Source organism: Platalea leucorodia, assembly GCF_965183815.1.
Source record: "Platalea leucorodia genome assembly, chromosome: 3".
NCBI lineage: Eukaryota > Metazoa > Chordata > Aves > Pelecaniformes > Threskiornithidae > Platalea > Platalea leucorodia.
Window position 1 is genome coordinate 57,065,571 of NC_138825.1, and position 68,442 is coordinate 57,134,012.

Sequence of the window (68,442 nt, forward strand, 5' to 3'; positions counted from 1 at the left end):
TGGACATTCGCACCTTTCATACGCATAAATGTGAACGGGAAACGGCCATCTTACTCAAACCAATGACATATGATAGCACAGATCACCTGCAAAATAACGTTAAGTAAAATTTGTATCCCTCCATGGCCCTTTGCATACATTTGCATATATTAAATTATTCTAAGGCTTACTAAGTAGTAAAGGGAAGGGAGCTCATTAACTTTATTTTTGTTCTTTCTCAAGAAAATTGATTTAATGTGACCATGATATTTTTGTGTGTTTGTCAGTCCCCTAATATTGAACCTGTCCCTAAACAGTTATTCAGTAAATTGACAGACAAGCAAATCACGGTAGATTTCATGGAAGCAGGGAGCCAGTGGGAGAAGAGGGAATGAAATGGAGACCGAGGAGAGAGACAAGAACCTTTCCATGGAGAGACAGACATTTATAAGGAACAAGCCCTTCCCAATTCCACTTCTCACCTGGCTACACTTTCATTACATGGAATATTTTAATTATCACATATTTCTGCTTGTAATTCAGTTGTTATATTTTAGAACCAGGAATCCTACTGACTTAAGTTTGTAAATCCATTAGGAGACAAGACAATGTTCATAAAATCCTAAATTTCTACAATCTCACTTGTAAGGGCTTTTACTCAGCCCTGAAAATGGGTCACAACCAATCAACAGGAGATAATCCATCTGGCCCTTATTCTATCTCACCGATAGAAAATGCTCAAAACAGGGCAAACTGACTTCACTGATCATTTTTCAACCCGTAAAGACTGAGAGACTGCAAAAATTTCGTTCAGAGGAGAGACTTAAGCTCAGGACCTCAGTGCTGCTCTGATACTTAAATCCCATCAACTTTATTTTTGAGAAAGTGGGTGCAATAACAAGTAAAGTTCTCCATCAAAGTTTAAACAATATACATAGAAAAAGTGTCCATTTCCAGTCATTCATTGCCCATACTGGCAGGAGAAATTAAGTTCTATCGCAAGACCTTGGAGAGACACTAAGACACTACAGTTTCATGGACCAATAAGAAAAATGAGTCTTGGCATCATTTTTCAAGTGACTAGATTTCCCCCACACCCAGCAGGAGCCTGCCGAAGCCCAGCCGCAGAGATACGACCCCCTCACCTTCCCAGACCCACAGCCCCCCTGTGCTTTCTCCTGGGGCTCATTGCTCCCACGTGCCCCGCGAGGGGACCTCCCCATGCCCCTGCGGCTTCTTCCCCGGCCTCGGGAGCACACGGCCGCTGGGACGTGCTTTACTTGTGGGAGCTGATCGGCAGGCCCAGCCTCTCACTCCCGGTCGCTCACTTCTGCTTCATGGCCAGGAAGAGACGTTTGCAGCATTTCAGTGGTGCAACGCAGCTACAGCGGGGAAGGAGTGAAATCAAAGGGGCAACTCGCACACTGAATGCATTATAGGAATAAAGTACCAAATAAATCACCCCTTGTCCTCTCCGAGGAAACAAGATTAATAATTACATTACTTCTCTTTGCACGTGGGAGAGGATCTATCCACGTTTATCCACTCTGTGGTATCTGGGAAAGCAACGCTGGTGGTTTGGCTTGCTGGTCTCCGCTGCCTCGCGACGCCCCAGCCATGCCCTGCGCATTCCCTGCACGCCTGAGGCAATCGGGCGGCTCCGGGGATGCACCGCTGCGTCACCCACGGGGCCCTCTTTCTGGGGAGGGAGCTCCTCGGCCAGGCGCGACAGGAAAGTGCTTCTGATGTATCAGGGAATAACTTAGAAACAACACTTCAGTCTGAACGTTTTGATCGTGGAAATGCGCGTAATTAGAAATCTTCTGCCCATGATCAATATATTGCTACTATTAGGGGAAAATGCGATAGCTTCTTAGTGCTCTGGGTAAATACTGCCCGGCATTTCCAGAGCTGAAGTGGAGAGAAACGGCTTGGCTGCCTCTGGTAAAAGGCTCAGAAGTTGTTTTTTTAAAGAGAGACCAGATTGCCTCTGCACCCGTGTGTGTGCAAATATTTGTAGCTCTTAAGTGCATACTTGTGTCTTTCACTTAAACCATTCAAAATCTCTGTTACTGCTACTACTACAACAAAAAAAGTGCTGAGATATACAAACCGCACACAAAGCAGAGTAGGAAAAGGCAGATCCACCAGAGAAATTTAAGCTTGGAAAACAGCATTTGCGTTGTTGCTTCAGGTGTACTCTGTAGCTGTACATTGAGCTAAAGCATTGCCATTAGTTTACTAGCTGTTAAAATGAGGACACACGAGAGGGAAAATCTTTTCATCTTAATTATGATGCTGTTCTTTATTGCAGAACCATTTAGCAACTGTGAAAACCAGCTTGCCACACACTTACTGTTCACAGGCCTGAGGGACCGAGGAGACAGAAGAGCAAAGAATTAGGCCCAGGGAATTTGCTGAAGGAGGCAAAATGCATCTATTCTATGTGGTGAAAAGGCCCGATATTTTTCCTTAAATATTGGCTCACATGTTTTTTTCTTGGCCCTGAGAGCTGCTCCCTCACACTACCCAGGACCTTTGGTGCCACGTATGGATCAGTCTGGATGCTCACCCTTGGACTAGAAAGGTGATTAATGACGCCAAGGCTGGGGCTCGACAAACACCTCATTTGCCAGCGATGCCGCCTCCAGCGGGTCTTGCTGCTTGGCGCTTGGTCAACTTAACCCTTGCCTGCAGCAGAGCAGCAACGCCAGCAGGGCAGAGTTTCTTTTTCTTTAATTTAAATATAGTTACAATGGAGGCGGGTAGGGGGGCGTGGAGGGTGCCCGCACTGCCCTGAGCAGAGCTGCCCCTGCAGCCCGCCCTGGGGGACAGTAGGAGACTCTGTCTGTCCCTGGGGACCGCAGAGCCATGCGGGAGGAGCTGGGGACGAGGCTGGAGCTTCATTTTTTGTCCTATCAGCATCAAGAGGTGCAGCGCAGGTAGTTTGGTGTCCCTGTGTACGAGTGTGTACAAAGCAATGCCAGGCGGAGATACGGCTTATTTAAGTTAGCTGTTTAAAGCGCTGGGAGTAAGAGAAAGTTGTAAATCACCTTCTTGAGGTTTGGTGTGTGTTTGTTGGACAACAGTTTAAGAGATCAAAGAAAAAATAAAATAATGACTCAAAATTTGCAGAAGTCTTCAGCAGAGGTGGTGGTTTTCTTTTGCACCCAATACTGTGCAGCTAGAGGACAGCGGGAAAGAGCTAACGTGTACATGTTCGGTGTGATGTGCGCTGTCGTGAGTGGAAGTAGAGGCATTCAGCATTACAGAATTTTCCACATCTGATTTTTCAGTGCAGAAAAATAATCAATTAAACAGTACTTCTGGTTGGTTCAAAACTCTTTAAAATATTTTAAATGATTTAAAATATTCCAGCAAATTAAAAAATACGTGTGTAAATCTTGAAAATTTGAAATGAAGCATTTGTTTTTAAACATTTTAAATAAAAAAAATTACATTTCAAAACTGTACTCTCTCAGATAAAAACACAGTTATATTTCAACATTGAAAAATACTGAAAGGTGAAGGTAAATTTGAGCTTTGCTGACATTTTTCAGAGCAAAATAAAAATATGAAAGAGTGCATTCCATGGCTCTTCCCTATTTGCCTAGTCCCTGTAAGAAAAGCTGACTTGAATACACCCTAGATTTTATCTAAAATCTTTTACTACTGCCTCCGAATCACTGATAGCCTGGTTCAAAGTCTATTGATCAGTTATTAGCCCTTCCCCTGACACCCACCCAGCCCTACTGGGACCAGAGGAAGAAAGGAAGGTGGGACTACAGAGAAGGTGCTTAAAGATAAAATCAAAGGCAAGGTTACCAGGAACGAGGTCTGTTGTTTGAAGGTAGAGACTGTTTGCAGGGATCAACATAGCGACAACTCATTGTCTTTCATCCCTCTGCTTAGATTTTGACCCAAACTCCTTTTGAGTTCTTGATCACCACTTTGATAAAATGTATAGACTTGATAAAAGACTTATGTCGATTTTATCCTATTGAACCAATGCTCTAGGATAAGATAAAAAGATATTGTTGCTGAAAGATGGGAATGATTCATTCCCAACAGATACATCATTCACTGCTGGTAGGTACAAGGTCTTCATTATCAGAGGCACATAAGAAACATTCGTGCTTACGCAGGCAATATCGAACGTTTGAAGAGTTTTGATTTAGAGAAAATGTGTGACTCAAGCAAAAGCATGTGGCAGAGAAGACAAAACCTTTCAGAAATTTGTTTTTCAAGATGAAAAATGGAAATAAATAGATCTTCAACTGTTCATTTCAGAACAGGGGGACGATTTATTTTCTCAGCTTTTTATGATTTCCACAGGAAAATGATAGGAAATGTTTGGATTTCTATCATTTTTTTAATACTTTAAAAAACATTTTACTGCCTGACATTAATGGACAAATAATTGAACGAGACAGAGAAGAAACTAAAATTCACAATGAAGCCAAGTTTTCTGTTGGGGCTCAAGCACTTTGATTTTAATTTTCCATCAAAATCAGGGAGGACTAAAAACACTAGGGCATAGCAAACCCCAAGCCTTTTCCTCAAAAAGGGCAAGACCAGGGTTTCCATTGGTGGCTGTGGGCAGCACGGCATGGGACGAGGGTGGCTCTTCGGAGAGACACAGCTTGGGACAGTGCTGGTGATCTGGCACCTTTTTTTCCAGGTGACTCTAAATTCTGCTGCATTGCCACCTCCAGACACCCGCTGAGCCCTCGACGTAGGCAATGCAAATAAAGGCAAAGCATTTTTCACTGAACTTCGTGCGCTGGGGAAGGGTCCTGGTGCAGACCTGTTCTGCCTTCGGTACATGCTCAAATTGTATAAAAAGGAAAATCAAGCAGATCCTCCCTCCCCCTGCCATGCTTGGTGAGATCTTACCCCCAGCCAAATCAATAGTGAAACTCCTGCTGCTCTCAGGGGAGGCAGGATTTCACGCAGAAACGTTATCTGGACTTTAACTCAAGAGCATATCCCAGTGACCCCTGAAGCATTGCAGTTCACTCATCAGACGTACAGAAAATTTTGAAAAAAGCCCATCTCTTGGGATGTCTAGCGAACGCAATCCACCTATTGCAGTCTTCAGCTCTGAAGGCCACAGAAGGGTTTTTTCCTTGTTGTGCCAATAGCTGCTAGGTGCAATGCTTCTGCTCTCCATCAGTAAAAAATCCACTCTTTGAATCTACCAAGTTTCCGCTATTTATAGTCCCTAAAAATCCTTTACCAACTGTACATTTCATAAGTAATGCCATCATATGAAGCCTAATTTGCTGAGTATGATGTTTCCTTTCCTTTGTCATATTGAATTACAAGCAATTATGGCTTTAGTCTAACGTAATATGAAACGATGGTCACATAATTATTTACCCAATGAGCTGCACTAACACTGTATGAGCTGTATCTGCAGTATGAAAGCCGAGGTTTAGATCAGACTGTGGCTTCCTAAAACACGAGTTAGATAAAGGTACTATAGTGTTACGAATAAGCAAATGTAAAGGTCACCATTTTAATGTGTAACTAAAAAAAAACCCTAATGGGAGTATGAAAAATGTAAGCCAATGGGAGTTTAAAACAAGTAAGGCAAACCTTCAGCTCATGTTGAGTGGTACCTCTTCATTCCTGTCTAATAATTAAAAAATATTTCCTTAAGAGGTTCCCAAAAATACTAAATAAAATCCTTGAAGTCTTTCTGAACAAGTGGCTCCAAAAATCTGGTAATACAACTGAAATACCACTTGGTTTTCCAATCGTTGAGTAGGAAAAAAAGATAATTGGATGAATATTCTTGCTCACAGTAAATATCCTAAGTGAACAGTCACCCAGCATTATTCTCTCTCTTCTTTGTTCCCCACCCATTTCTTTACTACCACTAAAAACTGTTCAGAACAACGTAAGGAAGGAGGCAGCTACACGGGGTCTGCGGCCACAGCATCCTTCAGAGCTGACCTAGGACCCGGGGTGGCACGTAGCCTCCACAAGACCCAGAGAGTTTGGCAGGCTGCCAGTGGAGCTGCTGCTTAAGTTGTTATATCCTGGGGGCGGGGGGGGTTATTATTTCTATTTTGAAAATAGCTTACATTTTAGCTTAATTTCCTCTGATGGAGTGATACCCCATATTCTAGTGCTGGCAAGCTTCTAAAGGCTTAGAAAGTTGGCTAAGTACATGAAATTTTAGATAACCATACAAACCTCTTCTGAAAGCAGAGGCCTCTAAGCACTTTCTAGTTTTTCTTTATGTCAAAAGTATCACATGAGCAACCTCTCACATGGTGTCCCCTTCAATCTGGGCCAAATTTCCGAAGTGCAAAGACTCACAAATAAACGAAGACAGTTAAATGCTAGTGTTTTGAGCCTTTTTGCAAGGCGTGGTAATGATTTAGGATTTCTTACCCATTCGTTCTGCCCTACTCAGGTAACAGAGAGGACATGGCTGCAGGGGAAGGAAAAAGGCAAATAAAAGGGAAGAGGTCTCAGCTGACTCTCTAGACAGAAGGGAATTAGTATCACAAATGCTTGTTCCCCTTTTGCACTGATACTAGTTTGATACTTGAGCGAACATTGCGGACTTGAGTTTTGCAGGGCTGAAATAACTCACTTCCTCGGCAAGGCGTGCCAAGCCGCCCAACTGCGAAAGGACAAACGAGTCGTTTCACGGGAGTTTTCATCATATTGCCACACTGCCTGACCTCCAAACGTGCCGAGATGCTACAGTATCATTTAAACTGCAAAAGAATGTCTCTGTGTTATCGTCCATGAGATTCACAAGGGTCCCATTATAGCTACACCGTGCGTGCGTAATGTTAAAAAACCCCAACAAATATATAAAATAACACAGTCTAACTTGAGGACCCATTATGGTCAATCAAATAAACCCAGCGTTTAAAGATAAAACAAAGTACACGTCCATATGAAAAATTATTACAGTCCATAAGGAACAATTCAGGTTAAAAAAATCAAATTGCTTAAGATTAAAACCTTACTGGTGCCAAGAGCTGTTTGCATGCAAGAGCAGTGGCATGCAGAAGAGAGGTGAGAGAGTTATCACCCATTCCTGCTCTACTTCCCCACAGCCCTCCAAACAGAAGCAATGTTTTTGCCATGTTATATTCAACCTAAATCATGTTGTCCCCCAGCCGCAGGAACACGGGTACCCACCCGGGACCGTGGGTGGAGGAAGGGGCAGAGCAGGCAGGGACCAGGCAGAGCTGCCGCCGCGCTGCCGGGGCTGCCCACTGCCTCCACATCTGGAAGCACAGCCCAACTTGTCCCTCCCGCACAAGCCAAATAAACGGGGCAGGGTAAGGGGTGAATAGACATGTTTTCAGGGGAGGCATTTTGTCACAGGGCGGTTCGGGGGCAGGGACGCTGAGCCGAGCCAACAGCTTGCTCCTGCTGGAAAGGGTGGTCCTGCCTCCTCCTTCTCCCTGCTTCTCATCACACAGCGTCTCCCCTTTTCTCTTGCTTCATTTCTTGCTGCAGTCTGGTGCACTTGTCTTCCATAAGACACTGCTACTTAGCCAGAAGAAAGAAAAAGTATTTATTTGGTTGTTTTTTTCCCCAGGGTTAGCTTTCTGTGGGACGGTGAGCTGAATGTGCTCACTGAGGCTCAGATGAATTCACCCCTGTGGTGAACTCCTGCCCTAAGAAGGTCTGGAATACATCCATTTTCATCCAGCGCCATCCTTTACCTTTTAACCGCTGCCGACTGGATGACCAGCTTCATTTTCACAGCTACTGTGGCAGACAGTGACGTTTGTGCACTAGAATCATTCTTTGTGGCCCTCCTTTTATTTCTCTTTCCATTTAAATTAAATACTGGTAACTAATCCTAGGGATGCTACCGGTTTTAAACACAAAGCCTAAAGACATAAGAAAAGCTAGGCTTGCAGGACAGGTGTCTTTTTATCCGATCAGCTCCAACATCTGGAAATAAACGGATTCTCAGCTCAGTAATTTGGCCTCTCCCTCAGCTATATCAGCTGGAGAAACCATCTTTGCTCCTGACTGAGGCACCTCAGCTATACACTGTCCAATGCAAAGGCTATCACTTGGCTTTCCAGGCTCCAAAGTATCTAACATTTCCCACAGGGTGGGCTGGCAGGATCGCTTCTTCTCTCGCAAAAACAAAGGAAGGAAGGACCTTTCTTCTGAAGAAAGTTAATCAGTATTGATTGCCGGGACTTTATGCAAAGATGCGTGGTCAGGGAAGGGGGAGAACAAAGTGTAGGGCAGCACTCTCACACCCTGCCTCAAAAGACAGAAACGGGTAGAGTTTCCATTCCGTTTCTTTCCAGGCCAACTTCTAAACCAAGCCACAGCAGTTTGCTATCAAGCTGAGTGTTTCTGTTTCACTTTGCCCCGACATCAGGAGGAATGGCAGGAAGGGATCTGTCAATAGGCAGCAGCTCCGTCTCCTGCTACCTTTGGGCTTTAGCTGCCAACCCCAGCATGCTTTAATGCTCTACGTGTCCGCAGGACCACACTCACCCTTCAAGCAGAGGGGGTGAACCCCAAATGCTGGGACAGCATTTAATTTCCACTGAAGCCTTCGCAATAAAGTTTTAAATCCCCCCAGCCGGGAGAACACTGACCTTAGGCAATCCTTTAACAACACTGGCATTTCTGAAGCAGTTTAAATCTTATCCTCTCAAAGCACCTTACAAACAGTGTTTTGCTTAACAATGCATCTAAGACCAAAACCCCCCATATTCCCTTTTTGCTGTGGCAGCAAGCAAGAACAAAAGGGTAAGTGCATTGCTTATGGCTGTACACCACGTCCATCACCAGCTGAGAATCAAACATGAGCTTTATAACTAAATCTCCTGCCTCGACACAGCAAAGACAGGTGACCATCTCACTCGCGTCAGTGAGAGCAAAGCTGCAACCATGTCAGCTCTTTTCTTCCTTTCCAAGCTAGCAGTGCTTGCTTGCTTGCTGGATCGTGTGAAGTGATGAGCCTGTTCTACATCATCTCAGGACATGAAAAAGATGGTTATGTTAGTGCTCTGTTACCTAAGGTAGCTATGCTGTCCATACAGATTGACAGCATCCCCATCTACTGCTGTTAGTGGTATAGATCTCTGCAACATAGCCTCTGTAAAATACACACAATAGCCTAATAAAACACAGGCATAGGTGTAAGTAGACACAAAGGACCCTATTTTCAAAATGCGGGAATCTTAATTTGTATCAATAAAAGCCACAGGACACTGCATTTACAGGAAACTGTACATGCATAATTCATACCAGTGAATGTAAATGGATGCTTGCCTATGTATATACCTGTTTGCATATGCCTTTACCAATACACTGGAGTAATCCCTTGTCCATATATGCACATGCATCTTCAGATATGAGATTAGAATGTGTCCCCTGGAGTCTCTACATATATTTCTGTTTCTTCTCCCTGCTCTCTTGATAAGGTCTTATAAGAAGTCCCCATAAATCTCCACCTTTCTGCTGCCTTCTTTCCTCCCACTGCTCTTTTTATAACCAGTCTCACAGATCTTTATTATTCTTTGTGGCATTTCTAATACCGTTTTCTGCAGAGTGACCTCAGACTTTGCTATTTTTAAATAAGTGTTGATGTGACTATCACTTAACCTGCTGGTCCTGAGCCATATTCTGACCACCTTGTGCTATTCCACCGGGACAAACCACCCCCACGCTTGGTGCCTACAGCTCCTAGAGAGCCTCCCTTGACTCAGACTCCTTGAGTTTGACCCCCTTATGTGGGTGAAGGGCTACAGCCAGAGGCATGAAGGTGAGCAGGGGCATTGTAGGTCTGTGCAGGTCACAGTAACAGTGGCCTTAGGACAGCAGGAGCGGTAAAGTCACTTTTGTGATGCCTTCCCTCCATTCATCTCTGGCCAGAGATACAGATATGGTCTTTCATATTCTTTTTGTATATCCTTTAACATTAATTTGTGCTTGCTTTCAAATGCAAAAAGTCAAAATAAACATGTTTTTTTATCTCATTATTGAAAAGGTTTTGGTTTGGTTAATGATCCATATTTCCACAGAAATGCAGCCAACTACAAGATAGGAATCTATTTAGTATTTTCTCAGCTTGGCTTTGTACTTCATTTAACAGGGTGATTTCAAACCTCAAATTGTAAACGACACAAGCCATGGATCTGGCTGACCTGAGTGCTGCAGACCCATAGTACCCCAGGCTGTAAGAGGGAGTGGGTATGTCAGTCACTGCTTCAGAGTATTCTCAAGGGGTGAAGGACTCAGTATAATGCTATCATCTCTTTAATACGCATATTGCAGATCCAGGGTAAATGTTGCCAGAGAGGCTGTGGATGCAATCCTCCTTTGCCAATAGTTGAGTGAAGGAAGAAATGACCGCCCCTCCCCTGTCCCAAGATTTTGATGTGGTCCCTCACCAGAGACATCCATGCCCTGTGTTCGTGAAGCCATTCAGTCATTACCTCCCTGCACCATCGGGTCACCTGGAACTGCAGACTTTATTCGGATCATATTTCTGTCACATTAGGCAGAGCAGACTGTGTTTATGCTGGATTTGGCTCTCCATCAGCTCCTAGAGGCGATGTGCCATCCGGCACAAAGCCTGCCCGCCGTCCCTTGGAGAAAGCTGAGCTGGCGGCACCGATGGGCACCGCTTCACTGCTCTGCACCATGAGACTGCCAGGTTTTTGGCCCAGCACCACGTGTCCTAAAACTAGATTAGCCATGGCATTAGGTCTCTGTTACCCTAGCGCAGTTTCACAGAAGCAGGCAGCGGGGTGCCCGGAGGCGGCAAGCCTTGGCAAACCTCCCAGCGCCTGGAGGGAGCCGGGGAGGACATGGGCTGCGTGATGCGTCTCCGCTATTTTAGCTTTTTATTCCTCCTATATGTGCATGTGTGTGCACGTGTGTGTGCATATGTGTGTGTGAATAAAGGCAGAAAGGGCTCTGTGGCAGCAGGGAGGAAGGCAGGATGATGTTCAGCCCTTAGGTGACTCCTCATCCACCAGCTTTTGGAAGTGGCTGAGTACTTGTAGCTCCTCTTGACACAGAGTTTAAAGAAAGTTTTTACACAACATGCTGCGTCCGCAGTGGTGGGTGGCTGTGATACAGGCTGAGGGAAAGAAAGCCGAGGAAAACAAGGAAATCCTCTGGTCTCCAGTACAGATGCTGAGGAATGTGTCCCATAAACCAAATCCAGATGGCCTGAATGATGAGCGAGGGCTATCTTTAACCTCTTATCTTTCCAGCTTTGTGTTTCACCATCACGCTAAGTGCCCCCTATCTTTGCAGCTAGTCTAATGATTACTTTCTCCAAAGGGTTTAGGTGTGATTCAGAAACATAAAGGTGACTCCTCACAGCAGATTGAGTTACCGGTCTGTGTCACACACACACACACACACACACACACACACACACACCCTTCCAAATGTGGCTGCCAGCATTGCTGGCACAGGCTGACCCCCGGATCTGCCATAGGGTGGGTGCACCCCAGAGCCACTGCAGCCACTGACATGCCACCAGCATGCAGCTGCCTGCCCACTGCCCCCGCGGATCAAAAACCGCCTCTGACAACAGCGATTATAGCTTCAACTTAAATTGTTTTCCTTCAGAACTATAGCTTTGTGGATTTTTTTTTGTATAAAAATATGTGACACTTTAAAAGCTATAAAAGTGTAATGCTTTCATGCAGAAATGTTAGACATCTTCACTACGTGCATTTAAAAGCAGTATTGTGTCAAAGCCGAGCAGGTTGTGCGGAGAACCGTTAAGTGCCACCATTTCGTGTACATGCGGACGGTTTAGTCAAGAGAGAGAAACTGGAAATGTCAGGAGGGATGAGTGATCCATGCTGCTGGCACCCAGCAGAGCCCCAGCCCCAGCCGCAGCATGGGAGGGGAGGGGTGGAGAGGAGTGTGTGCCACGGATTTATCTGTACTAATTTAGTCCCCGTGATGAATGTAAAATGAGAAAAAATAGAGATATTTGGATTAGGACATCACCTTGGTTCCCATAGCATAGGAGGTAGAAATGTTTCAGTGTAGCTAGTATTTGTGAAACCTTTCAAAGACATGAACAAGATGCTAAATAGTTTATTATTGCTCCCCCAGGATGCAATAACTTATCTGCTTACAGGTTTTGTCACTCACGCGTGGTACTGCTGAGCAGCTGATCCCTGCTGTGATAGCACCGCTGTCCTGCCAAGGGTCCTGATGTGCCCCCCCGAATAGGGAGATGCTCCCTCATGCTTACCTGGGTAGTATGGACACCCCCCCTGAGGACCCTGCGTCCACCCCGGCAAGCCCAGCCAGCCCCATAGGGTGCTCCCGCCTGTGGCTGGCTTCAGGGCTTCATCGCTAGAAGTCTCTGAAGGCCACAAGGCCCGTGGATGTGGCCTGCCTGTCCCATGAGTGGAGAAATCCGCCATCCTCCCATCCATCAGCAGCAGCTCCACAGCAGCTAGGGCATCCGTGGATGGACATCACGGAGCTGCCAGAAATTCATGCCTCAGTGGTATATGGGGATGGTCATGTAGCCATAACTCTGCTTGGGGATATTGCCGTCTACGGTGGCACTAGCAAAATACATATGGAATAAATCATGTTTTGGAGAATTATATTTTCCAGCTACTTCATTTGAAAAATGTAACTTATCTATATCCTCTCTCTCACAGACGCGCACACGTGTGTGTATACACTCACATGCACATACAAAGGCAGTCTTTCCAGAACAGGGGAGAAAATAGGCCAGGCTACATGAATAATGAAAATGATGGCATTCCCCAGGGCCAAATTCTTATACAGCTGTGATCATGGTAACTCCACTTATGAAAGTATCACCTTCTGAATTCAGAAATTTTGAAACTCTTTCTTTGTCATTGAACGCAGATTTATGTTTAAATCAAATGTTACTGCTATTTCAATTGTAAAAAAAGAGTTGTGTCATTAGGTTGGACTTTCATCCCTGAATCAGGGGGGATCCCCACATCCTCTGCTAGAAAGATCGCTGACTCCGCAGCACTCTCCTGTTACTGTCTCCTCTCGCTATCCTGTGATCCAGGAACCTGCTCTGCTGACAAGAAGAGACCAAAGAGGCCAAGAGGCAGACACGCCACATGGCCCCTTCTCCGGATGAACAAAAATTCAGCTGAAGAAATATTTTATAAAGCTTTGCCTTCTTTTTCTTATTTCCAGTGGGCAGTATTGGCTGGTGTGGTGGCAGGGATGCTCTGAGGTCAAGACGGAGAGATCAAAGGCAGATGCTCTGGGCTGCAGCACCCGGGTGTCATGTGGGTGTCTGGGATGCTGCCAAGAGGGGGGCAAGCCCCCGGGAAAGCTCCCGTGGGAGAAGACGAGTGTGCCTGCCTTCCCTCCTCCTCTCAGGCACTGTACCAAATGGACTGTCCTTTTCCATGACGTGGTTGCAGTGAGAAGGGAGGAGGGAAAGGGATGTCACACGGGAATTTCACGTTTTGCCTGTGGTAGAGAATTAACTTTGCCTATTTGCTCGATACACAGTGAGACTTCATTTCTTTAATGTAGTAGGCAGCTCCTAGGAAAGCAGTTGCCACTCCTGGGAGGGATTCTGCTCCTCTGAGCTTGGCCACCTTTTGTCCTGGGCATCACTGCGGGTAATACCCTGATGGTTTCAAAAGCAGCATGCAAATAACAGGAGTAGCAATGCATAATGGCGTAGGCTAACACATGTGAATATGTCTCACTTGGGAAATGAACTGCATCCAACCTTGAGAGATCAGACTCCTCCTTTCTAAGAGTGCACGCTGCCAATAATGCTCTTAAGAGGGGAGTGATTATGGGTCCTGTGTCTCAGCCATGACACAGCTATGAGTGAGCTAATATCATATGCGAAATCAATAGATCAATGCTAACTCGTGTGAGCACATGCATAGGACTTCTCTATATACTGACATGTTTCCAATAGGAGCACTTTGCCAGCACAGGAATATTTTAAATCCTTGGCAGCTTCACTACCAAAGCTGGTTTTGAATTTTTTAAAAATCATACAGTACATTGTGGGTAAATCAACCACCCCTTCCCCAAGATGAAGAACCTACCCCAGTAAATATGATGATCTGGCAGCATGGCTTGTCCATCTGAGCCGCTTCTGCTGACACAGAGACGCCGATGTGGGTTCACAGCTCCTCACATCCCTGGCTGCCACAGCCATCGCTCTCGAAGTCTGGAGGGCAGATGTAGCTTTTGCAGGGCCAGACACAGCTGAACATGAATGCTGGGGATGAGACTGCTCCTTTATCAAGTTTATAGGGACGCAACATGTGGTAAGAGGGCTGGGGGCAGCGGCAGGGCACTGCTCATCCCACACCTCCCTTAGCCTTCCCTTCTTGCTTCAGTAAATCCAGATCTGGCCACCGTACCGGCACTATCAGAGCCGGTCAATGCCTCTGCCAGGGACAGAGTTTGCAGATGTAGAGGGGTCTTTGATTAGTACAGCCACTAATTGTCTGCCTTGTCTGCAAGAAAGCTTGTATTAAACCCAGTATTTTAGCAAAAGTGAAATCAGACTCCAAGCCTAACTAACCAAAGCAGTTATATTGTTACAAAGGCCACATGAAATCAGATGAGAATGACTTATTTCAGTTCAGCTTAAACCAATACCTACCCGAGTGTGGTCAAATCAAATAAGTCTGGTTCAAAAGAGTGGTCACAACGATTTTGCAGTAGCTTAATTAAGTATCTTCAGGTCAAACTGACAGTTAAATCAGTGCAAGATGCCAGGTAGGCATGAGAATATTATAATCATATACATGTAAGAAACAGAAGTAAATATTTTAGCTAGTTAACATGGACCGTGTGATAGGCCATATTACAAAGTGTAACAATTATTAGAGCTGAACAGAAACATTTCATTGCAAATGGTATTTTAATTTAAAAAATCATGTTGCTCTGAAGAGGAGCTTGTATGATGAAAAACTTGCGTATTTTTTCTCCAGTAATATTTGTTAGTCTAATGAAAATGTATTTTCTCCCTGCAACCCACAGTTTGCTTAAATTCTTAAGACTACCATGGTTATAACATAACAACTACTACACAGCACACAAGAGTATAACAATGCATGGGGAGTAATAGTATAAGAGTTAATAGTTATCTGGACAAGCTAATAAAATTAAACTGACCCATAGACAGATATTTATGATCTGGAAAGACAGGGCTGAAAGATATCTACAAAAACATATGATAATTCTCATACATCTCAATGTGTTGCTTGAAACTAGCTATAGAAAGGCTCATGTCCTCTTCTCCCCCTGTAGTTGCCTCTCCATGGGCTGTTTTCTCATCGGCTTTGCCATCTGATGGCCCCTTTTCCACCCTCCTCCAGAACCAGGCAAACTTTTCAAGAAGGTCCCAACATCCTGAAGAAGGTGGGAAGCCCATAGGATCTTCTCAAAGGAAAATGCTCTTCTAGCATTTAATTTTGAAAGGTCATCCTAAAACTTTTACTTTCAGAATGTATTTTAAAAGTGGTGAAATCCTGCTGTTGAAGCTGTCATTAAGTGCTGGTGATCTGAATTATACATACCCTATTACAGACACGACAATTTATCCTTCCTCTCAGTGTACCAGATTTCTATTCCCCTGCAAGATGCAGGCATTAAAAAAGAGTCCCTTTTTTTTTTTTTGTCTCCCAGGTCTCTAATACTGTTTCAGACAAACTCTGTTCATCTCTTCTGAAGACAATTAATTTTTTTTTTTTTTTAGCAAACTACAGGTGATTATATTGAAGTTTGTACAAAAGGTAACCAAGATGTAAAGCTTAACATTTGCAGCTTCGCAAGATGGTCACACTTTGCCTGGAATGCCAGATTTATCTCATGTAATTAATATTTCAGATATCTTCAAACATCTCCCCTGCTTTGGTTAAGCTATTGACACACGTAATGCTTTTCTGCTTTTCTGGATTGCAGCAGAACATTCCTGAGTAGAGAAGGTGCCAGATTAAAAAGTCCATTTTAAAAAACACTTTATATTATCAGACTATTAAAAGTGAATGAATCAGACAGTTTAATTGCTATTTCATAATACTCTGTGTTTACTTCTTGTATTTTGCCTAGATTATGTAAACAGACATCAGGTTAATTTTTATTTGTAGCTGAACTTTTTACAGTCACTGCCAATTCTGGCTCCCTTGCACCAACACAGTATCTCAGTGTGAGCATTTAGGAGCACAACAAAGTTTGTTAAAACCTAAACAAACAGAATTAAATAAAATTTTAAAAAAAGGAAAGAAATACATTTCCACATTTTTTTTCAAAAGCTCATATTGGTACTATATTTTATGTGGCGCTTCCTTACCATGTTTGATTACACAAGGCAGTAAGATTAGTAAGAAAGCCCCCCGAAACTAACAGTCATTCAAGAAAAATTATGCAGAGCAATATTTATTCTGTGCATTCAGAGTTTAATTTTTCACTTTGGCTTCTGTAACAATTGGATCAGATCTTATGAAGGTTTTTTTTTTTCTGAAAAATGGGTGGCATTATAAAATCAGAGCTCTTCCAGACACTAAACAAATCCTTGCATTGAAGACTAACTGCATCTGTAGTAACCCCACATTATCTCATGTCTCTACTGTCTCCAGAGATCTCATCCCACATCATTGGAAATACTTAAAAAAACCATTGATGATGTTTATAATGACCAGGGAGAACAAATATCAGAGCCCGACAATTTAAGAGGATCAAGATTGCTTTTGCAGAGACTCTACTGAACAATGCCTTTTACTCACATTACATATTTGTAGCAGAGCATTATCATTTGCTGGAATTCTTCTTGGCTGCATATTTTTATCTAATGGAATGCTCCAAAGTATTTCCTCCCTGGACAGATACCACGGGACGTTACACTGGGACATTACGCTGTCACTAAGGATGCCCCATGAAAAACAGGGTACTTTTAGCTGTGCAGTCTTTCTCCATTTTCCTTGCATCTTGCACCCTGTTTCAATAACCAATAACTAAATTATTCATCTGCTTCATGTGCTCAAGTGCAGAGTTGTGGATTCTCCTACTGGGTCTAGACATGCTGGAAAACTGGCACAAACTGAGTAAACACTTGCTGAATCCACCCTGCTTTCCATCTCGTATAACCCAGTGGCTGAAGAATGAAGGGATATAAAAATAAACATTTACATTAACCCATCCATTAGCTTCTCTCACCTGAGCAACTTCTCTAGCTATACCACAGTTGTTAGCCAGAAGAGCAGAAGAACCTAATTGTTAGGTTCTTGGACTATTTGCTTTCAAACAGAAAATTTTGTGGTATTAAAAAAAAAAAAAAAATCAAAGAAGCTTTATTCTTTCAAAAATCTCCTCCTAAACCCATTTGTTTCTGGCCAAGGATAGACAAATGTCTCCGATACAGGATACCTGGAAAACTGGCAAGGGAAACATTGTAGAACAATGTTTGGACCTGGAACATGATGACATTGAAAGTAAAACCAGCAAAGAGAAAATAATTTTTACTTCACAATTTGATGTGACCTTGTGTACCGTGTTAGCAACACGATGTTCCCTCAGTTTGGATAAGAAAATTGTGTGTGATTCACAAAGAAACATTTTGACCATAGCTGTGCTCATTAGTCTCCATATTTACGGACCTGTCAACTCTTCCACTGCAAACACCGATGCTGAGGATGAGATCTCTGCCGCGAAATGCCGCTGCAGAACAAAACACCACCAGGCAGGGCTTGAGAGCAGTACTCTTTCTCTCTTTCCCAAAACGAGTTAAGTTAGTTCAGCTTTTTTTAAGGTTATGTGAAGTTCAACAGAAAGGGAAAAAATAGCAAATTCAGGTACTCAAAAATATCTCAATGATTTTGAGTTGCTATGATTGAAGTTAATTTAAGGTATATTTAATAATGGGTTGCTTCATGACATGGATCAGCATCTTTTGTAAAAAGCATCTGAAATGGTTTTATTGAGGCTGAGGCTCAGACTGGTCTTCGTACACGTGCTTGAGAAGGAGTCGGTGAAGCGTTCAGTGTAGGGTGCTTTTTGGAAGACTGGGATTAAGTGTAACAATATCTCTGGAATAGCCCAATCAAGACTAGTTGCTGTTAGTTAACTGGTGAGAAATGTGAGTTAGAGTCCCCTTCCACAACCGTTTTCCCTGGCAGCAAACCCAGTGAAGCCTCTCTAACCTTCCCTGTCCTGGGCACCATTCCCCTCCCGTGCTCCAGTCCACCACCCCATCAGCACTATTTGCCACTGCCCAAGGGAACTGCGTGTTTTTTCCTAGTGCAGGCGGTCTCAGGCATCCACCTTGTGTCACAGCACCGCCAGCTGAGGGGGAGCAGCAAACCGTGATGTGGGGGGCAGGCAGAAGAGGTCAGGGAAGGGGGAGAGAGTGGATGTCGTGCACAAGAGTGGTGCTGCAAAGAAGCATGGCTTCAAAGCACAGCCTGACAGCGGCAAAGACCTTTCTTCTCCCTTTCTCTAAAGCTCTCTGCAGGCTCCAGGGCAGACACCTGGCCTCCCGCAGAAGCGGAGGGGGTGCTCTGCAGGCACTAGGCTCCACCGCGGGGCGGGAAGGGATTATTTTAGGAAGCTGAAATGTTTCCGCCACTGGAGGTCTTTGAGAACAGGATGGACGAGCAGCAGTCAAGAATAGCTCGGTTCCAGTTGATCCTCCCTTGGGCCAGAGAGGCAAAATTGATGATTTTATGTGATTTTTTTCCACTCCTATGATTCTGTGGTTAAGCAGGGCCATGGCTCAACTGGGGCTGTAGATCACATCCTCATTACCTTACACTGTACATATAGTTAACCATCATATGCATCTCTCAGTCAGTGGTTTGCATTTACTCTTTCATGAAGTGTTATCCTATATCTACAAAGTTATCAGCTAACTAAACTTCTCTTGTATCATAAAAATATCAGTTCTTGTAAAAGCTAGGGGCACTGCTTTCCCTCCTAAAAATTTCCCGAGCTAAAAACCAAACAAAAAGACATAGCTGAGTGCAATGCAGCAGGCAGATGCTCCCAAGCCTCACAAGGACAATGTAAAGTGCCACCGATGCTGTATTTAGTCCTGTGCTGGAGAACGGGAGCACACGAAAGGGGAATCCTTTCCTCAGCACCACCCCATTCACAGGGAATTTCTGCCCCTGCACCACCTTCCCCTCCTGGAAAAAATATCCTTAGGGCGGATGGATGGGAAGCCCACAGCAGCTATGTAAAGGCGATCAACTCCTGCAGCATTTCTGACCCTCAGAGGGGAAGAAATCTCCTGCCTGTGCCTTTAGGGAAACCTGCAGAAATATGGCTCTGGGCAGCACTTACACTGCCTTTTGGACTGATGCACACACACCATTTGTTTGAAAGGGATCAGATAATCACGTGATAAACCCCTTGGGACAGAGGAGCAACCTGACTGTCTGTTTGATACTGCAGTGTGGATGTCTAGACAGAAAATAATTACTAATCAGCTAGCTTACACCCCTGTCTCACTTTACTTTTCAGGTATGGCAGGTAGTCACATTATTACATGCTTTGGGGTAAATGGCCAATGGATTTGAAATTAAAGTAATGTGCAAACTACTTTAATCAGATTTAGTGCTCACTGAAATGGAGATTAAAATGACAAAATCATAACATTAGATGGAGGGTGGTTAAAACCCTGGAAGACATTATCACTTTTTCCATTGCCAGGTTTATTTCCTGACACCACAAAAACACAATCTGGGGTAGTTTCCAAATATATTTATTGTTTCTGGAAATCAGATTTAAAATATGCAGTAAGGGAGATAAAAAATAAGAGCAACACTTTATTCCTCAAGAAACCTGTCAGCCACTACATAACAGAGCTTAGCAAAAACATAACCTATGAAATAGAAAGCGATTTCATAATCATGCATCAAGAGATCTTTTCCCCTGTAATAATCTGGTATTTGAACAGTATTCAATGTCACACCACTGGGCTAAACAGACTTCAGTCTGATCCAGCAGGACAGTGCCTCTCCTCTCATCACTTCTGACCTCCGAGCCACAAGCTGACAGAGCGGTTGGCCTTAACCTATAATTTTCGTCACACTGGTTGAACCCTGTCTATGGCTCTATGGGCAGCACGCAGTTGCACAGAGGCTCACAGACATCATCAGCCCCTGCAGCCGGGTGCAGGGTCCCAGCTTGTCATTTGAAAGATGTACGAAAAGAAAAAACCCATGCAAAGCATAACTTATCATCTCCGACTTTCCGGTGTGCCTAGCACTTCAGATTGAAAAGAGTAGCATGCTCCTAAAAAGCAGCCCTTCTCAAACACTAAATAACTTATTTCAAAATAGGTTGGGTAAATTTAGCACTGAGAAGAGACCTAGCTAAAAGGACAACCCAGACCTGTGCCGGTGCTGGCAGAGGGGGGACCTTCCCGGGCCCCCGGCACGGCGAGTGCCTTGGCAGCCGGGCCGCACCGGCAGCTCTGCCCGCCCCGGGAACGGGCTCGGGGAGCCCCGCTGCCCCACCGGTGGGCTTGCACGCCGCATGTGCGCCTATTTGTGAAGAGCCGGTGCTGAGAAATGCCTGCCAGGCACAGACCACGTCTCTAACGTAAGCTCAGAGTCCTCTGGGAACACTCCTGTCCCACAACCAGCTTTTTTGGGAGCAGATTTAGGCCAGTACTGACCACTCGTGAGAGTAAACTTCAGTAAATTCCACTTGAGTTTTGTTATTATGTAGTGGCTGTGTTAATTGCCTCTTGTTAATTGTACTCTTAATGCAGTACTTTGCAGGTTGCCAGATGCGGTGGCCAAAGGGATTTGAGGACAGGTCTGAAAATGAGGAGAGTTATACAAAACAACCGTTTCTAAGCTTTGCCAGAGTGTTCGTATTTTGCTGGAAAGATATTTTTTTATGCCACCATCACAGGATGATTCTCAAGTCTGTGCAGACAAATGTAGCAGTGATTTACACTTCTCATTCTTATTTCTGTTCTTATTTCTAACAAGCAATAAGCTATGGAGTAGCATCCATGCTGGTACGAAGGCTTGCTTTCCTCAGAGGGCTGCTACCACGCCTGAGGCACGCAGCACTTCTCTGCAGAAGAGGTATTGCTCTGAGACACCTCTGGTCCCCAAGTCAGCGTCAGATGGAAGTTATTTATGAACCATTCGAACGCCAAAGCCTCCCTCCACCCCTCAGCCTGGGCGTTGGCCAGCACCCGCTCCCCCGAGGGGCCAGAGAAATGAGGCCGAAGCTCCTCTCCAGGGCCTGACAGACACCTGCATGCTTTTGAGTCTGAGTCTATGTGTTTTGAGAGACCTCGACTCCTTCTAGGACAAACCTGCACAGTCGGATTCGTCTTGCTGGTCCCTGGAAGGCTACCTTGAAATTGTTAATTGCATTTTCGGAAGACCTATCACCTTTAACAAGATGAGTATCTTCAGCTTGCCTAGTCTTGTAGCCAGAGTCAGGCTAGATAAAGAGGGACTAATTTCTGCCAGCATTATCTCCATCCCCTCCCCGCCACCACACATGGGCACGCGCTGAGCGAGGAGTCAGCCCGCCAACCTGATGGAGGGCTACAGGCACGCAGGCGAGGCAACAACTCCTGATTTCAGCCTGAAAGGGCTTGTTGATACGACATCAGCGTCAGCATAGGTTAAACCTCTTGTGATTATTTTGCATTCACTTTTCAAACCAAACATTATATTTTTGAAAAATTCTGCTTCCTTTCCCCTCATTCCTTTATCCACATTGCTCCTTCTGGGCTCCCACTGATTTTCTTTGCCTCCCTCCTACCTGCCCTTTGCTTCCTCTGTCTTTGGAGTCCTGAACCATCATCCCTACTTCTCTGCTGATTTCTGCCATTCCCACTTCTTTGCCTCTCTTTCCTCCTTGCTTTCTGTTTAGCTTCCCCTTCTCAATTTCCCCTTCCTTCCCTGTTTGTGAGACGCGCAAAAGTTGATTTCCAGCTGAGCAAGGCATCCCACCCAGGGAAGGTAAACCAAGGAAACATTTCTTCCGATTTATCCTGAGTAGCTGCTCTCAGTGCTGTAGACTATCACTACGGCAGAGAAAAAAAGGGGTGCAAGTGCAATCTGTGACATGTAACATGGCGTATGGGAAGTCCAGTGACCAAATGGAATACTCTGCTTCATGTTGACCTTCAGTGCTTTGTGGTCACCTGCTGACTACTACAGTCCCCTTCCTCTTCTGGTACTGTACATCTTCCCCAAACATCTTCCTCAGCAAATCCTCTTACTTTGCCAGTCTGCTCTAAAATAAAGACTTCTTATAAAATTGTCTCCTGTTTGCTTTCACATTGTGTTTCCTCAGCACTGTGTTATTTAGATCTGCACTGGAAAAAAACCTCTAGCTGTTCCGCATTCTGGCATCCAATTACTAATTCTGGTGGAGCTAGACATTTTTGTAAACGCGGCTGGACTATGGATGTTGTGCTTTGTTCAGGCTCTTTTATCACCTCTGGCATGCCACTCATCCTATGGGCCTCAGTCTCATCACATTGGGATTTTCAGACTTTCCTTTCTTACTTTTTATTTGAGGGAACCAGAGTTTTAAAAGACAAGGGGGGAATACAGTATTATTATTTTTATCCTTTGCCTGCCCCTCTGTTTTTCCTGCTGCCTAGCTTCCATGCAGCTGTTGAACATTTAAGAAAAACATGTCTCCCACTGAGCGAGTTCCCTGCAAATGTGAGCTGAGCTTCAGGCAAGAGGAAATGTGAGTCCTGAGGTCACTCCTGAAATCAAGCCCTCGCCTGGCTGCACATAATTCTGCCGTTTGTTTTATACGTGATTTAGAAAAAAATATTATGTATTTCCCGCAAACAGCATAAAAAGAGATGAATGCTGGTGATCATGAGATGATCATACGATCTTTCAAATCTTGCGATGTTTTTCTGGTCTTTTCAGTCATCCTTTTCGAGCCCGCTGCTCAGACCCAAAGAGAGAGGGGGAGGATGTGGGATTACAGAGAGAAGATGGCCCACTGGTGCCAGTCAGAGCTAATAGCCCCCATGCGCTCCACACTGCTGGTTGGAGAAGACCGAACTTTTCTTTCCACTTAAAGATGCTAGAGCTACACGCCCCTGTTCACCGGGGAGTAGTATTTCTGTCAGATATGAAGGCGGCTTCTAATCTGCTCTGACCTTGGTGAGAAATTCAAGTCCAAATGTAGTAACATAGAAGCTGACAGGTCAGCCTGAAGAATTTGAAGTGGGGGAGGCTTCCTTGCCTTCTTTCTTTCTGTCTTTCTCTCCTCCTTTCACTTGAAATCTTATCCAGGATCACTTCAAGTGCGTGGCAGCCCTGCCGGCCGTAGAAATGACACCAGCTGCGTCATTGTCCCCGCTGTTACAATGGAGGCGCAGAGAGCATTTACTGGCTGGACCGACTACATGCTACTACTGATATGAATTCTTAAAGGTGGAGACCCGTCGAGAAAAGCATTTTACCTTTTAATGAGTTAAAGCTGCAAAAGTTGATCTAAATTTTACATCTGTATCTGATGCTTTACAGAAAGGCTTCTGTCTCCACCCCAGAGGCTCTCTATTTTTTGTTTTCCAAGACTAATACACAGACCCACACGAAGGCTGCAGGTAGTTCTCGCCACCGCTGAAGGCTTCCACCTGTCAGATGTGTTGGTGCCCTCTTCTACAATGACTAAGACAAAACCTGGACTATAGAAATGATCTACGCTCCCTCTATTTCTTGCTTCCTTCCCGCATCAGTAATCTTTTTTATGTGCCTTGACAACAACGGGGCTAAAAATGCTTTGAGCTCAAGTCCCAGTTCAGGAATTATTTAGAAGTCTGAAAGATGATGGTTATCTTTCTGGCTATCTTTCTTCTGGTTATTTTTCTGGAAGCGAGCTTATTTTTGATCATGCTGACAGAAGGTTAAAAGCTTCTGGTTAAAAGTTTGGGTGCTGCTTTGTACTTTGTCAGTCAAGCGACCAGCCTAAAATTTCTGTTGATTGCTCATGACAAAAATTATAAATTATGAATGGCTAAGGCCTATTTATTGTTTGTATTACTGCAGAAACAGGCACGTCAAGTCATAGACAGACACCCCCTCCTCCCCCCCCAATTCGGCATTATATTAGGCAGAACAAAAGCACTTTCCTTGCATTGGAGAATTTACAATCTCATTAAAAAGCAGCAGAAAGAGCAGATCTCACAGCTTCCCCCAATTCAGCAACCACATGCACCAGTCCAGGAAAGGAAGGAGGCATCGCCCACCTGGAGACCACCCCATGGCTCTGCATCCCGGAGCGCGGGGGCTCACCAGCGACACCCGGCCACTGGCAGGGACACGGGACCCCTCTGTGCCTGGACCCCCCCGCCAGCCCGGGGCTGACAGAAACCTGGGGCGAGCGCAACGTGCACGGGGTTGGAGAAAAGCAGGGACTCTCAGAGGCGAAGCCTGATGTGTCTGCAATGGATACAGATGGGCTGACGGAGGGATGCAGGGAAATAAGGAAATAATGTTGCTGAGTAATCAGCAATCATAGGTCAGCCACATTGCTACCGAACTGCTGTCCCATTTTCTGTAGACATGGCATGATTTAGTGAAGGTTTTTAAGGATATTGCCTCCAGGCATCAGGAGCAGCATAAGGCAAAGCATAGAGGCTCCTGTTTGAAAATCTCAAAAGCAAATGAAGGAGGTGGGTAGCCATGACCATCATCAATACTGAAAGACAGTATAAATAGGGTGGGGTTAGATGAGGAAGGCAAAGACAAATAAGTCATGCCTGGTGGAGAGCCAGAGGAATGCTGCAAAGAGACAGGTCAAGGTAACAGGCTAGGGAAATTACCCTTGCAGCATCATTCTGGGTGGGCACTAGCAGAGCAGGACGGTGCTTGCTCAGGCCAGAGGAAGAATGTGACGGTACTAAGACAAGATCCTGGTGGTTTCTCTGTTTCCTTTTAAATTTGTTTTCCTGCTCTGTTTTCGGGTGTTGCGATCCAGAAAACATTTTGCCATTTTCTACCTGCAGTTATAGAGGTTTCCCAGATTGATTGACCCTGCTCGAGGAGTGCATCACGGGAGGAAGGATTACATGGCCTATCCAGCTTCCAGACTGCAAATGTCTCCTGGCTCGGCCAGGAGCCACAAAACATGATGAGAAGCTGCCAGGGGGCCAGGTAGTCTGGGAGGTAGGAGGGGTGCGCAGAGCAGCTTCACATCCCGCTTCCTATTTATGGGATGGGGCTCCTGAGAGGGACGCGGCTGTCCGGGCGGTGGGCAGAGGCAGGTGCCTGTCGGGGCGGCGTCGGTGGTCCCCCCTCGAGGAGAGGTACAGCCTGCTCGTGGCACCAAGCCTTCGGGAGGGGAGATGGGGATACACAGGCTTGGCAGAGACTGCGGGGGTGACTGGCAAAGGGTGGGCATCTCGGGGCAACATCCGAGCTTGCGGAGACTGGGGGTCCCTCAGCAGCAGAGGCTGGGAGTGTATCGCTGCCAGCAACAGAGGGAAGGTGTTTTGTTCACCTCCTGATGTGCACGTACGGGGCAGGCGCTGGCAACAGGTGAGGAGGAGCAAGAACTCACTTGAACAAAGCCCTGAGCAACCTTATCTAAGGTTGAAGCTCACCCTGTTCTGAGCAAGAGCTTAGACTAGATGACCTCTGGAGGTCCCCTCCAACCTAAATCATTTTCTGAGTCCGCTCTAGATTCAATTTTAATTTTCAGAGTGGTGTTTTAGCACCTGCTGCCTCTGAACCCTGCCATTCTTGATAACATCAGCAGTGCCAAGGCATTTCTAAAAGGTCAGCGCTCTCTGTCCCAAGCCACAGGGATTTCCTCCTCAAGACAAAACAGCCTCACTCACCTGCTGCTGGGACAATGGGGTAATGGCATTACCGGGACCTTCTGTGCCTCTTTATCTCTCTCCTCTGGGCATTCCTTCCTTGATGAGGAATTTCCTCACAGCGCTGCTTGAAAGGCTTTTTGGGTGAGATGCATTTATCTGTCCAGCAGATAAAACAGTGCAGCAGAGGTCACATTCTTCCATCTTTGCCACTGTCACTAAGCTTGCCTGTAAGCTGGTGTCCACGCTGGCAATCTACCGTCCTTGCACCTGCACACCACAGTATTTATTCTCCTATTACACTGCATGACTACCAAACTAATGACATGAAACTAAACTACAGGCTGGGTGTAGCTTTCCCCTCCTTAGCAGGAAAACAGACCACTTGGCATTATAGGGGAATGATGAAACCGAGTCCTTTGAGCAGAAGCCTTCTTTGAAAAGAAAAGTCATACAGCATACTGCTTTTTTTCTTCTTTATAAAACCAAATTTTATTTTTTTCCCCACTGAAGAAAGAATTTTCAGCCACTGTCTCTTTTAAGCTCAAACACCAAAACATTGCCTCCGGAAAATGCCAACATTTTGATAGGGTCCGATCACAGGCTGTCCAGCAACCAGAGCTCTCACAGGACTGAGACAGCATCATGTGGGCAGCGACCAGGCCATGCTGGGCATCTCTTCAGCCAGACTCCCAACGAGATGGACTTCTGCAGTCTCTTGCCTGTCCCATGCCCCTGTGAAGAACTGCCCATGGGCAGGTGATGACAGCTGGACTACTGAAGCTTAACGTATTTGTCCAACACCTCCTGGGAAGAGCAGGATAAGTGAGGAACTGGTAAGGAGAGAAACTATACTACAGGCTGGCTCTGCCTCTCCTGAAACGGCTCCGGGAGGTCCAACAGTGGTCTCTGGGTCCTGCAGTAATGCACAGCTACGCACTGGATGACACGCTTGGTATTCAAATACATGGCCTTTACTGAAATAATCGTCAAATTCAAGACTGAAAGTCAATTTCTGCTATTAGCATTATTTTTTAAATTGCACAGATGCGTGTCTTTATCTATGAATAGGTGTTTTCTGATCCAGGTCACCTCTGTGATGTGAACATATTAGATTTAGAGGTTCTGTTCATTTTGTTTATCAGTGTGATTTTTCTGGGGTATGTTAGCCCCTGGGAAATAAAGAAAGGGTTTTCTCCCAGCTAAATCCGTAAAATTTATTCCTTTCTTGTTGTTTCTTCCTATGGCCAACACTGCTTGCAAGCAAACTATTTTTACATGGCTATTTTTGTCATTTTCTTCCTTTTACACTCGTCAGTATTTTGTTAGGCTGATACATATCGGCTCCTTAGGCATATGCGTTTATTTCTAACAGCACCCTGGGATTTCCTATCACAACTGGACAAAAGAGTGGGGGGAAAAAGCTGAAGATAGCTGGCAAATACAGCTGAGGTGAAGTCAGAGCACTATATTCTCTATCCAGATCTAAGGTATGTTCTTGAGAGCTTCCCGTTTTGAGAACACTTATATGATATGTTTCCACTTAGCTTTTATGCCAAAAATATCCCAGTGCGGCTCCGCCGCTGATAAAAGCAGCAGGAGTGCTCATGTAAACAGGGCTGCAGGCAGCTGCCAGTGCTCCCAGTCGCTGTCTTGCACAAACCTGTGAACAGCAGGCCTGGATCAGGTACAGGGAGCCCATGGCACGCAGGCTGGGCAGGCGGCCCCGTTCTCCATTGTGGGTGCTGGGGACCAGCCCTCATGTTCCCACCTCGCCACCGACTCCCGGGCTGCCCCGCTCCTCCTCAGGCGCAGCTGGAGCGGGAGGCAGCAGCAAAGCCTGTGGTCACTTGCAGGGACCGACAGAGTCAAGGCCGCAAGGAGCAGGTGGGGAAAATCATGAACGAAGCATAAGATGGCAGGAAAATAGCTCACCAGCACTGGCTGAGACACGTGGTTCATTTCTTCTTTACAAATGCATCAGCACCAGTTACATCAATTATAAGTGCTTTTGGAAAAGTAGCGATTTTTAAAAGTAAGTAAATTAAGCCTTGTCCACAGACTCTGCATTTTAAATCTCATTATGAAACTTACCCAGATTTCAAAGAAGTTTAAAGCAGTTACATGCTAGCTGCAATGCTAAAAGATTGTCCTGCCTTTCGGAAGGTCTGTGCTTGGACCTCTTAGTACGAGTTTCCTCAAAGATGTTCAGCTGGAAATAGGTCTAGATAACATGCCACTAGCGATTTAATTATCATCTTTTTGGCTTCCTTGGTTTCATCCTAAAAAGTGCGTATGCATGCTTCTGTCAATAGCTTCAATGTTCTTGCCTCAGCACCAACACTTGGTGACTTAGGAAGAGGATCATCTGAAGCATATGTGACTCCACTTCACTGGAAAGGCTGTCAAGAGACACAGACTTCATGCCTAAAAAACACTTCAATATAGGAAGAGGCAGTTGCCTTGTTCAGGGCAAAGGTCTGGACAATAACCGCTCTAGCACACAGGCAGAAGATAGAGAAACACAGGCCGACACATGCCAGAGTCAGGCCTGTCATTCATCGCGATTCCTTCTGTACAGACAGGGGACAGAGCATCGTGAAAGGCTAAAAGGGAACCGACTGGCCTCTGGGCCAGAGCGAAGATGTTGGACATCTCTCTTCAAGTCCCTATGCTATATTTACTCCAGGAAAGAAAACAAAAGCAAATAAAGAAATAAATGCAAAAGGAAAGGAGACAGAAGCTGTGCCCATATGAGGGATTAAACAGGGCTGGGACGCTGGCCCACGGCTGCCTGCGCCACAAGTTTGCAGAGACATATTGGTTCGGAGAGGGGAGAAGTTAGGCAGGTACACCCAAGCCATGCTGCACTGCTCGACCTTAAAACCAGAAAGCAGTCCCCAGCACATTTTATTTCACCATATAGATGTAGCTGGAGAGTTCCAGCAGAAAGGAAGAAATCTGTGTTCAGAAAAGGACCAGTGACTGGGCGTTGAGGGGGGTCTCACCCAGCTGCAGCGTTGGCAGCAGCTGCTGTGCTCTGAGACCGCTGGGCACAGAGCAGTCAGCGCCGGGTGTGAGCAAAAGGACTAAAGAGCAATTTTAGAAGGGAGGAAATAGGCTGTATTCTAGCTGTTTGCAAAGAAAGCATTTTGTGGTCAATGAGCAGTGAAAAGAGAAATGATATGGCACAGACCTTGAATTATGTCACATTTCCCTTCTTGAGAAATTCCCTGGCAAATCGTTGATCTTCCCTCCCGCCGCACGCACCGTTCCTGGCTGCTCCCTGTGCCACTGAGCCCCACAGCTTGCCCTCCCCTCGCCAAAACCCAGGAGACCTCTGTGTCTGCGCCCAGGGTGCGTGGCTGAAGGGGAACCCAAGATGGCCCTGCAGCAGCTGGGCTGGCCTCAGCACTCAGCGGCGCCTGGAACAGAGCAGCCGAAGGCAGGGAGAAAGGCAGATTCGGTGGGGAATGGAGGTGGTGCCGGCTCTTCCTCCACCAGAGCCGTGGGCATTGAAGGATGACAGTCAGGAAAGGCTGGGAAAAGGCTCCTCGCTCCCCTGTCGTGGGTGCTGGCTGATGGGTGATCCAGGAGCATTAGGTGGCTATGGGGAACTTCTTCTGCAGAGACTTGGTTAGACACTACTGAAAGCTTAGACCCGGAGCTGCCAGGCACCTTAAGTGCTCTGTGTCTCTGGCCTCAAAGGCTGCCTGGAGGCCAGAGCGTATTACAAATTGCTCCTGCAGCGAGGACTGGAGCGCTCTGCCCTTTGGCGTGCAGCTCCCTGGCAGCTCTGGCCTGGCAGAGCCTGGGGTTAACCACCACTTTTGGTGGGTTTCATTTCCACCTCCCTGAACCCGGTGACCACACAACTGATTTTCACTCCCTTCTTACTTTTGCTGCTCTCCTGTAAAACAAATGCCCCAATACTAACTTCCTGGAGATGAGGAACAAATAATGAAATATTAAGAAAACGGTTGGGCAGGTAAGTGGCTTTAGGACAACGTGCTCCTACTGTGACACACGCACACATGCAAGAAAAAAGGCTGATCTGAAAATGAGCGAGACTACGCAGAAAGGGGGAGATGTTGATCCCATCTGCGTGATCCACGACAGCAGTTTTGTTCTGCTGAATGCCGACGACTCTGGTAGGTTCTCGTATTAGCTAAGGGGAGTTGCCGCAGGGGCTTTTTCAGTCATTGACTTGATAGGTCTTGATTATTTTAGGGAAAAAACTGACCAGTGTGCAGAGATCAGGCAATTTGTAGAATGGATTTGTAAGAGAATGCTTTTTTTCTGCATGAACCGGTGTTTTGGTAGGTGAGGACTGGTTTAAATGTTCTAAAGGAAATTGTATATGGTTCCATAGTATCTACTGTGGACTCTTCAGATCATACCTGATTTTAACCATGAACTCCATAGAGGATGGATAGATTTACGTGTTCAGAAAAAAAAAATTTATACTTATGTGAAGAACAGTGAATGGATCCATTTGCTACCCATTTGGCACATTGTGGTTGGTTAATTTTAATGTACGTGCTATTTCCCTGCTGATACTTGTGGAAAGTACTGGATAGGAGCATGCCTCCATAAACGTTGGTCCTGCTTTTGTGGCATGGGGAAAGAAGCTTTGTGTATTCTGGGCTAGGAGAGAAATTACCATGCTTGCTTATGCCATGTAATCTGGCATGAATTAATAGAAGGGAACCTGTCCTGCATGACAAAAGAAAAGCGTTTTGGTTTTTTTCTCCAGAGTTGCCTGTGACATAGGACCCTACTTTTCTGCATCAGCTGAAACCTGGCGTCCTTCTGGCAGACAGGCCCAGCACGGCTGAGGTCCGCCAGCGCAGGGCTGGGGGCCCCGGGGCCGAGCCCTCGGCTCAGGAGGCGACAGAAGCCCCGCGGGGGGCGCAGGGCAGCGCGGCCGGGCGGGGTGCGCAGCCCCGGGGCCGGAGCCCCCCGGGGGTGCCGGCGGGCGGCGGCTCGCCCCGGCCCCGGCCCCGGGACTGAAACGCTGAGTCAGCGCCGCGGTGCCGCGGCGGAGGGCCGGGGGCCGGCGGTGCCCCCACCCCGGCGGTGCCCGGGAGGGGAGCGGCCCTGGGCCGGCGGGGCGGCGGCGGCGGGCAGGGCGCTGCCCCCCTTGGCCGCTCCTTATCAGCCCAGTTTGATGCTGCAAGGCGTGTCCGGGGCTCTGCTCATGTGATGGAGCAAGAGGCAGACGGGCGGGGGGACCACGGGAGGAGGTGATTTTCCTCGCTGGCTCTCGCTCTCTCGCTCTTTTTTTTTTTTTTTCCTCCTTTTTTTTCCTCCCCTCCTCTCGCTCCCTAAAGGAGTTTGCGGAGAGCCGGGCTCCTTCATTCCCGGCTGCGCCGCCGCCCTCCGCCAGTCCCCGCCCGCGGCTCCGCACGGCCGCGGGGCAGCGCCATGGGCGCCGGCAGCTCCGCCGAGCCGCCCGCCCCGCAGGACGGGGACGGGGCCGCCGCCGGGCCCCCCCGCACCCCCCCGGAGCCGCTGCCGGCAGAAGAAGCAGCGGCGCCCCAGCCGCCGGCGGAGCCCGCCAAGGTAAGGCAGGGGCGGCGGGGAGCCGGGGGGACGGACGGGCGGGCGGGCGCGGGGCGGCGGCGGCTCCCGCCGCACCCCCGGCCCGGGGAAACTTTCCCGCCGCGGCGGCGGGCACCTGCCGCAGCCGGCGGGCACCCTCCGGGCCGGGCGGGGAGCCGGGGCGCGGCGGCGGCCGCTGCGGGGCCGGGACTGCGCCAGGGCCAGCGCCGCAGTCATAAAACTCCCGCCGGCGGCGGCGGGGCGGGGGGCGAGGGCGGCTGCGGGGCCGCCGCCGCTTTTGTGTGCGGCCGCGGGGGGGTGGGGGAGCCGCACCCACCCGCGGCGGGGTCTGCGCCAAGAAACCTCCCGACTGCGGTCCTGCAGCCGGCGGGCAGCGGTACCCGGGGCTCCCGCGGCTCTCCGCAGCCTCCCCCCGCCCCGCCATCCTCTCCCCTCCCGGGGGCGCAGGTGGGAGGCGCGCCGGGGCGCGGCCCGCCCGCCGGGTCTGCGGTTTCTTCAGCCGGGCGCCGGCCTCGGTGCGTGTCCGTGTCCCCCCACCCCCCCCCACCCCCAGCGTGGGGCTCACCTGAGCCGCAGCCCCCCCGCCGGCGGCGGGCGGGGAGGGGGGCGGTGGCCGCGGCGAGGGCCGTGGCGGTGGCTGCCGTGCGCCCCGGTGTCGTGCCGCAGCGGGGGAAGGGGGAGTGACTGGCTAACTCTCAGCCAGTAGGGAGCAGGGGAGCTGTAGGTACGTGTTGGTTTTAATAAAGACGTTGAAGAATTGAAAGAAATTCTTTTAAAACATGTCTGGTGTTTAAAAATAGATTATGAATGAACCCATTTATCCCTCTGGAATAGGCGCGTTTAGGGGATTCTGGGACTGAAAGGGAGGTTATGTGCATCTACGTGTTTACATAGCGTTGCTTTGGGGTTAGGCGTTAGTTTATTAGCGGAGAAAGAATACCACGTTATACCGAGATCCCCTTCTTCAGGCTCTTCAGAGTTTGGGCCCTCCGAGCAGGGTTACTCAGAAGTTTCTGTAGCTGGTGTGTGGGTGTGTTAGAGCTTGAGAACTGGTTATGACTTTGTTTCTTTGACCTTGTGGTTCAGATTTAACTTTCAAGTTGAATTTCCCATAGTTCCTGGCTGCCACCAGACCTCCTTGTGCGTGTTTTGACAGATTTGAAAACCACATCGAGAATGAACTTTAAATTAACTGAGATTTATTTTATTTTCTTTTTAACCAAATTAGTGTTCGGGATTGGTGTTGGTTAACAAAATATTTAGCAGTTGTGTTGGGCAACTGTAGAATTAAGATGCTGAAATTCAGACACGAGTTAATTTATACAGGGCAAGCATTTGGCTACTGTGATTGTTTAAAAATGAAGACAGTGTGACTTTCAAGAAGGGATATAACATTCATAGCCATATTTATCCAGTTACGGGATCCAAGACCCCCAAAAAAAGAGAATACCATTGATGCTGTTCTCAAATACAGATTATTATTATTAATACTGTGTTTTATGTCTTCACTTTAGGAAAAATGTTTTCTAATAGATTTTTACCTTGTTATTTAAGTAGAGCTGTTCAAAGGTGGGGAAGTTCTTCTGTCGTTTCACTGCTGTAAGAGGTTGTATTACTGCTCTTCTAAAACAACTATTTTTGCCTTCCATCACATTAAATAAAAAGAAAAATAGGTCTTAATGAAGTTTAGTCATACTTTTTTTTGTATCTCATTTAGTCTGGTCTTACTGCCGTAAGGTAGTTTCATGCAGATTTGTGACACAATTTTTCGTCGTTATTCCTTTTAGCCTATTGAATTTGAAAATTACTGGATCCTGCAATGCCCCTGGAGAAATCTGTCAAAGAATGAAATTGTTTGCAGAAGATACACTGGGGACGTTTTGAAGGATGGTTTTCTTTCTTGTGCTTTCCAAATGAAAATGCTTATCGCACCCCCATCTTTTAGAAGAAAAACTTTGAAAACTGACTTTCATGGAATCCAACTTGAGTGAGCCTTGGCAAGTCAATCGCAAATAAATTGTCTAGGCAACTAGTCTAATATAGGTTATAAAATCTCATAGCAGTTGTGCTTTTCTGTCACTTGAAATTCCTTGAAATATTTAATCAAGTTTCTTTCATGACATAGTTGTATTTTGTACAAGATGAAAAACCTCTATGCCTTTTCTTCTAGAAAGGGCCAAATTTATAGTCTTCAAGCTGTTTTGTTATTCGCTTGTGACTCTTTGGCCAGACACCAGCTTTGGCGGTGTCCTAGCTACTGGAAGGGGAGTGGATGTTTCTCACTTCTACAGCCCAGGAGATGTGAGAGACCCTGTAAAGCACTTGGTCTACAGTGTGAGAGATATTCAGGAGCCTTTGGGTGTTGGCTCGCAAGCACAGTAGGTTAAATGTGGGCTCATCAGCTTAGGACCTCAGCTGTTCACCCCATGCTTTCACAAGTTGCTGGTGAATTACACATCAATCAGCTACAGAGTGTCCAGCCCAGCATGTTGCTGGGATTTGAAACTGGTGGGTTTTTTTTACTGTAGCAGACAAGGCTTAAACTCTGGCAGTGGAGGAGCTGCTCCTTATCTTGCACAGCCCCCCCCCGCTCCGGGAAGCCCCCTCTGCAGGGGAGCGTGACAGATCCTGAAGGAACTAATCCATTCGCATGCCTGAACCAAATTCATCGGATTTGTGAATCAACACGCAAAGTCCTGTTGAAATCAAGGGACAGGGTGTGGTCTCACAGCAGGCTGATCTGTCTGATGGAGTTATCTCCTTGCTGTTTGAGCAGCAATGATCTTTTCCCCCTCCTCTTTTTCTTCCCCTATGCCTCCTCCCTGTCTTGCCCCAGATGATGCAGTCCCCCCTCACACCATGTCTGGTCCTTACCTGGCCCTTCCATACGCAGGTTAAACTCGCTAACCCTTCAGGCAACAGGGCCTTTTTTTTTTTTTTCCCCCGGGCCAGTTCCCTGATGTATTGGTGAGTTCATTTGACTCCTACGACACCCAGGTGAGACCCAGAGCCCAGACAAGGCAACCATTGGCAGCAGGGGAAATGAAAAAACGTTCCTTCTTGGTGGCAGTGAGCTGGTAGACCCTGTCTGATTGTGAAACCTCCCCGTCAGACTGCCCTGAGCAGCGCAGAGGCCTGAAGCTTGGCCTGCGAAGGATTTAACAGATTTCAATAACAGTAGTGCTAGAAGTAGGAACAAGATCTTTTAAGTCTCACAGAGGAGACTGGACAAACCTCGGGTGTCCTGGACTGGCAAAAGCTTTGGGGTGTCTGATGGGATGGGTCCTGTGCTCCTACCCGCTCCCCAGGATACCTGCAGCTTCCCCTCTGCTGCTTCTGGCACTGGGCGAGCTTGTTCAAGGAGCTAACCCCCTAGAAGCCTCTTCAGCTTCTTTGGCAAGGGCATTCTCTGCTGATTTAGCAAGATGTGTTGGCTTCTAGGCCTCAGACAGCAGAAGCAGCAGGTGCAGGGGAGCAGGCAGGACCTTGTGACCAGGACTGGGCAGGGAGCTGGGTGACACTTCTGTTGGTGGCCGCGCATGGCTAGATTGGTTCGGGCATCTCCATCTTGTCAGCTCCCTCTCTGTTCGTAGCAGTGACGCTCCTCTCACCCGACTTCCCATTTGGATGCTGAGCATCAGGGAGAGCTGGAAAAAGATGCCAGCACACTGCCTCCCGCTGCGGTCCCCGCCAAGGTCCCACGGGGCGGAAAGCAGCTACGAGCCATGCGGGTGATGCAAGGAGAGCTGCGTCATCCTACCAACATCTCAGCGAAAGCAATTGCGATCACCCCCCCGCTTGTATTTTATTTAGAAGCTCAAGGTACCAGTTTTAATACAGGTTTCTTTTTGTGGCCCTGCTGAGGGAGCAGAGCTGTATTGGAACAGCTACCTGAAACAGCGTAGGGAAACTTTTAAAGAGAGAATCTGGAAAAATACTGGCATGCTAATAAGCTATTCTTGCAGCAAAATCTAGGTTTGGCAGAGAGAATCTTTTATGGGAATCGATCACTTTAAAATGCCGTGTGGCGAGTTCCTGGCTTGCTTGCTTGCAAGGGACCCCACTCCAGAGCAGTGAGTTGTTCAAACAGTGTTTTCGGGATGGTTTCCATTTCTGAGTAGTAACTTGATTACGCTACCTGCCTTGTAATGGGAGCAAGTGTCTGCTAGACAGTAAATATTTGGAACTGTCTCTCCTAAAGAGGTTACCAGCTGAGATGTCAGAGTGTCTTATTGTCTGAGCGCCTGACAAATAACAGCTGGGACAGACTTACATCTGCTGTTTAAACAACTGCGTTCTGGTGAGGGAGCTGAGTCAGCCTGAAACCGCTACATTAGCGATGGTAAAACTAAGCTAAATCGAGTACCAGAGGAAAGTCCCTAGGCTGCATCTCCAAGAGTCCCAGTTTGAGTCATTTGGTCTGAATGACGAGGCTGCAGGGTTCTCCTGGTTCAACAGGGTCTGACTCCCTTTAAGTACTTCTCTGCCGACTGGGGAGGAAGAGCCTGATGTCGTTTGGTGGTAAGGTTTGGAGGTCCGCTCATGCCTGTGGGGTGGCTGGGGAGAAAGCATAAAAATGCTTAATTGGAAAAATGCACAATGGAAATTGGTGTCATGGATCCACCAAAAGGGTGAAATAACCCCCTAATCATAGAGGAGATAAGAAGGAGGTGGTAGAGGGAGTGTCCGGACACTTTGAAAGCCAAGGCAATTAGCTTGTGTTTGATGTGATAGAGGCTAAAGAGATGCAAAGAGGAGTGTCGGGTCTTTGAAAAGGTCCTTCTGGTTGGAAATGCAAGTCCTGGTTGTAGTTACTGAAAGGAGAGTAACTTGCTTTGTGCTCAGTCCTTGTTCTAACTGATCCTTAGCATCTGGATGAGTTGTACCTATGCGAATGCTTAGGTAAGGTGGTGTCCAAGGACTGCTATGCAGAAAGAGCTGAAAATTGTGAGACCTGGGAAGGAGCTCGGGTTGGATCAGGCTTAAGGTGTGCACCAGAATGACAGGTTGGGAGTAATGCTTCCTTCACAGGTTGCAAAAAGAGATTGCAGAGATGATTTGGGAGCAAAAACTGTCAGTTTTGTTTTAGCCATGTGGATTTTGAGGGAAGTCATGCATAAGGAGGCATCAACAACACAGGCTGAGATTTGGGACAGAAGATGATACATCTGAGGGAATGAAAGGCAAGGAGAAGGCTCTTGGCTTTGTCTGCAGGAGGTGTTACCCAGAAATAAGGTACTGAAATTAAGATTGCTGTTATGTGCCTTAGAGTAAGGGCTGTATGTTTTCTCCACCTGGAATTTGCAATGTCCCACAAACCTCTAATGCCTTAGCTAATGCAAAATAAGACAAATTACTGTGAACAAAGAGTTGGAATGACCTAAAATCAGGGTTTTTTCCAAATGTTGTCATTTGAAGATCTTTCTAATGAAGCAGCGTGTGTTAAGAGCAGACCCCCTGAGCAGACCAACAGTGCTGCAAGCTTTCCCAAAGTTTCAAAATCAAACTTCAGGAAAAATATTAGAGACCATGTTGTTAGTTTGCTCAGTTGTTCAGACAGCTGGATCTGGCTATTTTAGTAATCTAATGTAGAATCAGTGTAGCAGGATTAACAGAATGAGGCAAAATTAACTCTGGTGCGTTTGGGCCTGGTGTGAGGTATCCCTGGAATGATTTGGGTCTGGTACAAGGAATGTTGGGAATGGTGGTGATTGCTGGTGGGGGAAGAAGCTGGGTGCTGCTAGCCCCTCCAGAACAGTGCATGAATGAAGCGTGTGCTAACGTGCCGTGAGAGATCAGGGACCTGCTCTTCATCCATATCTCATGTAGTTCTTTGTGGTAGTTTTCTTTATACATTTTAAATTTTGTAGGCATTTAGTGGGGTCCAACAGTTGGACCTAACGCTATATGCAAAATGGAGCAGAAGCTGCTGTTGGTTAGAGTGGTGTGGGCAACAAGCCCTGTGCATTTTAGTCTCGTTAGCTGTGTGTCTGCCCTTTGCTTCACCTTTGTGGTGGATATAAGGGAAATCTGTAAAAAATAGATGCGTGACGTATAGCAGTGGCATGACAGAAGCTGAAGTGTTGCTTCACTGACGGTCCTTTGTTTTGGGAATGAAGAAACTGAAGTGTCAGTGAACTGGATAACCCGTTCTCTTTGGTTTCTCCTGCATTTATGAGACAACACATTAAAAAATTAATTAATAATCAAAGGAGAGTGATGAATGTGTGCTGCAGAAACCTGATAAATGTTGAGAAACCTGCCAGCTGTAATGTCTCGTTACCTGTAGATAAATACACAGAGCTGAATAGTGAGATTCCGAATACTGTTAATTTTGTCTTTAAGGTTTTCACCCATCTCTCTAAACTTTGACTTTATATTTGTCTAAGCTTTACAACTATTCTCAATGGAATTAAGAACAGAGCTCACTAAATTAGACATAATTGGACTAAACTGCGGTTTAGATCCCTTCAGAGAAATGAAGCAGGTAATGTGAGTGAAAATTGAAATTAGTTTCTTTTGAGGACTAATGCAGTGGGACAGACTGCACTGACCCTCATAAAAAGCCTGAGCAACTTTTCTCAGAGCAGAAAACTTTTTTTTTTTTTTTCAAACTAATGATGATGTTGTGCCTCCTTCACATTACAACTCCCCCAAAGATGCATATTTTCTTCTCCTTTACATGCATTTTAATTTGTGAAAAATACTATTGTTTTATTAGTTTTGATTAGTCAATTATTTAAAGCAGAACACTTGATTTGAAAATGTCAATTTGCTTTCCTATGGCCAAGAATCACATCAAACTATTTCCCAAGAGACTGGGGTAAAAAGGTCCCTATTCCCTGGCGGGGTAGGGTTGTACTGCAGGTCTGGTCAAATTTGAAAATACTGAGGTTTTTAATGTATTTACATTTTTAATCAGTTGTAACCGATGGGTCTTGCTTTCAAAACTGAGTTTATGTACAGAGTGAACAGGGATTATAATTATACTAGCTGGTAGTAAAAACTGCTTATAGGTTTATATTTAGTAATGTTTTTACCTTCCAGGATGAAGAACAGAATCAGATGTATCACAGCATTTTAGAGATCCAAAGGGTTATCTGCTAGATCCAGTGACTTCTGAATTTTGGTTGCAAATCTTTGGGATGGTATATAGTCACTTTTTTCCTGAATGCATCACAACTGTAGAATAAATTCGGAGCTGGGGGAATATTAAGTGTTACCACAGTTAATATTTTGTCATAACAGTCAGGGCTCAATTTAATTAGGAGACAAATTGTACTGCATTGGGGTACCCAATCCCTTTGTACCCTGGTTCCTTGCAAAGTCCAGAGGTCCATATTAGGCACTTAGGCAAATGTTAGACTTTGCCTATCTCTACATGTATGTCTGTACATACAGCTCTAGCTTTAAAATGGTTTGCTGACTGGGGGAGGTTTGGAAAGAAAGGCAAAGAAATCTTTGAATAAAAAGTGAGGAGTGCTAAGATATTCGGTGCTGTTGCCTTTCTTGTGACTTCAAAGAATTGTTGGTGCTAATTCTGAGGGTGTCATCTTGAAATATCTGTCCGTGGATTTATCTTCAGATAGCCGGGCGCCCTTAGAGCTAGTAAAGTTAAGGTTGGGTTTGTGTTTGCAGGACTAGCAGTTGTCTTATAAGAATGAATGAGTAAAATTTATTATTAAAAAAAGTAATAATTGTCCTTTAATAAATTTGTCTTGAAGAATCTCAAAGCCCTTTAAGAATTAGGTTGTTGTTTTCTGTGTCTATTTGTTGCTCCTTAATCCGTTACTACCATTCAGTTAATGCTGTGTGCAACTGCAGAAGGGCTTCCCAGAGTTTACATGCCTTTGTTCAGTGGTGTGGCATTTTTATTCCTCCTGAGTTCCTGTGTTTCAGATTTATGAGAAGGATGATGTGAGAAGCGGGAATGTAATCTGAGTGTTGAGCCATTCCGTATTTCTTCTATTTAATATCTGGTCTCAGCATGTGAAAACTCTGAAGCCAAATTATTCCATCTGTGGTGTTGGCAGTAGAGCAGAATGGGGTCCTTTTTCGTGAGGTGGATTATATGGCTGTGAAAGGCAGCTTTGAGGAGCGCAGCAACGCCAGGTGGAAACAATTTGGCTTAATTAAGGGCTTCTGAACTGAAAATTGGCAACCCAAACGCACACTTTGTTGCCTGTGGAAGCGGGGGTACGACGCTTCTCTCAGATCCCACCCAGTGCGTGAAGAGGAGATTGGATGATAAGAGAAAAGCCGTTCGCCTGGCACTTTGTATGTTGAAGTTCTGTTGCAGCGGGATAATTGCTAATAAAAATAAATAAATGGATCTTCCCATTCAGAAGCTTGTTTTAGTAGGCTTTGGAAGAGAATCGTCAGGAATGTGGCATCTTTCTGATCCCAGTTTGGCGCTTCAAGCGTTTGGATGTTACATTACACTGAAAGACAGGATATATCTGTGGTTCCTTCGCTTAATTAACAGGGCTTCAATGGCAGTATTTTGGGAGTACAGCTGCGTATAAGACAATGATATGTAATTAAGGTTTGCTGTTCTACCAGAGGAACTTTAAACCTACGCTTCAGGAATAGAGATTTGAGATGTGGTTAATTAGTTGAAATGGCTTCTATTGGAAGGTAACACAATCGGTTGGAAAGCTAGTTAATTAAACAAATAATTAAAAGATAAGGCAGTATTTTTTTTAGTGGCCACAACACATTTCATACTTTTTAAATAAAAATATGCTTCTGAAAGTATCTTGTTATATGGCAAGCCAATACAAATTCTGAAAATAATTAAAATATATCAGATGTGGAAGCTGAAAAAGAGATTTTTTTTTTTTTTTTACACATAGCAAATCTAGAAAAAAAAATATTTCAAATATTATAGTGCAGAGTCCCAAAGAACTGAAAAGCTTTTTTCCCCCTGTAAGAATAATCTCTGCTTAATAACTGAGGCCTAAAAATTCTAGTTGTAATCCCAATTTCACTGAATTTCCTCATGGGATATATGTGTGTGTGTGTGTATATATGTATGTTCCACTTTCTGTCCTGAATTGTCCAGTTTCTTCTAGTTGTATTGTTTATGATGATAAGCACATCAGCAGAGGAGTGATACCAAAGGCTGTAATGTAGACAGGATTCATGCATGTATCGGAGCAGTTGTGCCAGACATCTTGAAGAATGAAAAATATCTTTCCATCGGCTAGATTCATGTTGTACTGAAGTTTTCCTTCATGCTAGGAACCCATTTCTACACAAGGTTATAAGCTGTAAGACTTGCTTCTTCCACGTATTTTCTGTGGGAGAACAGTAAAATAAACAGTCCCAGATTATGTCTTGGGTTTTTTTCCTCACAGGAAGATTTTGATTTCTTAAAATTAATAATTTTGAAAAGGAGGAATACTACACAGAAGCATTTCTTTCCCAAAATGCTTGCATGTATATATGCAAAATGAGAATGAAAGAACAATATTCGGGGGGGGGGGGGGGGGGAGGGAACTGGTCTGGTTCTGATGTTGTTTTTTTTTTTCTTTTTTCTTCTCTCTTTCTCCTTCCCTATTATCCTTCAACCAATACTTGGCCATGCAGGTTTTAGATGCAAGTTTACCAGTACCTGATGTTAATGAAGACAATTTGGAGCATGATGCCTCACCACAGGAGCCACAACAGCCGGGAGCTGTTACAGCACCTCAGGAGCTGGATGGGCAGCAGCCAGAGGTGGCTTCACCCCCCCAAGAACCGGCTGCAGAGCAAGCAGAGGCTGCTGGAACGAATGGTAAGTAAAAAACTGTGTTCAGTGGACAGATCGTAGAGGCCTGGATGCTAAATGGAGTAAGAATTTGAAATGGGGCTCAACTAGCTGTCTCCTAGTGAACAGGTACCTACTCAAGTGATCTTTTGGTTGCTCAAGTGCCTCTTCCAGGGCGTTGTGTTGTTGGGACATGTTTTCTCTGTAGCAGAGTTTGGATGACAAATGGGTTGTGGATTGAAGCTGTCAGTGTCGGTGGTGGGGGATGCTACCCATTCCCCCTTAGGGGCGGTTCTCTGCTCTCCCCGCACCCTGCGATGCCTCAGCTTGCCTGCTGCCAATCTCTCAACCATTCACCTGAAGGAACAGCTCAGTTTCCACTTCTTATGTTAGGAGTTTCTGCCGCATAGGCCTGTCTCTTCCTTGACAGGGCAGAAATCCTTTTATGTTCGTTCATTAGTGATGTTAATGATAATAAACTACTTTGAACTCACAGGAAGGGACAGGCTGCTGATCCGTTGGCTCTACCTTGATTAAGTTCCCTTTCCTACTGCTTTTAATCAGATTTGCATTCTGACCACAAAACCTTTCTCATCGTAGGCACCCCTGTCTGCGTTGTCCTGGGAATCTTTCTTGCCTTGCTGCACAGGCAGAAATGTGCCGCTCCTTCTCCTGTGCAAACTGGCAGCCCACCTCTCCGGCCCTCGTCAGCCTCTGGTTGCTGCTCCCTTCCCTCTGCTCCCCTTGGCAGCAGCAGAGAGAGATCCGCTCCGGCGATCCTGCTGCATGCTGACCTTTTTGGCAGGGATAGCTTTCAGTCAGAGCAGGCAACTAATGCTGGTGTGAGAGAGCAGGGGAGGGATGGGGAAAGGGTAGGTACTGTTAAGTGGATAGGGATGGAGACAGGATACTCATTAAAGAGAGTCATGAAGGAAGAGAAAATACCCGATGATTTGAAGTAGTGTCAGAAGATTTCATGTTGGTATTCAGCTTCGGGATCAAATAACAGAGAAGGCCTTTAAAAGGGCATGAATTTCAAGGTAATAGTCAAAGATTGTAATTCTTGTTGAATAATTCTGGGTTGTAGCTTCAGCTGTACAGAAATTGTGTTCCTAGGATGTGTCATGAAGAAGAGGTGAGAAGCTCCCTTTGAATGCGGATAGTTACGTGTGAGCAAATACATGATGTGTTGGGGACGTAGATAGCATTAGGAACTCATAGGAGCGTAGATTGCCTGAAAAGTCTTTGCTTTCTTTGATAATCGTCTCTCTTGTGGTTGTGCAATGTTGCTGTTTTAATCAGGATTTATTTTACTGTTGTCAGTGGAACCAAGCCTACGTGGTAGCATAGTTTATGTGAAAGGGAAAACAATTCTACAGGTTTGCTCTCAAAGTAAAAAAGCCCTTGATGGAGGCAATGCAGCATGTATTTTATGGTAACAGTAGCTGAAAATGACATCATCCATAGAGACAAATAAAACCTGTCTGGTCAAGCATTGAAAAGATAGTTCTTCAAGTAAAGACTACATTCAGATATTCATGACTGTTTATATCCACCCTTCTGGACCTTACAGAGTCTGGTCCTCATGTCTTTAGGCAGATGAATAAAGGTGGGTAAGAGGTACCTCTTAAATGCTTCATGCAGAGAAATGTTTCCACATAGGGAAATACATCATTTTAACTCTAGAATTCTTCACATTCCCCACTCATTCTTTAGACTTGACAAACAAGATTAAATATAAAATCAGAAATAAAGCATCATGACACTGAGCAGTGAGGCAGCACAGGTAATTGCCTACAGTAAAGGAATGTTTATGATTGAAGGTTTTTTGGGTTGGTTGGTTTGTTCTTCTTGTCATTATTTGAATCTTGCATTCAGAAGACCATTTGAGAGATGATCCAGACTCATCAAAGTTGCCGCTATCAGATTAAATTAACTGGGAAGTCTGGTAGATTAACTGGGAGGTTGGTGCTGGCAGTCAGAGCCACAGACAGAGGCTGTGAGCGGCTGGCCCAGGTGCCTGTGTACCATCAAAACTTTGGAGATATCCAGCATGATCCATAGAAATATTGTTACTATAATAGGGGGTCACCTATATCGGACACTGACCCTTTACATTTTATTTTATCATATTGCATCCCTCTTTACTAGCAGTAAGAGCCGCTGGAGCGTTCCTTTACTATACTACAAGCATCCAGAGTAACACCTTTCTGAAAGGCTTGACAGCGGAATTTGAGACAATGTGTGATGTAATGAGGTTGTAGAGGATTCCAATTAAAAAAAACAACCAAACAAAGGAAAACAGCAAAAAAAAAAACCAACCCCTGAGCGACTGCTAATAGGCAAAGGAGCGGACGTTTCGGTATGGAGAAACAAGTGTGTTTCGTGGGGTTTCTGTTTCTGAGGGGTACGCCACTTCGGGCGTTTAACTCGCACCTGCTGCGGTGTGGTCTGGGTACCGGGTGGCAGCCGCCCCAGCAGGGCTTCCCAGAAGCGGGAAGGACGCGCTCCGTTGCCGAGGAAGTGGCAGCTCCTCGCGGCGGGGCCGGCATCTCCTCTCTTCGCAGGGGACAGAAAAACGGAGGCTTCAAGCGGAGGTTTGGGGGCGGCTGCTCTGAGGCCTCAGGGCTTCCGCGGCCGGGGGGCGGGGCCGCGGGGAGGGGCGGGGCGGGGCGGTGGGTGGGGCCCGGGTGCCTGCCCCGCCCCGCCCTCCGCCGGGCGAAGGCGGCTTCTGGTCGCCAGAGCGAGTTGAGCAATGCTGGGGACCGTGACGATGACGGGTGAGGCGGTGTGGCGTCGCGAACGCGTAAGCGCGGCCGCCTGTGCTGACTTTCCCCTCTGGGCTCCTCGCCGCGACATCGGGGCGCCTCGCGCTGCAGCGGTTTCGGGGCGCGCGGGCCGGGGCGCTGCGTCGCCTGCCGGAAGCGCTGCGCTCGCGAGCGGGCTGCCTGGCCGCGCGCCGGGAGGCGAGAGGTCTGGCCGGGGGGCTCATCGCCGCGAGAGCCGCTCCCGAGGGAAGGGCGCCGGAGTTGTGAAGTTTCGTGTGGCCTCTGTCAGGCGTTTGACGCGGTACGCCTCGTACAAGGCTTTCATAATTGGCGCTTGCTAGGCTTGCCTCCGCGGTACCGGCGTATGACACAGTATCTGAGAGTGAGGAGCAGAAGGGAAAGGTCGTGACTGTATTGATGATGCTATTTTGATAGTCCAGATATAGTGCCGTACGATAGTCAAGAAACAATGCAGGAAAAGATCTTAGGAGCTAAACTCCCTGAAATGGAAGGAAATGTAGAAGCTGGCGTAGTTCGTGTGTTGAAAAAATATTTGCATGAGAAAAACAAAGTTGTTGTGCTACAGCTGTTTTAATTTTAACGAAGCACAATCCAGAGGAGAAGAACACCGTGGCGGGGGGGTGCGTGTGTGTACACACGCATGTGTGGCGGCAGGGTCCCAGCCTGTGATACCAAAAAGTCGATGCTATGTGCATTGAACTCTGTACATCTTATTTAAGAAAGTAGTGCATGAGCCACTGAAGCGTGAGAGCTAACACCATAAACTAATTGGGCTTTCTGAAAAGATGATAGTATTCGGAGGAGCAAAAAATTTAAAAGGAAAAAACCATTATCTTGCACTGCTGGTTTGGCACAAACTTGTGCCTTTCTCTGGGTAACAAAGTGGCGCTATGAAATATAAAAAATCCCAAACAAAGAAAACCACTTTTTTCCTAAAGATAACTAATTTGCATCAGAATTTCTCACAGATTGATGATTATGTGTCTTTAGCAATCTAGGATCTAAATCTTTTTTTATTTCCTCATATTAATAATTATTTACTTTTTATTTTCTTTACCAGAGCTAGGGAATGAATTCAACAAATACTGGGGGCTTATTCATGCGAAATACTTTAGCGTTACAATACATATTGACAACAAAGCCTGAAGAAGTCCGTCTCCGTTTGGAGCTGACCCTGGGGAGGACTGTACGTGATTTGAATCAGTTAGTAGGGGAGGAGATATCCTACCGCTGTTTACAATAAGGTTTTCATTAAACTCGATGTTTAATGGGCTTATCACATGCTGAGTCTTTTTCCTCAAGGGTTCTCTATTTTTTTAATTTCCTTTTATTGTTAGTAATCAAAGGTTAAACTGTTTTTCAAAAGCAATCTCTTTATAGGGTTGCACAGTTTGATCGTTTGAGGTTTTCCTTATTTAATAATTCTTGAGGAAACTTGGATTTTCACCGCAGCACAACTGCTTCTATAGTACATTTTGCAAGAACTGCATCTAGCTCGTAGTGCAAATTACCATTTCTTGGAAGGAACAGAGTACCTCTCCTTATTGGTATACGGGAGTGTCTTAAGCTATCATGTGTCTAATTCGTGCAGATGCAGCTATGTCTCCTTTGTGGTGAGTTTGTCTATGATGCTTATGTTACTCTTTATGCAGTCTTTTTGACAAAGAAAATTTTCAATCTCTTTCATTGTGCATTTTTATGAATCATTAGGGGTTCTCAAAAATGTCACATTTACTGACCTATATTGCTTATCCTCTCCTTGTTCCTAGCAGAGCAGATTTCCCCCCCCCCCCCGCCCCCCAAATACTCAAGTGTTAGTGCTGCATCTATCTTATGCTTGGTGAATACATTTTATTCTAAAAAGTGGAACCAAGTCACTGAATGTGAGACATGGACAGCATGGGTGACCATGAAAATTTATAAATATTTGTAGCATGCTGGTTTGGTTCCCAAGCAGAACAGCTGGACTGGTTTGAGAGCCATTTATTACTGTGATTTCATTTAATGAAGAATCTTTAACTACAGTAACTGTATATCCAAGCCATGGCTAATGACCCATCTGGTTTAAAAATAAACAAAAAAATTTTAGAGGAACTTTACTATTTTTTTGATTTTTAGTGCTGTTTCTTGAAACGTTGAAGTGAAAGACGAAATATCTTAAAGTCTTGAATGAATGAAATGTATAACTTCCCTTGCTGGAATTGGAGAAGTTAGTCTCTAGGAGCAGACAAGTACAGCTAAAGCAAAAACTTCTAAAAATAAAAGGTTTGTGAGGAATGTTATAGCGTCACAGCGGAAATGATTGTGCTTTCTTTTAAGTTACTTTCACATGAGGTTATGTATGATGTCCTCTTCTGGGGATGTTGCTTTTGCTTTTTTAAAGAGTTCTAAGCCATGAAAAATTGCAGCTATTTTGCAACATTTTCCTTTTTTCTGTTTTTAAAAATGGACGCAAAAGTCTGTGAAATTTTTAAACTTAACTCTTCAGTTGCCGCCCAGAGAACTTAATGGTATTTGTTTTTAACGCTTTAAAAGAAGAACATGATTTGAAAGCCCATGAAGCGTGTGCATGCATTGTGAAATTTAGTATGCAAAAATGTCTGTAAATCCTCCCTCATTATTTCGCTATTCTGAAAGAAACCCCTCTCCACAATCAACATGGCAAGTCAGTCCTTGGAAATAATTGAGTGAATAGAACAGGGAAGGAAGTAGTATGTACTTCCCATGAAGGAAATATTTGTACACTGAAGTGGAAACAAATATTGTGAATAGTAGGGAAAGGAAGGAAGAATTTTTGAAATATATTGTCAAGAAGCAGCAGTGCCACAGACTTGAAACCTTGTAGTTAAAACAAACAAACAAAAAACCAAAAAACTGTTAGCAGGGTAACACCTGGACATATTTCTGCTTAATTTTGTTACTGCAAAGTGACTGGGGTGTTTGTTTGATTTTATTGAAACCAACCTCCTGAAATTTGAGGTCAAAAGAATCAGGATTTGTGGTATAATGTCCAATTCTTACACTCTGCAATGAAAACCTAAAAGCACAGCTTGCTTTTTTTTAAATTGCTATTCAATTTCATTAATAATTTCAAATAGCTGCTTCATTGTACATCTGTTCAGTGTAGGTTTTTCATAGATGTTGTCATTTCAGACTGTGTTTTGTTTTTTAATTACTGCTTCTCCATTTTTATCAGTTTTTACCCTTTTTTACTTTGCCATTAAATGTTTCTACTAATAATTAGAAGAATTTTGCAGTTAAGGGAAAACTGCCTTTAACAAATAAAAGCTTGGTATATCATGGACGCTTGGTTCAGATTCATTTTTTAAATTGTCTTCTCCTGTTTCAGTGTCATGTGAGTTTTAGAGCAGTAGGTGTTTTTTTACAACTTGTATTCGTGGCAAATCTAGATACAATGGAGGCAAATGATTGTAAAATACCCCTTCAGCCTTACGGCTTTGGCGTTCATTTATGCTCATGCAAACCTCCTGAGAGTATTGTGTATGTGACCGAAAGCACGATTTGGCCCTAAATACTTAAACATTGAATAAATGAAAACAGCACAAAGTCCTCTGGAGCCTTTCGGTGGCCAGTGGAGTTTGCGAGGCGGGTACAGGGTGTGTGTGACATCCATCTGAGAGATTGAGAATGTAGGGAATTCATGGAAAAAATCCAGCGCCGTGCTGCAAATCCTTAGGGGGAAAAGTCAACCAGCTCCAGATGTTGACATGGTTGACTGCGAGCACATGAAGTGTTGTGGATTTAACTCTTGCAGTCAGAGTGCCTTTTGTGTTTTTTTTTTTTTAACCCTCTGGCAACTACCAGGGGAGAAACACATTTTCACTTCTAGAGACAGATGAGATGGTGGGAGCAGTTAAGTTGCACTGCCAACAGCGTCTATCAACCTACTAAGAGAGAAGTGTTATTTATTCATTTCATTTTTAATGGGATGAGACAGGAATTCAGTCATTCTGAAAATATTAATTTTCCAACATCTGGTCAGTATACTTCTGATAAAACAGAAATAAATTCTTACCATGGACTAAGCTGCCTATGGAATTGTGAAATCAAGCGCTTTTAATTCCCTAAGACCGTCAATCTCATACGTTTCTTTCAGAATAAAACAAAACACTTGCAGTTATTAAAACACAAGCAGCACCTTGATTCGATTAAAAATGTTTGAAAGCTTAACTGGTACGTAAGCAGTTAAAATAGAATTTCAGCTTTAGTTCTTAGCCACAGTGGATTTAAATAGCAAAGTGGATCAATTTTATGATATGACCTATGATTTTATCGCTGACTCTGGATATATTTTTATTGTATTGTTTTCCTTGATTAGCCCATAGCTGGTGAAGTGCAGCCCTGCTCAGGAGAGACCTAAAGAAATTGTATTCATGGCAGTGTGTTACTAGATTTTTATTTTTTTTCTGGGAGGTGTTTTGATGAGGATCTCCTGTGTTTCTTTAAGATGCTTTCAAATTCTAGAAACTCATTCAGAAAGTGCTAGTTGTCTTGCCAAAATACCTGTGGTAGTGACATGCTACAGTACTCTGAATAACAATACCTTGCCTAAATATCTTCCCAAGCTTTCAAAGTGGAGTTACTCATGGTTTGCTTTGGATTCAGAAGTGCACTGACGATGTTTGGGCATCAAGAATGTCATTAATAAAAATGTCATTATATTTAGCAGTCAGATTCTTTAAAGTTCAGTGTGTACAGTTGACTTCTGTTTCTTTTGTGCCCCACTGGATATAAAAATGCTCTTTGGGGTGTATCTTGTGAAAGTACGACTTGGATATATATTGCACTGCAGGCTTGTCACACAACAGTGGCAGCCTCCTGGCAGCCGGCAGTGTGCAGGCAAATTTCCTGAATGGCATCTCGCTCCTCAACGCTGAGGAAGAGCATCAGAAATTCAGTTTAAAAGACTCTTCCAGCCATTTAAATGGGGAAGAAGCAGAAAAAGTAGAGACTGGGAGCAACAGCAGCAGATCACTTAACAGCTGACATCCAAGCTCTGTGTTACCTTGGGGATGAAATACCTTCTGGAGAGGTTAAATGCTTTTTGTTGTGGAATTGAAGGGGTAGTGCCTGGACTAAGTCTACAAGCGTACCCACTGTGTGCTATGAAGGAGTGATGGAAGTCTGACCTGTGTAGCATGGTTGCAGCTTTTCAGGCTGGTGTTCATACTGAAAAGTATGTGTTCAGTCAGTCAATATTTTTGTTAGTTTTTCCTTTTGCAATTTATTCAATGAAGCATTGCAAGGTAGCATGTTTGCTGGACTCGCAGGGAAGACCTAATTACTGTCAGCCTGATTTAATAGTTTTGAAAGCTTATCACTGTGCCTCTAAACTCTGTGTTCTCTATTTTTATGATTGCATTTGCTGTCTTACTACATACCCGTACCTGCAGATTTTGTAATAGTTATTCAGCTCTTTTCACCTGCAAAGCATTTTACAGATACTGAGTCTTTGTCTTCGGGTGTTATGAACACATCAATTTATAACTAAAATAAGCAAAAATCCTTTGAATGCTTATCATGAATATGAAGAGATGCCGTTATACACTAGTCTTACATCTTATCTCTCACTTTGGAAAGAGAATACCTCACTCATTCATATTCTGTATCATTCCCCTCTTACAGTAACCCTGTTTACTTGTAACCCCCTGAAACTCTTCTTAAGCACTAAATTTTTGTTCTAGGAATAAAAAAAAAAATGCAGCCTCAACTGCAACTTTTTATGTTTTTTTGAAATCTCAGGATTTTCAAAACGGTAAGCGTGCATTGCCAGGGTCTGTTTGCAAGAGGAAAGGGGAACCCTTAGAAAGAGGTGTCTCTGGCTGCCCACCAGTTGCCCGCAATGAGCCACGAGTGTCTTCTGAACTCTCTTCTGCTCCTATTGCCTTCCTGCTTCTGGCCGTTTCCACTTAGACCCAGCATTCCCCATTGGCTCTCAGCCTCATTTTTTTGCTCTATCTTTGTCTGAGTCATGTCAGGTGGAGATAGAGATTTCAATAGGTCTAAGGGGTGAGCACTCTGGCATCAATGCAGGACTGAGGAAGTGAGGTGCTCATGAACAAATTTTTATTTAACGTTAAATGATCAGTGTTTAATTTCATAGCTAGTTCAGCCAGAAAATAGTTGTAGCATAGACAAAGGGAAGAAATATCACCTTCATCACCCAGGAAAATGAGAAGAGTTAATACATCTTTATCTATCTATCTATGGGTGTGTGTATATCTAGAGTATGTTAAATATTATAGAGTGTATTAAAGTACCTGCTACTAAATAGTTATAAAATCTGTGATATGTACCCTAGTGTTTGAAGAAATGTCTCTAACTTTGTGAATTCCTGTTAAGCCAGATAAGCTTTCTGTTAAATTACATAGTTTGACAGAAATGACAATTTGTTTCTGGACCAAAGAATAAATGAACACAGATACAAAAGTGATTCCTTGCCTTTATCCCTGTGTAGTCTCGGCATACAACTACATAATGTTTGATTCATAAGAGTCCGAAAACATTAATAAAATAAGCAGATCAGGTTTTCTTTGGTAGCCATCTTGAAAAGAGTTCAAAAGTGTTATTGCTGCTTCTAGCTGTGCTTACAGCCTTATTTCCCTTCACTGACTGAAGTGTTCTTGTAGTGAGTTTTTTTTGCTTGTGGAGTGTTCTGGTGTTCGCAAGAGGTATATTACCAATGGAGTAATAATCCTCACTTCTTCAGAAAAAACGTCCATTTCTTCTTACCCCACTCCCTCACAAATTACTTGGTTTGAACATCTCTGGTTTATAATGTTCAGGGAGTTATAGGGCGTTATCAGAGGACAGACTTCTAAGTCAATTAGCAATTAAAGTAAATAATTTTAAACTGTTAGATAAAGGGAAGAATAAAAAGCTTTGCTTATGTCAACTGAGAAACAACAACCAGTAGGCTGCTGATAGTGAATATAAACATAATTTGCCCTCTACATAGCTATTAGAAGCCAGTATACTTGTAGATGTAGTTTTGCTTATTATTCAGTTGTGTTTCAGCCTTACCTGGAGTGCATTGTCTATGTGCTTATGAAGATGCCGTTCTTCTCAAAGGGGACATAAGAAGCAGAATCAAGGAAGCATCTAGGCTGGAAGGGACCTCTGGAGATCAGGTGGTCCAGCCCCAGCGCAAAGCAGGGCCAACTGCAGAGTTAGGTCCAACTTAGAAGATGGATCAAATAACAACTAAATCACTTTGGGGAATTCAATGATGGATGTACTTTTGAAAACTGTGTCCTGCACACCTTTGGGCATCAAAGTAGCACATGTGCAACTTAAAAGAAAGGGGCCATGCCTTTTCCCAAGATGTTGCTATTTAACATTGATTATTATTTTTTTATTTTGTCACCTTAGCATTCCAACAAATTTGGTCAGAGAGAAGAGCACGATCACTCAGCCCTTGCACTTCCGCCTGTTGCACAAAATCAAGGGTCAAGAACAATGTTAAACTGAAATACTGGCAGTATCCAAGCCCAAGAATCTTTTGGTGTCTTGAACGTGTCATAGATTTTTATCTTCACTTGTTGTCCTGTTCATCGTCAGGCATGTTCATCACACAGTTATTACTATTATTAAAATTCTCATTATAGGCAACAGCCGTTTTACCTGCTCATTTTTTGTGTTTAAATGGCAGAACTTAAAGGCTTAGTGTCCTTGTTCCTTTCCACCTTTTCCTTCTGAAGTTACTTATTTGGGGCATGGGGAGTTTACAATTTTGTGCTTTAAACTGGATGTGTGCTGGCTTCTTAACTGCTGCATTTCAGGGGGTTTAATGTATATTCTAGTCTAGTCTGTGAACTTAGGCAGCTCATTGCCAGAGGGAGCAATAATACTTAAATCGTCTCAGCAAGACTGAGGGGGTGGTTGCCAGTGTCCTGAAGGCAAAACTCAAACGGTGCTCAAGAAAGAGATGATGCAAACACACACTTGTGAGCAGTGGAGGGTAGGATTTTACCTGCCTGCGTAGTAACAACCCCATTAATTTTAAGCAATATGGAATTGCTGTAGGTGAGGTTTCTGTCTGGCCATAGTTGTGATGTGGTGTATAGGAGAATTCCAAGATTCATGATCTGTAAAACAAATATATTGTAATGTAACTGTTTTAGGAGTTACAGGTTTTCAGAAAAATAGGAAATTTCCCATGGGTGTTTTCACATCTTACTAGTCTTTTGGGACAGAGCTGTAAAATGAGCTTTGCTTTTCTTGTCATCATTTAAGGTTAACACGCTCTTTAATTTTTTTTTTCTTTTTCCCTCAGAGGTCTCTCTGCATGGAAAGGATACTGAGCTTTGCTTTAGATAATTACATATATTGGTATATTCTTTGAGTAATGATAGGATAGAACTATTTTTTTTCCTCATATAAGTTTGCCTTAAAGTAAAAAAAAACAAACTACAAAACCCAAAACAAAAACAACCCAAACAAAAAAACCAAACACCAAAAAAAAACCCAAACCAAAAAAACCCTACACTCACCCCCCCGGCTCCTGCCCCGCCCCCCCCCCCCCCCCCCCCCAACAAAAAACCTGCAAAAGAAGGACAGATAATGAGAGAATATAAGCTCAAAAGGTGTTTTGCAAATAAACTTTGGAAAGACCCATACAATGGTATGAGGAAGGAAAGGAATTATGGTAATCTTAGAATAAAAACTAGTCCTTAAAAAAAAAAAAATTAATAGTAGCCCATAGAAGAGGTACACAGATAATGGAACGTGTCTGTTTAGGAAAGTTTGATAAAAATTTAAAAAATATATATATAAAGGTATAATATAACATTAAATTCAGAAGGGAACTAACTCTTTTATTTTTTTTTTTCTTTTTTTTAAACAGTTGGACAGACAGAACATTCCAGTGCAACTTTGAAGGAAGGCACCGAAACTATGGAGACAAGTCCGTCGGACTCAAACACCAAGGACAGTGTAGATGCTGAGAAAGAGGACGCTCATTCAGTTAAACAGTTGCCGTCTTCGGAAGAAGACGCGGAAGACCTTGACCATGCGTCTGAGCCACAGTCTTATGATCTGGGTTTTAAAAAGGTTTTTAAATTTGTTGGGTTCAGATTCACAGTAAAGAAGGAAAAGACGGGAAAATCAGAACCAGTTCAACTGCTTACTGTGAAAAAAGAAACACAAGTCCCTGAAGGAGCTGATGATCAAAAAGAAGTCAGCTCAGAAGAAATAGCAATGCCTGAGGATGCTCTCTCTGCAGAAGACAACACCAAAGACACACTGAAAAATGAAAAAACAGAAGACGAATCTCCCAAAACACCAGAAGCAAATGAGATTTGTTCTCAGTCAGCTGCCTTAGCCACTGATACTGCATCACCATTAAGAAAATTTTTTACTCAGGGATGGACTGGATTTAGAAAAAAGAAGAGTTTTAGGAAGCCTAAAGAAGATGAACTACAGTCTCCTACGAAAGAAGAGGAGGAAGATAAAGAGGGGGCAACATTAACAACTGAAACCAGTGAAAAGGAGGAGAAATCTGAGTTCGAGAAGCAAGATGAACAGAGGAATGTGACAGCAGTAACTATTGAAGCACATGAGAAGGAGCAAACTGAAGGTGAAAAGCAGGATTCAAAAACGACTGTGGCAGCCACAGGAGTTGAAGCAAGTGAGGAGGAAGAGCTAGTCAAGCATGATGAGCAGGGACAAAAAGAGGATGTAGCAGCAGCAGTTGTTGAAGAAAGTGCGAAGGAGAAAAAAGCTGAAGATGATGATGAAGAAAGGAAATTGGTGGAAGTCTCAGAAGATCTTGGTAAAAAGGAAGAAAAAACTGAAGAAGGAGAGAAGGAAAGTGAGGCGACAGAGAAACCACTAAAAACAAGGTCAGTGGTACCTGTTACCACTGACAGTGTGAACGGAGAATTGAAAACATCCTCAGAAGTCCTACCTGCAGGAGAAAAACTGGAGTCAACGGAGAAGTGTGAAATAGATGACAGAACTGAAATATCCTCTGAAGAGAAACTTGAAGCAGGATCTTTGGCAATTGAAATTTCTAGTGAACAGCTTAAAAAATCTGAAGGAAGAGAAGGAGGTAAACCTGCTGCACTGGGGAAAAAACTATTTGATGAAAAAACAGAGGAAGCAGAATTGAAAATGTCACCCACAGCAGAAGACATCACACAAGGAGAAGCTCCAGACAGAACCACAGAGAAGAAGGAAAGCAAAGAACATGAGACAAAACTGACTCTGGATGCTCCTGGATTGAAGTCCTTTTCTACTTCTGAACATTCAGTTGACACAGAGGATGATCAACAGTCAATCAAACCCACTGATGAAGGACTCCAGGGAAAAACTGACATAGTTGTGACTGATACTATCAAACAAGATGAAATAACCATGGAAATAACTCCTGAAGAGGCAGCTGGAAAGAGGCCTCCAGAAGGTATCACAAATGAAGCTGAACTGCTGTCTTCTCAAGAAAAAACTAAACTACAAGGCAGCCCTTTAAAGAAACTCTTCACGGGTACTGGATTAAAAAAACTGTCTGGAAAGAAGCATAAAGGCAAAAGAGAAGAATCTAAGTTAGGGGAACAGGGTGAACCAATGCAGCACTTATCAGATTCCCCAGATAGCCCAGAGGAACAAAAAGGGGAGAGTTCTGCTTCTTCTCCTGAGGAAATGAATGAAATTCCTTCTTTGGAAAAATCTGTTGATGGAATGCAGGTCACTGAAAATGAAGATGCTGCGATTTCGGATGTGGAGCGAAAAAGAGAAAGTGTTACACCCTGGGCATCGTTTAAAAAGATGGTGACTCCCAAGAAACGTGTCAGAAGACCTTCTGAAAGTGATAAAGAAGAAGAAATTGATAAGACAAAGAGTGTTGCGGTGTCTGCAACTGAAAACGCTGCTGATGAAAATCAGGGAGAAGTAAAAGAAAATGGGATGGACCAGAAACCAGAGAAAACCACAGAAGAGCCCAAAAGAAAGGTTGACACCTCTGTGTCCTGGGAAGCTTTTATATGTGTAGGTTCTTCAAAGAAAAGAGCCAGGAAATCATCATCATCTGATGAAGAAACTGAACATAAGCTTGGTCAAGAAAGTGAAAAAATAGAGGAGTCTGGACAGAGCAAAGAAACGGCAACAGATGCAATTCTTACTAGTTCTCAGGAGAGCGATCAAGGACAAGGGAATTCTTCCCCAGAACAAGCTGGAAGCCCATCTGAAGGTGAAGGTATTTCAACATGGGAATCATTTAAAAGGTTAGTCACTTCAAGAAGGAGATCCAAAACCAGAATGGAAGAGAGAACTGAAGACTCTGTTGTGGGATCTAGCCTGGAGCATTCAACATCGGATGGTGAGCCTGGAAAAGATGAATCGTGGGTTCCATTTAGAAAACTGATGGCTGGGCGTAGGAAGAAAAAGTCAGATGGAAAGCCAGAACCAACTCATCTTAAACAAGCAAGAGATGACATGGCAGAAACAACAGAAGAAGATTCAGATATTCCAGCTGTCGTTCCTTTATCTGAATACGAAGCAGCAGAGCAGGAGAAAATTGAAGCCCAACAAGCAAAAGATGCTGAAGAGATGAGAGAACGAGCCTTAGAGGAAGAGAGAGCAGAAAAATTAGAGGAGACCCTAAGAATTGAGCAAGCACGTGAAGGGCTGGTACATGCAGTTACTGTTACCGTTGTGGAAGGGGAAAGGGCGGTTACCAGTATTGAAGAAAGGTCACCATCTTGGATATCTGCTGCTCTGACGGAGTGCATTGAGCAGGCAAAAGAAGAGGAAGAGAAAGAAACTGAGAAAACATTTGAATCGGATGTTATTGTGGAAGAAGCAGCGGTAGCTGCTAAGACAGTGCCAGAGACGAGAAAGGATATAAGTGATGACACCACAGCAAGTGAGCTAGAGCCAACCTCAGAAGCAGTCACAGCTCTGGAGGAGACAGCAGGAGCTTCCTGCGCTGAAGAAACAATGGAAGTGTCCCTTGCTGAGGAGACAACTGAGATGGTTTCTGCTGTTTCGCAGTTGTTAGAAACCCCAGATACTACAGAGGAAGTTACACCTGTACAAGAAGTAGAGGCCACTGAACAAAATTTGAAAGAATTAGACAAACAGACGCAAAAAGTTCTTCACGAAGTTGCTGAAAGAGTGAAGTCAGCAGATGTAGCACAGCTGGTTAGTGAAAGAACCATGACAGCAACTATAATTACAACAGTGCAAGGAATTGAGTCAGAAGTGAAAGATGATGCTAAAGATGGGGAAGTTGTAGGCCAGGAAACTGTTTTGCTTGAACAGTCCTTGAAAAAGGGCGAGCACAAGGAAGATGGCCTCCAGCCCCAGGGAAGTGCAGGGAGCATTCAGGGCCAAAATGGAGTTGAAGAGAGTCTTCTACATGAAGGTTCAGTGAGAAGTGAAATATCTGCTGCAATGAAAGAAAGCACAGAAGGATGTGAAATTGTAGATGTATTGAGAGATGAAAGCCAGTGGCAGGAATGTGAAGTACCAGAGGAAGAAGACGATGATGAAGAAATACCTGAAGTTCAGAGGACAGTAGAGGAACCTTCATCACATGACAGAGAGTTTCACAGCATCAAAGCAGTCACTCCCACAGAAGAGGTGTTTGAAAAGCAGGAGTCTTCAGAACAAGAGAAACTGTCTGCAACAGGGTTGACAGCAGATGAGACAAGAGGTGAATGTATTCCAGAAGTACCGACTGCAGTAAGTATTTACATATAACACAAAGGTTGATTTGTCAAGGAAAAAAATCAGCAAGTGTTAGACATATCTAATTTAGAACCAGGTTGTGGCAGTATTGTTGTCAAGGACCTTCCGTGTGCAGCCTGAGGCAACTGAAGTTCACTTCCAGTGAGACACACACACACACACAGGTGTCCAGAAGCAGCAGCCACTTGTGCTTGTGTGAGGTGGATGCAATTCCTACAGAAACGGAGTGGGAGATGGTGTGCATGGATCCCACGGTGCTGAAACAATTGCCATTAGGGCTCCTGCACAGCACATTGTGACTGAAAATAATAGATGAACATCTGAGATACATATGTGATCCATATCGTACCATACATAGTGGATGGTATCTTCAGTTGTAGGCAGAGGTACAATTGTAGCTGAGGTACCTCTGCAAAGAAATGAAATGACACCACTATCTCCATCTTTAAACACACAGGAGTTACTGTGGCTGTGTTCCTCCCTTCTTCCCTGCCTCCCCACCATCTTCCTGGCTTAGTCTTTGTTTCAAGTGCTGTCGGCTGTCCCTTGCTTTAGGCTGCTCTTTGTGTGTCCTGAGAAACTGAGCACAAGCTGGGTCTTAGTGACCCACTAATCTCAGTGTCATCACCTCATGCTCTTCCCATAACCCTCCTCCTTTTGGTCATTTCTTCTGGTGCTTTTTCACCCAGAAAATTCCTGGTCACTCTCTGCTCATACCCTTTTTCACAGGTCTGTTGCAATTCTCCACAGGTGCAGGACAAGACAGAGGATGAAATCTCTTCCTTGGGGCTTACAGCTGAAGAGCCTGTGCAGCTTGAAGGAGAGGGCGAAACTCTCACCACAGGACCAGACTGCACAGAAGCAGTTGTCACTGTGGTCCCCGTTAAACCTGAAAGGCAAGGTGAAATTCCTGACTTAGACTCACAAGAGCAAGCTTGTACTAAAGATGTTCCTAGCAGGGCACCTGCCCAGAGAGAGGAAGAGGAAGATGACGCTGTGCTCCTTGGAGTAAAAAGCACAGAAGTCACTGTTGCTGAGGTTCCACTGCAGAGTGGGGTAAAAACCTCTGCCCTTCCTTCAGAAACAATTGGCTCAGAAGCAGCTGCAGATGCTGAGCAGAGTGTGAGGGATGGGGCTGGCAGGCACATCACAGCAAAAGATTCTCTGCCCATCCTAGAGCCACAGTGCAGAGAAGAAGCAACTGAAACACCCTCCCAGAGTGATGAAACTGAAGGTGGCAAGATGGAAGATGCTATGCTCAAAACTGAAACACACTTAGAGAGTGATGCCACTGCCACTGAGGCTCCCACGCAGACTGAAGCAGCCAGCGTATCTAATTTAGCATCAGCATGTCCAGATATCTCTGAAAATGGAAATGCTGTCCTCACTGACATAAGTCCTAAGAAATGTGAAACACCAAGCAGCTTAGCTGAAGAAGAGACTGTGGAAAAAGAACAAGAACTTGTAGAAACCTCTAACTGTCAAGACTTTCAGAAAGAAGGTAACAAAAATGAGCAATTGATGGAAAGAACCAAAGAAGTATTTGAATCTGGAAAACGGGAAGCTGTGAGAGGTGATGAATGTTCAGCTGCTGTCCAGCAAGACGTTTTAACTGTGCAAGAGGAAGGCTCTGACTCAGCTTTCCTACAAGCTGAAGGCTTGGAGGCTCTGAAAGCGCCTGTGCCTGTAGCAGCTGCAGCAGTTGAAGATCATGTCATGGCAGAAACCGTAATGCCCGCAGACACGACACCTGAAACTGTACAGCCCTTGGCAACCACACCAGAGCAAATGGCTTCTGAAGAGGTCCCAGTTACTACTGTTGACTATTCAGGCTGTGGGACTGCAGAGCTTGGTAGTGCAGAAGCACCTGAGCCTCAAGTAACTTCTGTTTCCATGAATGGAATATCAGAGGAGCAAGAGAGGCCCCAGAGTACAGGGCAACCTGAACAAAATGGTGTTCCTCTAAGTGACAGTCTGTCTCTCACCCACATGGAATTTGAGAAGGATGTTGTTCAGTCTGTGACTATAGAGTCCCAGAGTACGAAAATTGTATTGAATGCCATCCAGACGGCTGTTCACAAACTTGCAGAAACGGAGGAGTCAGCTGCCTTTGAGTCAGAGCAGTGCATTAAGTCCATAGGGAAAAGCCCATCAGATACAAATATACCTGAACTTTTGGAAAGTATGCAGGTGGATCATCAACTTCCAGTAAAAGAGCCAGACATACGGAGTAAAGAACAAGAGCTCCAGCAATCAGGAATAGTGAAAACTGCTACCTTAACAGAGTCTGCAGAAATTCATGTAACTGTAGAAAAAACAAAAGACATGCTGTTAACTTCTGAGATGCTGAAAGATGAACAAAGTCAGAATTCTTTAACAATTGTGACTGGCCCTGAAGACATTTCAAGGGAAAGTGTGAGACTTCAGAAATCAATACTAGAACTAAGTACTTCAGAAGATTCGACCAAAGACCCCCTAGACATACACCCACCAAAATTAAGGGAAAAAGAAGTTGGGCAGATTATGGAAATCCCAGACCAACATACAGGTCAACAAACATGCAGAGAAAGTGAGGAAGAACAACATCACCCGCCAGTGGAAGATGGGAAAACGCAGACATGGGAGGATGATGGTTGCCAAGAAGGAACATCTTGTGATACTTCACAAAGTCAGAACTTAGTGGCTCCTGAGGCCTTGAATGTAAGTAGCATTTTTAGCCAGCAATTTCTTTCTTTTTCCAAAATAGTGGTGGGGATCTCTAAAACTGTTGTGTCTCTAACTTTTTTTTTTAATTCTGGTGAAAGGCAACTGCTCCCTAGTTTAACCAACAGGCCACAGATATTCCCTGCCCCCTTCTCACTTTACTGCTTCGCTCTGTGGCTGCTCAACACCTTGTTTCTTTTGTGTACAGCTACCCTTACTTTAATGGCCTTTGACTTGGCCTGTAGTTTAGGATGATATTTCTGGGAGGTAGAAAATGTGGTTTCTTATGGCACGTGCTTAATGTATGGGACTTAATCCACAAACACGCTTCCTCTCTGACAAAGGTCGTCTTAAAATCCCAAAGGATGAGTGTTGCCTTCCATGGTAAACCTGGAGCACCTCATGTACCAAAGCTCTTTGCGCTTCAGCGAAATCTGAATCAGAAATTATAGGTGTAGTCTCTCCCTAGGATATTTACTGCACTTGCTTAACTAAGTCATGAGACCTTTATTTCTATCTTTGAGAACTCCTTGGGAAAACAAGATATTCTTGAGAGAGTAAGTTGTCATAAATAAAGCTTTTTTTTTTTTTTACTGTTGTCTTTCTTTCAGATGTGCTAAGCATCCATAGGAGAGATGCCAGTCCTAGGGAACAACTGACAATCCTGTGATAGAACCAGGAGCTTTATTCACTACAGTTTATTCTTGGATGTTAACATCTGCTCTTTTGAAGACCTCACCTTTTTTTGTTATTTCTATTAAAAAACAATGCCTTTAATGTTGGCTATATCTACACGTGTGTTCTGTTCGAAGGTCTTTTGCCTCTGCCCAAAATATACCATTTAGACTGGAGATGTACAACTGAGTGAATGGACAGACCACTAAAACTTGTGCCCTAGTTATTACCATCCCCTCACTTAACGTGTGTCCTGTCCGTCCCATCTCCTTGAATCCCTCCACTCATCCCTGAATCCCCCTGCCTTCTTTCTGCAGTCTCCCTTACCCTCCGCATCTTCCGTAGCTGCCTTGATTTGACCTACGAGTGGCCATAGATGCTGCTTGACTTCTGTGTGAGGGGGAAGAGGAGGGCTGACTGATGAGAACATGAGACTTCTGGCTGAGTGGCAGACGTGTCTTTATCAAACAGCAGGAACTGGATCACGCACAAATTCTTGAGCAAGATGCTCGAGATTGCTGCCTTTCAGTCCCATTCAGGTATCTCTGTCTGTCCTTCAGTTGTATTTGTGCAGGCCTGATTTAGTTGGAAATTACTTCCACAGTCTAGCTTGAAGGGAGATTGAGAATACCCTTTTTCTGTTGTTCCAGACTTCAGATCTCAGGACTGGACTGTAATGTGTTGAATATTTATATGTATGTCTTAAACCCAGTTCTGATTTTAATGTAGAGCTATGATACTTCTGTACCATTTAGGTGTATCCTTAAATGAATTTTGTAGAGTAGCCTGGAGAGGAAATTGATACCATTGGAGTGGAAATTGATAACATGTAGTTTCCTATTTATTGTTCCAGGTTTTTCCCCTTGTAAAATCTCTCAAAAACTTGGCTGTCTTGCTTTGAATATTTATATGTATATTCTAAACCCAGTTCTGATTTTAATGTAGAACTCCGTTATTTCTAAACATAAAAGGAGAGCCCTGGCCTGTGTCAAATCCACCAATCACTTCTACTTGCAGTCCCTGGTTTCTGAGAACCCTCCAGACTTACCCTTTCCCTCATGTCTTGCTCATGTAGCAACCCCAGTGGTACCACAACCCTCAAATTGCACCCACCTCATTCCAGAGTCTGCTCGTTTCTGGTCGCTGCCCCATCCACCCGCAAGCCTTTACCCACACCTACGCCATCTAACATCCTTCCTGCAGACAAGCTTCTTCCTTTCCCAACCCCTGCCTGAACCTCCTTCCCAGCACAGCATCTCCTGAAATCCTCCCTGCTCCTATCAATTCCCTGTCTTCACTGAGGGGGGAGTAGGAAAGAGGGTAAGGGCTTGGTGATGAATTCTGCCTTGGATTGCAAAAAGCTGATGAGACCTTTGGGGTGCTGAGATCTTAAAAACCTTCATGTAAGGTGGATTGGGCTCACAACAGCTGTAGACCAGAATGAGCAGGGTGATTTAACGATGGAAAGAAGCCCCAAGACTGAGAATCCTGGGATGTCTGTCCACAACAGGAGTCAGTCCTCTCTTTTGTTGTTTACATTAAAATCAAACACGGGGTACAAGTCCGTACTTTCTGCTCTGATTTCTAAAGTGAAGGTTACAGATCGCACTTTGTGAATCCAATGCCCATCAAGTTGAACAATAGCTCGCTATCCTACCTGTATAGTAATTTATTTTAAAATCAACTTTTAGTGTACAAATGCTCTTGTTATGGCAGGTGCTTGCCTCTCCTCGAGGCTGCACGTACAGCAAGCAATGTGACTGATTGCACTGGTGTGATTGCACCATCTGGTGCTGCCCTGCGTGGAAGCATCAAAAGATTTTTCCTTACCTCAGAGCAAATTATATAAATATTTAAAGCCGAACAATGTGGTTTCAAACAATCCAGTCTATCTCTGTCCATCGTTAGCGGCAGCTTTCCCCCTTAGCTTTGGGCAATTCCAACAACCTCGGTTGGTTTCCACAGGTTTAAGTTGGCTTGCAAGTTAATCATGCTCTTAATAACACCTCACAAGTGCAAACTTGGCTGAATTTGTACAAACTGTATACCTATGTACGTTAAGCCATATTGCAATAACTGCAGCAGGTAAAACGAAATAACAATAGCATGACCTGTGTACTCCTGATTCTTATGTTTGTAGCTCCAAAGCTGTTAATAATATGTAAAGTTAATTCTTGTCTGAACCTCATTTAAATAAAGCTAGCTTTACCACAATGTAAATTGTCTGTTGGTAGTAATTGAACAGGCAAGTGCTTAAACTTGCCTGTTTTCTCCATTAATCCAGGGCCTAGGTAAGCAATGCAACAAACTTAACTATAAAACAAATAAAAAAGCTTCTTCTTATAACTGACAGCTAAAAAAATGCTGTACGCGAAACCACGCTAATGGTGCAAGGAGCACGCCTCCACATAAAGATACTACTTTGTTCCAGCGTATTGCTTTGGCCCCTGAAACTCTCATTTGAGACTGTGACTTCTGGCTTGTGCTTAAAAGCTTGAAGCTTTCTCTAATCCAATGTATTGGGTTACCAAATTTGATTTGTGTTTTTAAGGTAGATTTTCATTGATTAAATAAAATACAACTACAAATTTGTTCTAACGTGTGTACGTGGTGTTTTTTTCAGCTTAGTGTAAATTACTTTCTGATGGTTGCTTCATCTTCGGAGAGTTAAGATTTGCTCCTGACGATTCATTTGTGGTTGACTGACATTCAGCTTTTGATGTGAATTAAAGGAACTAATTACAGAATTAAAGTGCAATTTGGTTGTAAGTTTCTATAAAATATGCATATTTCAGAAGAAGTAATAAGTTATTTCAGAAGACTGTGAAGAAAAAAAGCCTCCATTAAATTCAAGATAGATAACTGTATTCAGTGAGCCAGAATGAAAAATTAGTAAATCATATGCCTTGCCAGTGTAACTGAAGTATAAAAAAAAAAGAAACAGCAAAGCAACAACATGAATGTCCCCCAAAAAATTGGCATAGAGTAGTAGATTGGGAACCTTAGGCCCATAACTGGTATCTTCTAGGCTCCCTCACTTCTGCTTAGCTGGGGTATGCTCCTCATGGCACCGAATATCTGGAGGTGCTTGTGATTTATATTCACAGACCTTGGACTTCAAACATGAAATTTTTCCAGCCATTTATGTTCTATGGCTAAGGATGTTTAGCGACATTTGTATCTCAAAAAACTTGCATAGATTCACACCTGAACTCATTTTGTAAAGCTACACGTTTTCCTGTCTATCTCAGCTGAGAAAATACTGCTAAATCCAGTATCTGCAAATACTTACCTGCACTGGTCACAGCGAACGCAGGGATGTCGAAACACTGCAGGATGCCCGTCCCTCTTCTTTCTTTCGTATTGTGTCAGGGGGCTCATACTGCAGGCGACTGATCTCGCTGCCCAGCTCTGGCATCTGGAGGTATGGATCAAACCAGCATCTCCCACCCGACTCTGTGCTCAAGGCACACAACCTCTGCCAGTCTTTTTGCAAGGTTTATGCATTTATACTGTCCTGTTACTGGTTAACATGAAGTCCCTAAACAGGCATCAAAGGAGGGATTGGGGACCAAGCCTCTTGCATCCCAGGAGGGATTGTGTGCTGTTTTCTCTTTTGTAAGGTTGTTTTACTGGCAATAGCTCAAGTATCCTGCCTATTAGCTCAAGCTATGGAAGCAGATCTGGCTTTCCCATTCAGATCCACAGCATATGGGAGGCAGCTGTGCTTGTTGAGGAACCTGCACAGCTTGGATACAGCAAGTGCCTGGGGATGGGCAGGCAGCTTGCCAAGAGCACAGAGGATTCCTGACACGGTCATTTCTGGATGCTGAAAGCCGGATGTTTGTCATTCACGCTGCCACATGGGAGGGGAGAAGGCTGGAGGAGGCTGATGGCCCTGCAAGGAAGGATATGGTTTGGAATGAGAAGCAGTGTGGAACAGAAGGCCAGTGGGATCGGCAGCACAGGGTTTGGAGTCCTGACTTCAGGGAGATGGATGAGGTGTGGTAAAAGAGGGTAACTTTTAGCTCTGTGAACATTTTAAGATGCTGCGAACAAGATGGAAGCTTGGCCACCACAATATTGCCATCTAACTTAGGGCCGATGTCATTTCTAGTTGGACACTAAATGGAGTCTTTACAAAAATGAGAATGAAAGATAAGACTGTAGTAAAGGCCCGTGGCTGTTCTGCTCCAACATCTTCTTGAAAAAATAGTATCAACTCTTTAAAATTGGAGGAATGTTTTTAAGAAGTGTCTCCCGTTCCTCCTTGAAAATGACATCTGTTTCCAGAGCTTGAAAAACCCACATGCCTCAGTCCTTGGTGCTGGGACTGATGATGTGATGAAATGAGGGAAGCAGAAGTCCAATATGCCATGGGAGCTGCTTTCTGGGGACAGTCTCTGTGTAAAGTCCTGCAGCAGCTTGAACCTGTCCTCATAATCTAGCCTACAGATATGTCTTTGTCCCTCCTACAAAGGCACCTGACCAGAAAGAATAACCAGCAAGATGCCTTTTCCTCCAAGCAGCTAGACAAGAGGGAACTGTAAAAATCTGCAAGGAATTTACAGGCCAGCTGCTGTCCTGAAAGGCAGACATGCCAAGAAGCCTTCGGGAAGCAGCCCAACAGCAATCCCTGCCTCCTCCCTCGACGACTGTCCCCTTGTCACCGTCTTCTGTGGACCCTCGGCCTTGCAGTGATACCGGCTCCTCTCCGCTGCTTGAGCTATCTGTCTCCCTGCTTGGTAAGTGAACTTTGTGAACTTTTAAACTCATTTCTAGGAGATTTTCAGCATGCAGTCCCAGGGGCAGTGTGACGTAGTCAGCAGTGCCTGTCATTTCCCATAGAAATGGCTGTGTGAAGCAGAAAACCTGACACACAGCCACCTGTACTTCCACTTCTCCCTTTCACCTTTCCAGTGGCAGCTGTGAGGCTCATAGACTAAAAGACAGAAAGAGGTGATGCTCAGCCAATATTTGAGAGTAGCTACCTGGGTAGTGCATGCCCAGGGCTTCAGGGCGCCCAGACCCAAGGCAATGCAGGGTCCCGGGCTGCCTCCACTCCATACAGCATCGGGAGCAAGTGTGAGTTTTGCACGCTTGTGCATCTGACCCTGGCCACCAGCGCCAGGATCGCCTCTTGTGCGTGTCGAGACCCTCTGGCAAGACATCAAGGGAGGAGGGCAAACATGGGAGGAAATTTGAATTTCACTTGCTTTTGTAGTTGAAGAAGAGGCCAGAAAAATTGAAGTTTTCAAGGGTGACTCAGTAAAGCAAAGGCGGCTGGAGGGTTCCTTACAGCTCTGAGGCAAGGCTGTGCTTGGGGAAGACAGGGCAAGGGGGAAATGTCAGTCAAACTGTTTGAGGTGCTGACTGGAAAGGCAGCCTTCCCACAGTCCCTGGTGGTGCCACAAGTGTTTATTCAGAGGAAACTTTTCTTAGCCCAAATACATTTGTTTTTTTATCTCCCAGATGGTGTTTTCGCTATGATTTCATGAGAGCAGTTAAGAATTAGAAAGACAAATATGACCTGCCCATTATTCTGGAGCTGAACAAGAACCATTCTAAACTAGAATATTTGCTGAACAATCTTGAAACTAGCATTACTCTCTTTGGCATAAGTCTCCCTGCTGGGGAAATGCTTTTATTGGATTTTTGCATAATCTGTCTTGATCCTGCAATTGGATTCAGGCTCATACATCCTCTCTCCTCCCCACAGTAGAGCCAGTTAATGCCTCGCAGATGCAGGGGAGGAACTTGCATCAGTACGAACGGTGTGGCAAAGGCTGGGCGTACTGCTTACAGTTCTTCATACAAAAGTATATTTAATTAAAAAAACAACAACAGGCAAACCTTTTGAGTCAGTATTGATATCGATTGGTAGAAGTAGGCTTATAATCACTATGCCAGCATATTGACTATGTTGAAATTACTATTTTGTTTTCTTTCACTCATAACCAATAGTTGCTTATGGAAAGAACAGATACAATACTTCTTTCTGTAATCATTTTTGATGTGTCTCAAGGCTCTGGACATTCTTGTTATTTATTAGTTATTTATTTTCCCAATAAAAGAGACATCACATTTTGTTTTTGCTTTCCTATTAAGAGCTTGGGTCACTGGGGAGCATCAAACCTTACAATCTAAGCAGTAGAGATGATTTTGCTTAAAACTTCAAAAACTCCTATTTTTGGCTGTGGCTAATATACAGGAGCACAGTGATGATGTGCTATGGCAAACCAACTTGTTAGACTTCTATGACATACTGTAGAAACAAGGAACCTTGGCACATCACTGAAAAATCATGTAATGCCTCTTGAATTTTGAGTTGTAAACTATGATGTAAGGTATTGATTAATTGTCCCCACTGAGTGGCAAGGCACAACGAGCAGGAAAGTGGCAGTGAGATGCAGGCCTACCGACAACATGCAGGGAAGCAGAAGAGCACGGTTGGAGGACTGCAGGAGCAGAGACAAACATGCATCAAGGGATACAAGATCGCTGTTACTGGAAACAAAACTGTTTATTATGACAAACTTGGCATTAGAAGAAAATCAGAGAGGCTCCACAATCTGTTGCAAAACCAGAAAAGGACTGAAATGAGTTGAAAAAAGCAAGTGCTTTCACTGAACATTAATTTGTGACCTGTTTGCAGCAACACAAGAAAGTGAAACAGCTCCTCGAGAGCAGCTGGGGGAAGCAGGGTGGCATGAAAAGAGACAGAGCTTCTGGGGGGCTGCGGATCCCCCTCTGCACAGATGAGTGGGAAATGGAAGGGGAAAGGTGGGATCCTGTCAGATTCTCTACCTTTTGTCCCGTAGCCAGGAAATACACTGCACTGGCTATAGAGCTTACGTTTTACGTACTGAACTTCTATACTCTCTGTTCTCAAGCCAACTGCGTTTTAACCCAATATGCTTTTCCAGGACTAGAGCCTGCTGTGACCACGGTCTGCTCCTCCAGGCAAAAGTGTTCCGAGCCACTCATTGCTATGTACAAACCCCCATCGTTAAAAAAAAAAACACGCCCACCTCCCCAAAACCCCACACAAAACAAACAAACAAACAAACAAACCAACCAACCAACCAACAAAAACACCAAATGAAGTGAGTTCCCTCTGTACATAGTGAAGAGAAAATTAGCTTAATAACACATAAAGTCTATCAATAAATACTTAACTGCAGCAGATAAAGGCTTTATGGACACAACGGCATCTCTGTGATGAAGTCCTTTTTAAAGAATACATTCATACATACATATGAACATTTGAAGCAAGAATATCTTCACTTTAAAGATACGTTCATATCTTTAGAGTAACACTTAGCAATGAACCAAAGATGCTGTGAAGCTAGTGCTTTTCCTTTCCGCAGGAGGAGAGGGGGGTAAGAATTTTTAAAATTTGCTAAAAACAATAAATATGAAAGTATCTGGACATCTAATTATGATCTGGGAAGTGTAAAGTTCAGTGTAGCTCAGTTTTTCCCCTCATTACCTATTTTCTTAAGTAATAGAAAAGGAGACACCAAAACCATCTAACTGGCTCCTAGTCTAGATATAGGACACAGACCAAAGTTTAGAAGGTTATGTTTGAATTTTAAATCATAGAACCATGGAACAGCCCAGGTTGGAAGGGACCTCAAAAGATCATCTGGTCCAGCCTTTTGTGGGAAAGGGAGCCCAGCTGAGACTATCTAGCACCCTGTCCTAGTGAGCTAGTCTGAAATATTAATGATTCTTCAGCTCAGAAGAGCTTAAAATAGACTGTCGAATGAGCAGTGCTGAGGTCAGCCTGCTTTAACCTTCCAGCAAAAAATCTAGGCTTCTTTTTGATTCTGTTGTGAACTCAAAATGTAACCAAACCATGGGAACACAGTGTCCCTAAAGGGAAAAGATACTCTGTTTTTTAAGCAGAGAAAATGAAACAGAGGGAGTAGTAGTGCTGATGCTTGGAGAATTAACATGTCTCACCCCCCTCAGAAGGCGGCGCTCCGGGCTGCAGGAGCAGCTGGACGCGGGTGTACTCTGTGCGTGTGTGCGCACGCGTGTCCGTGCACGCGTGTCCGTGCACGCGTGTCGGCTCCCGCTGGCCGGGCACGCTCAGGCTCTGCCGCCTCTCTGGGCCTGGGGACAGGGAACTGCAGCAGCGGTGCTGCCGCTGCTGGGACGGGCGGTGCTGGAGACCGAAGAGCTGCTTCCCCTTGGCCTTGCACTTCCCTGGGGCAGCTGGAACACGGGGTGCAGGGAAGAGCCGGTGTTTCCACCCCGCTGGAGCTTCTCTGCCACCTGCTCGCCAGCTCAGGGCTCTCTCCCGGCAGCGCTGTCAACAGAGCGTGGGGGGCACGAAACACCCCCTCGAGGCTCATTTCCCCTTCCCATCCCGTTCTCCTTGCTCAGGGCCAGGGGCACCTGTCACGCCTGTGCACCCCAGGGGCTGCTCACTGAGGATGCTGGGCTTTGCTGCTCTCCAACGCCACCTT

General features: G+C 44.7%; 1 protein-coding gene across 4 annotated transcripts; it reads left to right on the top strand.

The window, feature by feature from the left end:
- Window positions 1-31,078: 31,078 nt before the first annotated feature.
- On the top strand, window positions 31,079-60,067 carry AKAP12 (A-kinase anchoring protein 12). Of its 4 annotated transcripts, XM_082307265.1 has the most exons (5): window positions 31,079-31,339; window positions 40,931-41,117; window positions 52,746-56,581; window positions 57,338-59,287; window positions 59,902-60,067. In XM_082307265.1, the coding sequence occupies exons 1-5, from the start codon at window positions 31,202-31,204 to the stop codon at window positions 59,908-59,910; spliced, it is 6,120 nt and encodes a 2,039-aa protein (XP_082163391.1). In that variant the 5' UTR covers window positions 31,079-31,201; the 3' UTR covers window positions 59,911-60,067. The 4 variants fall into 4 exon arrangements, with proteins under 4 accessions (XP_082163391.1, XP_082163392.1, XP_082163394.1 ...); XM_082307266.1 differs by lacking the exons at window positions 31,079-31,339; window positions 40,931-41,117 and adding an exon at window positions 43,804-43,870; XM_082307268.1 differs by lacking the exons at window positions 31,079-31,339; window positions 40,931-41,117 and adding an exon at window positions 44,035-44,159.
- The last annotated feature ends 8,375 nt before the right edge of the window (window positions 60,068-68,442 follow it).

Coding starts and splice junctions, on each gene's coding strand:
- AKAP12 (XM_082307265.1), top strand. CDS start 31,202: ATGGGCGCCGGCAGCTCCGCCGAGCCGCCCGCCCCGCAGGACGGGGAC. Junction 31,340..40,930: donor CGCCGGCGGAGCCCGCCAAG/GTAAGGCAGGGG, acceptor TTGGCCATGCAG/GTTTTAGATGCAAGTTTACC. Junction 56,582..57,337: donor TTCCAGAAGTACCGACTGCA/GTAAGTATTTAC, acceptor AATTCTCCACAG/GTGCAGGACAAGACAGAGGA.